The sequence below is a fragment of the Thamnophis sirtalis genome, unplaced genomic scaffold, assembly GCF_051295495.1.
Source record: "Thamnophis sirtalis isolate CommonGarterSnake01/CBP01778 unplaced genomic scaffold, rThaSir2_p1.2 scaffold_11, whole genome shotgun sequence".
NCBI classification, from domain to species: Eukaryota; Metazoa; Chordata; class Lepidosauria; order Squamata; family Natricidae; genus Thamnophis; species Thamnophis sirtalis.
This window is the reverse complement of record NW_028261391.1, coordinates 5,102,665-5,163,612: the sequence shown is the minus strand read 5'-3', so window position 1 is coordinate 5,163,612 and position 60,948 is coordinate 5,102,665. Positions and strand designations below refer to the sequence as shown.

The 60,948-nt window shown below is 42.2% G+C and overlaps 1 protein-coding gene across 1 annotated transcript; it reads left to right on the top strand.

Annotated features, from left to right (window-relative positions):
* Positions 1-208: 208 nt before the first annotated feature.
* On the top strand, positions 209-25,862 carry LOC148043453 (cytochrome P450 2J5-like). The gene is made up of 9 exons (XM_087725103.1): positions 209-376; positions 2,090-2,252; positions 3,659-3,808; positions 8,147-8,307; positions 16,201-16,377; positions 17,577-17,718; positions 21,702-21,889; positions 23,685-23,826; positions 25,531-25,862. The coding sequence occupies exons 1-9, from the start codon at positions 209-211 to the stop codon at positions 25,725-25,727; spliced, it is 1,488 nt and encodes a 495-aa protein (XP_087581229.1). The 3' UTR covers positions 25,728-25,862.
* Positions 25,863-60,948: the final 35,086 nt, after the last annotated feature.

Here is a 60,948-nt window from a genome sequence, read left to right as displayed (position 1 = left end):
AAGGCCTGCAGCCTTGATCATAACTTTTTTATCTGGTTCCAAATTAGCTTGGCTCCAAAAGTTGTCCTTCCTAATTTAAAAGGTGTATACAAAATGAAAATAATATAAATAGGGAAGCAGCAACATGTGTAAAGAAATCTAAAGGTAGCTGAGGATAAGGTTCACTTTATTCAGATCGACTAGGCAGAATCAACGAGGAAGCAGGAGGATGGAGACATGGATCATTTTGATTCTTCTGCTGTTGGCTGTGTTGATCTTGAATTTCTTAGCACATCGGTGGTCAAGAAGGCGTTTTCCTCCTGGGCCTCTTTCCTTTCCTCTCATTGGAAGTACGTGGGTTATTGGGACTAGACTTCAAAAAGATACATTGATTAAGGTATTTGTTTCCAAACCTGCTTTTTCTTCTTAACATTTACTCACAGGCGCAGGGTCTGCTGGTTTCAGATCAATCCAGTCTCAAAAGTCCTTTTTCAAAAAGGCAAATGACTTTTTGAAAGTTTGCTTCCCATCCAAGAAGCTTCATCAGTTCAACTGATCAGTTCATCAGTTGAATGGATGAAGCTTCTTGGATGAGAAGCAAAATGTCTCCTCCCCCCCCCCCCCCCCCGCTCCTCAGCCTGAAAAAAAACAGTCCATTTGCCTTTTTGAAAAAGTATCTTGAGATCGCTTTGACCTGGATGAACGAGAATCTCCATAGACAGATCAATTGAGTGTTGCTCCATTGCTTGTGTCAGGAATTGAATGATCACCTTGCTGTCTTGGCATGACATCATGGCTCAAGAGAGTGACTGGCTCAAAGTCACCCTCTGGCTTTCATGCCCAAGGAAGGACTAGAACTCACTGTCTCCTGGTTTTTAGCCTGATGCCTTAATCACTAGACGGAACCAGCTCTCAGGTCAAACTGTCCCTCATTTCTTTCTAAACAACGTTTAAGATCAAACATTATGGGAGACAATTTTGAAACTTTTTCAAGGTACAACAATAGTGGGGAAACGGGTTCTGCTAATAAAATATTCTGGCACAATATTAATGTAGAAAATAATTTAATGAATAAAGAAGACTGTTTTTACTTCATGCTCACTGTCTTAATAATTTTAAAAAACTGCCTTTTGTTGGTCCCAGATTGTGAAGTATTGTTGAGAAAATTGCAAGTTTTATTGCATCAGAAATATTTATCTATAATGCCTTGGGTGAACATTATCTTCTTAGTTTTAAAACTTTAATATACAATGTTAAATCTATTCAATGAAGTTGTTGTCAATTTAATTAGTATTTAAACGGTAATGATTGCTACTGGTACAATTTATTGCTATGCATTGTATATGATTAACAATCAAAACAGGAATGCATTTGCTATGTTGAGCAGAACAAAGACTAAAAAGTAATTTTGAATTCTTGATGATAGTACAATCATGGGCATCCTCGTTTCTTTGGGTAGTTGGCCGGAGGCTAATGAGCTACATGGGTCAGGGATCTGCTTATGGTTCATTTTACACATCTGGGGAAAACCTGAATCTGAAAACTTCCCGGTTTTCCCCACCCAGTTGAAAGTTCAAGATCTTGTCCCCCACACCCACAAGTCCATCACATGGTCCAATCTTCCACTGCCATGCTGTCAGTTCCACCCATCCAGTTCTGGTCAGGCTCAGAGGTGCAGAGAACAAAATATGATCTTGGTTTTAGAAAGTAATTTTTTATTTTGACAACAACACATTCTACTCCTTACTATTCCCCCTCCCAATTCCCCACTAATGAAACAGCATAGTAAAATAAGAGAGAGTGTGGCAGGCCAAAGATCCTAAAAGGAACCGGCTGCAGGCCTGACAAGAGATCCAATCTAGAATTCAGGAGAAATTTCTTGAAAGTGAAAACAATAAACCAATGGAATGATTTATCTTTGGAAGTTGTGAGTGCTCCATCACTGAAAGCTTTAAAAAGAGGCTGGACAACCAGTCCAGTATAGGATCTCCTGTTTGAGCAGGGGGTTGGTCTAAAAAACCTCCAAGATCCCTTCCAACTCTGTTATTCTATTATTTTGTTATATAAAATAATTCATTATATAAAATAAATGTTTATTCCCACTTGGCAGCTAGCAAAGAGATATGGAACCCTGTACACAATGTGGTTGGGGAATCAACCTGTAGTAGTGCTGTCCGGATTCAAAACAGTGAAAGAAGGGATGGCCAACTTCTCAGGAGAATTCTCTGATCGAATAGTGACCCCTTTCTTCACAACTATTGGAAGAGACATGGGTAAGTTGCTAATTTGGCTAGATTCCTGGAAAAGAGGGTGAAAATCAGCTCACAATAAATGGAGACACCAAACTCTGATAAAGTTTCGAAAGAGTTGTTTTCTTACAACCCACATTAACAGGCAACAAAATTTGCAAGTTTCCTTGGGGCAAGATGGCTCCTCAGATACCATGGACCCAATGCTACATATTGGGTTTTAAGGGTGAATTGCTTGAATTGAGGTGTGGTGGCACAGTGAAATGCAGTACTGCAGGCCACTTCTGCTGACTGCCGGCTGGCTGTAATTTGGCAGTTTGAATCCCACCAGGCTCAAGGTTGACTCAGCCTTCCATTCTTCTGAGTTCAGTAAAATGAGGACCCAAATTGATGGGGACAATAGACTGATGCTGTAAACCACTTACGGAGGGCTGTAAGAGCACTGTGAAGTGGTACATAAGTCTAAGAGCTATTGCTATTGGACTCAGAAGCAAACTGGAAGCTAACACAGCTCACATAGCAGTGGTATTATATGTGTCCTCCCAGGGCCCCCCAGAACTGTATCTGCCACTGCATTTTGCATCAGCTACAGCTTCCAAGTACTCTTCAACTATAGCCCCATGTAGAGCACTTTCCAATAATACAATTGAGATATGGCCAGGACATGAACAACTATATGGAGGGCCTCACAATCCTAATAATGATGCAACTAGTGAACAGCACCAAGTGTTTCCTCAGAGCATGGGGAAGATGATTGAATAAGTCCATCCTGAATTATTTTTGAACTAAAATATTCTGGGAATCCAGTCCTAGAGGAGATCAACCCTGACTGCTCTTTAGAAGGCCAGATTCTGAAGATGAAACTCAAATACTTTGGCCACCTCATGAGAAGGAAGGACTCCCTGGACAAGAGCCTCATGCTGGGAAAGACTGAGGTCAAAAGAAGAAGGGGACGACAGAGAAGGAGGTGGCTGGATGGAGTCACAGAAGCAGTAGGCATGAGATTAAATGGACTCTGAGGGATGGTAGAGGACAGGAAGGCCTGGAGGAACATTGTCCATGGGGTCACGATGGGTCGGACATGACTTCGCCAATAACAACAACAAATTCTGGGATTTGGCCTCAGGGAGCCCTTTTGGTTTTATTTTAGGTTTCTCTATTCTTTAACTATTAAGCCACCCACCATTGAGTTGGGAAGATAGATACATATTTTTAGAACTCCTGTAGTGTCAATTATTAATCATTTAATAGTGGGCTAGATATGGTAACTTAAGTGAACATCAACAGCGAAGTTCACAAGATCTGAAGGAACAACAACAACTGTAGGTTCAAGAGTGTGAGCTTCAGGAAATGTGGCTCCTTTCTGAATTCCAATCAAAGCCTTGCTAACATAAATTTTGTCAGCCATAATTTCTCACTCAATTCCTTAGGCATTCTATTGTCAAATGGTCACATTTGGAGGCAGCAGAGGCACATTGTTGTCACTTCTTTACGGAAACTGGGACTAGGGAAGAAAAGCATTGAGTACCAGATACAAGAAGGATGCCGCTCGCTTACAGAGATCTTCATACGTACAAAAGGTATGTAGTATTAGGTCACAATAATGTATAGAAGTCAGTGGTGGGATTCAATTTTTTTTACTACCGGTTCTGTGGGCGTGGCTTTGTGGGAGTCATGTGGCTTTGTGGGCAAGGCAGGGGAGGATACTGCAAAACCCCCATTCTCTCCCCACTCCTGGGAGAAGGTTACTGCAAAATCCCCATTCCATCCCCACCCCACTATCCTGCTTTCCAGCTCCGTTCTCCTGTGCAGGGCAATAAAAGAAGATCAGCTGGGAGGCAGCAGGGGCGTGGCCAGCCTATTTTCTGGTTCTCCGAACTATTCAAAATTTCTGCTGCTGGTTCTCCAGAACCTGTCAAAACTGGCTGAATACCACCTTTGATAGAAGTGTAGTTAATGAACGAAACAGGCCTTGTGCAGAAAAAGCAAAATAAAGAGTGTGCATAGGATGCAATAATGACAGCATAAAAAGCCCAAGTTCAGTGGTCACCAAGCCCAAGTAGTTGGATTCGCATGTTTAAAGGAACATGGAGATTGTGTTCACAAAGTAGAGTAATAGCAGCCAACTCATCAAGCAAACAGGTAATTGTATGAAGAGGTAGGTTGGTCCTCTTCCTCACCTCTTCTGTTTGGCTGTGTTACCCTCTGCTGCCTGGGCACCCCGTATTGCATGGGTGTATAGGTAGTCCTCCCTTACCAACTACTCATTAGGTAACTATCTGAAGTTATGACGGTGCTCAAAAAGCAACTTTACAGAAGAAATAAATGAATAACCATTCTCAAACTTTGCAGCTTCCCTCAGTGACACAATTTCCATTCTAGTCAGCACACCTTACCCAGTGCCTGACATGTTTGCTCTCTTTCACCCCATTACTGAGCAGAGAGTTTGGAGAGAAAGGGACTGCAATACCTTAAGCTGTTTACTCTTCTAGGCCAGAGGTCCCTTACTCTAGGGCGAGAGCTAAAACTGGTCTGTACTCTATTCTGAACTAGGCTGCATGAGTGGTGGAGAGCATGTGCACACACAGAACTCCACTGGCATGAGTGATGGGCACTCATGCTCATACATGAAACTCCGTTTTTGTGTACCTGCCATTGTGCAATGCAGTTGTGTGAGTTCACACATGCACCTGCCTCTCTCATACAACCATTCCCTCTCCCCCACCCACCCCTGCCAGGACACCAAGTCAGAAAGTTTGGGGATCATTGTTCTACACATCAAAAGCAATGTGATTGCCTGGCAGATTGGGACTGGGAACCATGAGCCCACTGCACACACAAAAATTCAGTACTATTTTGAAATCCCTTTCTCTCCAATCTCTCTTCACTGTGAGGGTGAGGGTAGAGAAAGAGAAAAAGCAAGCAATTTATGTAGGTAATCTCTCCTTTGCTGGACCTTTCCCTCCCCCACAAAGCAGAGGGATTGGAAGGGAATTTCAATGCAGTAAGCTTTTTGTTCTTCTACGCATTGAGAGCAATGTGTGTTCTGGCAGCAGGAAAGGGCCAGGCAAAGCAGAGATTGCACACAGAAGTTGCTTCACACAGCAAAGAGATTGGAGAGAAAGATATTTCAAGATAGTAAGCTACTTGCATAACACACCCACAGTTCCCAGACCCAGATTGTGCCACAATACCTTTGCTTTTGAGGTAACAATATAGTTAATATAGCCCTGAAGTATTTCAAAGAGTGAGGCAGTGCTTAGAAGACAAACACAATCTTGGGAAGGAGGAGCCAATGTCGTGATGTTACAACGTGCGGTCTCGACACTCCGAGACCGCCATTGATACTTTTGCCGCTGGACGGTCCATTTGGACCTAAACCATTCCGCAGAGATGGTGATCAGGAAGACGAAGACTTGCTGGTCTCAGGGACATCACAAAGTCCCTGATTGACCCAAGGGAAGCTCTTCAAGATGGCGGTAAATAAGCAGCCCCAGGCTGATGAAGTCGGGAAAGCTCCGGAAGGAAGTGAAAAGAGAAAGCGAGTCCATCTGGTGATGTATTTTTTCCATTTTGGAAAAGACTGCCCAAAGAAAAAAAAATTAAAGCCAAATTAGATCCTTAAGCAAAAGAATTAAGCGGCAAAATTAACTTATATTGGACTTCCTTGGAAAGCTTTTTTTTCTTTGTAACTATACTTTGTGGATTGAAGTGCTTGCAACGTTTCTCATTTTTCCTCTTAAAGTGAATGGATTAATTTTTTTTCTTCTGCTTTTTGTTGCTTTATTTTTTGACTTCTGGATTAAAACCTTCCTTTTTATTTTAACTATTCTTCCTATTGTTATTAAATTTCATTAAAGAAATTTAAAGAACTTTGTTTCCTATAAGCCAGAGATAAATATTAGAAAGTGAAAAGTAGCAACACTGCCATTTAGAGGTTAGAGGCTAGAGTTTTTGAAACAACATATTTCTTCTCTTTTCCTCTTTGATCTTACTGACTTTGTAGTTGAAGGGTTTGCAAATTGTTTACAGAAACTGATAAAGAGCCAAGGGCATGAATTGTTTTTGCAGGTGCTTTTGAGAACTATTTTGGCAAGGGAGAGAAAGGGGGAAAAAACAGAACCCTTCTCCTTTGAAGAGCATAAAGGAACTTGTGTTTAAGTCAACCTAAAATAAAAAAATAAAAGGGGCCTGGAAGGCTAGTGTGGCAGTGGCTATTAGTTTTTTTTCCATTTATTATTGTCCCACCACATTGAAAATTTCTCAAGAGAAATGCTTACCCTCTCCTGTGTGAACTTCAAGCAGCTTCTCAGAAGGCTATAAATCTCCCTTGGGAAAGATATTTTCTTCAAATTGTGCACAGATAATACAGAGAAGTGTCTTTGAAAGCACTGCTGTGCTCTGCCCCCCCCCTTTTTTTCACTTTAAATCAGGGGTGTCCAACCTTGGCATTTTAAAACTGGTGGACTTCAACTCCGAGAATTTCTCAGCCAGCATTCCCAGAAGTTGAAGTCCATACATCTCAAAGTTTCCAAAGTTAGACACCGCTGCTAAATGAAACTCCAAAAGAGTCTAATTAGAGAAAGGAATAAAGACCTATGGTTTATTTATTTATTTTTCAATTTCTATGGCAACCCATCTCAAACAAGTTTATATAATGCTAATAACCCTAACATAAAATTAAGCATAGAAGCTTCATGCTCTTCTCTGGGAGTGCCAAGAACATTTCTGCCTCTGCTTGACTTCATCTTGATGACATCGCCGCAGCTGCCAGGCACAGAAGGATGAAAGTAGCTAGAGCCGCTCCAAAGCAGTCAGGCGGGCGGGTGAGCGAGGATCAGGCAGCCTGATCCTCCCTCCTTTGCTCGCTGGGAAGTGCGGAGAAGAGCACGAAGTCCAGGAAGGTTCTCAGCACTCCCCAGTTGCTTTTGCGGCTTCCCTGAGCGCGCCTGGAAGAGGATGGCACTCTGGGAAGCCATGAAAGCGACTGGGGAGTGCCGCGAACCTTCTTGCCTCTGCTGGACTTCATGCGTTCCTCACAACTGCAATAGACGTCCAGAAGCGGCGGGGGCTGTCGGACTGGAAGCCCAAACCCCATTAGCCACAAAAGCTGCTTCTGGATGTCTATTGCAGTCAAGAGGAGTGCATGGAGAAGAGTGCAAAGTCCAGCGGAGGCAAGAACGTTCTCGGCACTCCCGAGAACCTTCCTGCCTCTGCCGGTTGCCAGTTCCCCAGCTGGCATGGTCCTGCCCGTGTGCCTCCTCCTCCTCCTTCCTCCTTCTCTTCACTCCCAAAAGGCTCTTCTCCTCCTTACTGGAGCTCAGCAGGAACCGGGCACAAGGGATGGGAAAGAAAACCACACCTGGGAAAACTTCGCCGGGAAGGGAGGCGGGGAACTAGTGGGGGGGCAGGGAAACCCTGGAAGGCCCCTGTGATTTTCTGGCAGCCACACCTCCTATGCAAGTTCAGGTAAGTCCTAGGAGGCCGGCTGCACTGCACAAGCTACCGCCCATGAGTGGCAATGGAACAGGTGGGGCAAGCGAGCGAGGGGGTGGCGCTCCATGATGAACCTCTTCTAACTGGTATGGTAGATTTCTGGAAGGTCTTCTGCCGAACCAGTTAGAACTGGCAGGAACCCACCCCTGCCCTGTAGCCATATACCTACAGTTCTGATAGCTCCAGTTTCTGAACATGTATTGGCAAAATTAGGCTCCCTCAAATGGCAGCTTTCCCACTGACAGTTGCCCAAATCTCTTCCTGCAATAATTGTTTCTTTTGTCTTTTTATGTGTTCTATTCAATTTCTAAATTGAAAATGAATTGCCAAACAATCCAATTGCCTTCCTGCTTCCAGCTAGAAATATTAACATTAATTAACACAAGGATCTTGACTTATTCTTCATGTCTTTTCATTTTCAGGGCAACCTTTTGATCCTTCCATCCCGTTATCCAATGCAGTCATTAATGTGATATGTGCTTTGTGTTTTGGATACCAATTTGCTTTGGAAGATGAAAACTTCTTGAAGTTAATTGCAGCACTTGATGATATAATAGATTTCACCACCACCTTTTTTCACTTGGTGAGTAATCTTTCCTGCTAATCAGGCAGCTGCGCCTATCAAGATATTCAAACCCTTGGGCTTCATCTCTCAAATTCTTAACCTAATTATCAAATATAAATAATAGATAATGGTGTCTATAGCAATAGCAGTAGACTTATATACCGCTTCATAGGCCTTTCAGGCCTCTCTAAGCGGTTTACAGAGAGTCAGCATATTGCCCCCAACAATCTGGGTCCTCATTTTACCCACCTCGGAAGGATGGAAGGCTGAGTCAACCCTGAGCCGGTGAGATTTGAACCGCTGACCTGCTGATCTAGCAGTAGCCTGCAGTGCTGCATTTAACCACTGCGCCACCTTGGCTCTTCCAAGGAAGAGTCATTGGACGTATATAATACTTTGAAGTTTAACAAATGCTCTGAGTTCAGTTACCATATTTTTTGGAGTATAAGACGCATCTTAGTTTTTGGGGAGGAAAATAGCGAGGGGGGGGTAATTCTGCCTACCGGGTATTCATCTGGCTAGTCCTTCAGCACATTAGTTCACTTGTTGGTTTTAAGGTTGGGGATGATGGGGGTTGTGCTTGTTGGAGGGAGCAGCAATTAGAAAAGCAGGCAAAGCACAGAAAATCACTTAGCTTGTATTTGGGCTGAAAAACAGATTCTAAAACACAGCTGATTGTCGGAGGGAGCAGCAGTTGCAGTATTTTTGGGAGTATAAGACGCACCGGAGTATAAGATGCACCAAGGGTTTGAAGAGGCAAATAAAAAAAAGTTTTTGCACTCTGCAAACCTCCAAAAAACGGCCCATTTTTTGCAAAAACAGGCTGCTTTTTTGTTAAAAAAAAGGGGGGGTTGGAAAGCCTTTAGGAAGCTTATAGAGTGCTCCTGGGGGCTGGGTAAAATTGAGCAAAAAATGGGCCATTTTGTGCTCATTTCTGCCCTCCCCAGCCCCCAGGAGCTTTCTAAAAGTTTCCTAGAGGCTATGCATGACCATTTTAGTGAAGGGGGTGGGGTTTCAGGAGGCAAAAAATGCAGTATTCAGTGTATAAGACGCACCCAGATTTTCAGCCTCTTTTTTGAGGGAAAAAGGTGCATCTTATAATCCAAAAAATACGGTAGAAAAGCAGGCAAAGCACTGAAGATTGCTTAGGCTGTTTGGGCTGAAAAACAACTTCAAAAGCACATCTGATCCTCGGAGGGAGCTCCAGTGACTAAAGCAGGCAAAGCAGGGAAGGGGTAAGAGTAGACAGAAGCTGTTCTTGGTAGCCATTTTGGACACTGCATGTCGAGCATATAGAGGCTGAAAATGCAACACTTGGAGCCCCAAAACACAAGCCATTGCTCATGATAATCTCTGCAGCCAGGAAGAGGACATGAGGAGGTTGAAGGGCAGGGGCCAATGGGTGGGAGGGGCTACATTCGGAGTATTAGATGCACCCAAATTTTCAGCCTCTTTTAGGAAGGAAAAAAGTGTGTCTTATACTCCAAAAATATGATAGTTAGTTAGTTTACTTTATTGTCATTGCGCTTCGTACAACAAAATTAAATGCCATCTTCAGTGTACATTATAACTATAAAAATAAAACTCAAACACACATCCTTCACATTCTATACACAATTGAATTGAAAACCCATGCTTTTATTATCCTGTACCGTCTGCCAGATGGTAATAGTTTTTTTAAAAGGTGCTGAGGATGAGATGGATTTTAAGGATGTTTTGAACTTTCTTAAGGCAGCGGGAGCTCTAAAGCTCTTCCAAAGAGAGGAGAGGGCAACCAATGATCCTCTGGGCAATGACGTTGACCCTTTGGAGCGCTGTCCTATCTGTCACTGTGCAATTGGCAAACCGTACACAGGTGCAGTAAGTTAAAATACTCTCTATGGTGTACAAGGGTGGGAAGGGTTATACAAGAAGTGCAGTGTGGTCAGTGAGGGGGGTACAAGGAAATGAGGGGATGCGCAAGAGAGGTGGTGAAGATTGGGAAAGGCGTGCAAGGGTTTGGCCAGTCAGGTGGGTGTGCAAAGATTCAAGGGAGAGAACTTCTCTGTTATCTTTGCACACTTGGTAGAAATGAATATTTGCATAGCGTACTAGACCATGAACCGAACAGCTTCATTTTACTTTGGTGCACTGTGGAAACCCAGTAGATTAACTTAATTTATGGTTTAATTTGTTCCATTAAATCCCACCTGGACAATTTAAATTGTGAAAAGAATGCCATATGAACAGCGCTACTGTTTTACCTTTGGACAATGAAGGAAATTTGCTCTTTGTTTATAGTTGTTGCGATATACGTGCAGGTATGCATTCAGCCATACTGTAACACGTATAGAACAGAAGCAATAATTAACCATATGATTAAATCAGTAAACTAAAAGCAATAATTGGCCATATGATTAGACCAGTAAGACAAACTGTCCAACTCCAAGCGTTGATTAAATCAGTACCCTTAACACTAAGCAGATCAGCAACCACAGACTTGTAACTAAGCGTTGATTAAATCAGGGGTTACAACTGTTTAACTCTCAAACATTAATTAAGCATTGGATGTTTGCATGATGATAAAAGGTTTATTGACTATGAGTGTTCTTCGAGTCTACATGAGAGTAAATGAGTTACCATATACTGTAAACTTGCACAATCATGATTGGTCCGCATTGGCTATGTGAATCCACCCCTCCCTTGTGTATGATCAATAAAAGAAGCCTCCGGACTCTGTTCCGGGTCGGTTTCGTCCCGAAGGAAATTCGTGTCCGAGTCTTCTTTCCTCATTGGCTTCATGAACCACCCGCGGAGAAATCGCATCTGGTGACCCCGACGTGATGATCCATGCTGCCCATCTCATCTCACCCTCGGCCGGGAAAAGCCTCGCACCCAGGGCCGGCCGTCTGCGAACGGAGCACCCTCTCAATTCGTGAGTATGGGATCGGGTTTCTCGAAAGAACAGGAAGCGCACCTTCATGAGCTTCGGGATATCTAAATTTTCTAGTGTAATTATTCAAGCGATGGGCAAGTCGCTTCCCGTTTTCCCCTCAAAAGCATTTAATTGACTTATTGACTGATGTCTAAAATCATTGTCCAATCTACCCGGAAAAAGGGGTCTTTAAAGCTCTCCTTATGGATAAAATTGGGCACCTACTTCCATGAGGAACCCCGAGCCCCTCCGGGCGTTTTAACAACATGGCGTTTACTTATCAAAAAAGCCTAGCAAGCCCCTTCCTCTTCCCTTCTCTCTTCTTCTCCATCAACATTGAAACATGTGATCCCCTTTTCTGTTCAGGGCTCAAGCCATGTGGCCCTGTCCAACAGTAAACCATCTTTCCAAGCAGCCTCCATGTCTCCAGTGTCTTCTTCCCCACTTGGAGCTGAACCCAGAAGGACATTTCTCTCAACAATTGGCGACCCACAGATGGGACTCCAAGCTAGCCTAACCAATGGATATGGCCCAGGTAAGCCTCCCATGCCGGCACAGACCCCATTGAGTCTGTGGGTGGACTTTATCTTGGCCTTAACCATTGGATCTAGGTTTTAAAGGGGTTTTGAGTTTGAGCTCAAAGGCTGCCTGGAAAGAAGGTGAGTACCTTTAAATTTTAATTCTCTAAAGTTTAAATTTTTGTTGTTGTTTCTGTTGTTCTGTGATAATACAGGAAAACTAATTTGGCTACATAAAGGTACTTAAAAGAAAAGGGAAAAATGTTGAGGTTTCTTTTTTTCCTCCTGTCTCTTTGTCTCTTTGTCTTCTATGTGGTTTGTTTAAGATTTGTGCCTTCCCTAATTTAACAGATTTGTGCTGGGGATGTAGGATGTGAAAACCTGAGAGTTCTGTTTTTTCCCTTCTTATTTTCTCCTTGTTCTTGTGTAAATGTGTGCCTAAGTCTTTGTGCACCCTCAAGGTCTAAACTGGCAGAAATTGCCTTCGCTCAGTTTGTCCCCCCCCCAAAAGAGTACAGAGAAGTGTTTTTTTTCCTTCCTTCCTTCCCTTTGCCTTAAAGTAACAACCCAGGAAATGTTCTAAGTTCATTTACAGGAAAAGTTTCATCCTTGCTTCTATCGTGTGTTTAAATGATTTTACCTGTTTATTTCCTTCCTGAAGCATGTGAATCCAAACCCCACTTTGCATCTGTGATATCCCCATAATGTTACCAGTTTATCTGTTTAGTAACTGATGATTTTACCTTTTTTTAAATTCTGCCTGCAAGCTTTCTACCCTCCCCAAGCCCCTCCCTTACCCTTAATCCCCCAACAATGCCTTTTCTGTGGGGGAGGGAACCTTGTTTTCATGTTTTTCAGGCCTGGAAGATTTACTCTTCAGGTGAGTAAAGATTTTTTCTTTTGGGGGAGGAGGAGAGTGTTGCCTTGTGTGTGTATGTATAAGATGAAGGAAATTCCTACTAAAGGTTTGCCTTCACCCTGAGTAAAAACCCTCTGCACATTTATCTGGCCAACCTACTCGAAACCTGGCCCCTAGAAGACAGTTTTCATTTAGATTTTGTAACAAGTTTGCTGATTTTCTGGCCACCATCAGATGAACTGAAGAGAAATTCTAACTGAGTTTCTTCCCCAAAGCGATTAAAGCCTGACTGAATGGGAAGACCTAGGTAATTGGACTTGATTACTTTGATGTGATGTCTGTTAAAAAAAAATTCTTAGGTGTGCATCTAATAACATGTAGAATTGAATTGAAGTTTGATCAGCTAGCTAAATAAAGACATTTGAAGATTTAAAGTGGCAGAACCTCCCCCAGGCCTGAAAGTGTTGTTTCATGGTATGTGTGCATGTGTGTTTGTAATCATTTTCAGACCTGGAGGGAAGTTGAGATCTCTTAATAATAGAAAGTGGAGCTCATTGGCTTATGTACAGCTCCCTGAAATAATTGTAATAACTGCTTTGTATGAAAGAATGAATGAAATGGGATATTTTTGTGTGTGAAATTAATTTACACAAACAGTCTGGTTGCAGTGCAAATGTATATTGAATAGTAAAAGTTGGTATGAATGTACTTTAATTCCTTTCATATAAAGAAATAGTAAGTTGCAAGATTGTTTAATGGTATGTGTGTGTATGCTTGTGTGTTATCATTTCCAAACCTGAAAGGAGGGTGAGATCCTCTAATAAATAAAATGAAGCTTGGTGGCTTGTGAAAAAGCTTCCTGAAATAATTATAATGATTGGTTGGCATGAGCAAGCATGATTGCAGTATGAATGTATATGTCCCCGAAAGTGATAACTGAAGAGATCCAAAGACCTGTGATTGCCTGCGTGAAACCCCCCCCTCTTCCCCCCCCCAGTCATTCTTTGGAGGGAAGCAGGAGAAATGGGGAGAGAGTGTGTCTGCTCATTTTTACAATGAACGTGTGTATGAAATGCCCCTAGAGATACTTGTGAATGCCTCTGTGCATTACCCCCCCTTCTTTCCCTCATTCCTTTTGGGTCATTGAAGGGTGGCTGAAGTTTTTTGCTCATTTTAACCAATTTTTATTTCCTCTCTCTTCTGAGAAATTTGGAGTAAATGGGTGACTTGCTCCTTCACCTTTAAAAGTTATGCAATTACATTTCCTTTTCTGCTCTGAATGCATTTTGGTTTTTCTCTTTTCCTTCTGGAAATTTTTGAGGTTTAAAATGCTTAATTAAACCTATAAACAGAAATGATTTTGAGATATTTTGCTTACATTTGTAAATGTTCTAACATACTTAATGAGAATTTGCTTCCATCTGAATGGAATCTAATATTTTGGAGTGTTGCCTCAAAGTACCTCTTTTTTTAATTGCATTTTTTAAAAAAAGTTGTTTTTCTTCCCTTTCTCTTTTACACCTGAGTGCATTTTTAAAAGCTTGTGAGTCAAGGTACTCTACCCTATGTTATTTTGTTTGTTTGTTTGCAACACAAGTTGTTGTCTCTTTTGAAAATTTACTCATCTTACTGCAAAAGTGTTTTAATCATAGAAGCAGTGGGAATGTCCTGTTCCATGAAATTTACATCATTTACATCGTCTGCCTTCTGGAATAATGTTTGGATTTCCACATTTGGACAGAATGGGTGAGATTCCACAACATGGGACTATGTCTGTATAGAACTGTATATTTGGCCTCTCTTTTTCTTCACCTAAGACACAAAGGACTGCTAACTCTTGAATTGGCTGCTGGTGATTGCATTCTGATAAAACCTGACATGAGGAGAAAAAACTTACCCAAGCCTGGGACAGACTCTACCTGACTGACCACTCTTATCAGCAAGCTAAGCCTAATGCCATCCAGCAGATATGAAAGAATGGACTCTGAGATGGAGAAGTAAAGACCAAAAGACTTTCTTCTATCCCCAGAAGACTATTGGGGAGGGTGAAAATTGATCCTAAAGTTCTCTTTCTTTGCTTTCTTCACAGAAATTCATTGTTAGGTTTCTTTCTTTTCTCATTTATATTGTAATCAGTTTAATGTATTCATGTAAGAATTGTATTTTGAGAATGATAGCACAGCAATTCTGAACACCTTGGATTTATGTCTAGTGGGAGGGAAAGTTTGTCAAAAATGTCTGTATTTTCTGTATTGTAGAAGCAGCTACACACGCGCGCGCACACACACACACACACACACACACACACACACACACAGAGAGAGAGAGAGAGAGAGAAGAGCCTATTCAGAATTAGGTTGAAACTATCTCCTCCACACACAGTTTTTGCACATTAGCTAAACTCAATTTGGCCTCACTAAAATAAAAGCCAGGGCAGGTTGAAGAACCATCCCTTTTAAAATGGGCAGCCTATACCTTAAAGGGAAAGCATGGCTGTGAATAATTTTTGGGGTTTAAAACCTGTCTGGAAGCTCATAAAAAGTGATATCTGATACTAATTGGCATGGAAAATTGGATACTGTAAATTTCTTTCCAGAAATTTGTACCCTCGTTGCTAGACCTTCATGGTTGAAAGCTAAACACATGTGCATTCCACTCACATGTTTTGAAGAGAAAACAAAAGAAAGGGGAGTATGTAGGAAATTTAATCTTACAAATTGTTGTCTTCAAATTGATGAAACTGGCAAGGTAGTGGCCGATCTCAGTTGCAGAAATTGGTTCACATACCCGTGCAAAAGTGGACAGGATTAATGGATGATGCAGGCTTCCTGGGAGGAATTTTTCGCAATTGGAAACAAGCTGCCTTCATGGCAGGCATGGCACTCCTAGGGTTTCTCCTTTTACCCTGTTTAATCCCAGTGATCCGAATCATCATTCAATCCACAATAGAAAGTATGACACAGGGCAAGAACATTAACACAGCAACATTTGATTCGCAACACAAAGCCCTACTGACAGCATTCTCTGATGAAGACCCAGAGAAAAACGATACTCCCTTCCGACTCCTCAAAATTTAAAACAAAAAGGAGGAGATGTTGCGATATACGTGCAGGTATGCATTCAGCCATACTGTAACACGTATAGAACAGAAGCAATAATTAACCATATGATTAAATCAGTAAACTAAAAGCAATAATTGGCCATATGATTAGACCAGTAAGACAAACTGTCCAACTCCAAGCGTTGATTAAATCAGTACCCTTAACACTAAGCAGATCAGCAACCACAGACTTGTAACTAAGCGTTGATTAAATCAGGGGTTACAACTGTTTAACTCTCAAACATTAATTAAGCATTGGATGTTTGCATGATGATAAAAGGTTTATTGACTATGAGTGTTCTTCGAGTCTACATGAGAGTAAATGAGTTACCATATACTGTAAACTTGCACAATCATGATTGGTCCGCATTGGCTATGTGAATCCACCCCTCCCTTGTGTATGATCAATAAAAGAAGCCTCCGGACTCTGTTCCGGGTCGGTTTCGTCCCGAAGGAAATTCGTGTCCGAGTCTTCTTTCCTCATTGGCTTCATGAACCACCCGCGGAGAAATCGCATCAGTTATATGAATTGTTCCCATGGCTGATGAGAAATATTCCGGGGCCTCACAAGAAGGCAAAGGACAGTTCAGATTTCATAGTTTCATTTGCAAAGCGCGAAATGGAGAAGCATAAGAATGACAACTCTCTCTGTGAACCACAGGATTTCATTGATCACTATCTACTTCAAATAGAAAATGTAGGTATTTGTTTTATTTCAATACCAGCTGCGTGGAAAAATGATTGGATTGCTTGATACTGCTGAACAGTAAGGGACCACTTTTTCCCTGTCTGTATCCTTATCTCATTGCAATGAGAATCCTGTATCAGTAAATGCATGTTGATTCCTGATTTGCATACAGACCCAATATAAGTAAATTTATATTGATTGTCTTACATAATTCAATCCCTGTATATGTGATAAAAATTGAGCTTCAAGACAGAGTTATTTCCTACTAAAAAATTGTTTTAAGAAAACAAGACTTTTAAGCTTTATACTACAGCCCTGTAATGAATAGCAATAACACTTAGACTTATATACTGCTTCATAGTGCTTTTATAGCCCTCTCTAAGCAGTTTACAGAGTAAGCATATTGCCCCCAACAATCTGGATCCTCATTTGACTGACCTCAGAAGGATGGAAGGCTGAGTCTACCTTCAGCTGGTGAGATTTGACCTGCCGAACTGCAGCTAGCAGTCAGCTGAAGTAGCCTGTAGTACTGTACTCTAACCACTGCACCACCTCGGCTCAGAATAAACTAGACTAGACTACACTAGACTAGACTAGACGAGAAGAGAAGAGAAGTTGGAAAGGACCTTGGAGGTCTTCTAATCCAACCCACTGCTCGAGCAATCGTCTGTACCATTTCAGACAAATGGCTGTCTAGTCTCTTTTTGAATGTCTCCAGTGATGGAGCATCCACATCTTCTGAAGGCAAGCTATCCCATTGGTTGATTGCTCTCTCACCGTTAGGAAATTTCTCCTTAGTTCTAGGTTGCTTGGTTAGTTTCCATCCTCGGTTAGTTTCTCATTTTGCCTTTTGGTGCTTTGAAAAATAGTTTGAGCCCCTCGTTAAACTATTTACCAAAACACCAAAAGCAAGCATCTCTCTCTTTTTTAAAATAAACAGATTTAAATAAAATAAATCTGCTCTCTTTTTTCCACACATTTTCTCATTTTTCATGTGAACCTCCTTACCTAAGAATAGATAGGAATCTTGATTTTGAATTTCTGCTGAACATTCACAAAATACGATTCTACTACTGCAGGTCGTACTCTGATTCATGGACTATCAGACATGACCACTGTGTATGGAGGTCTCTGTGCAGGGAAGAAATATATATGTACATCTGATCTGTAATAAGCGTAACAAATTAAATTTTCCTTTTGAACGTCAGAGCAAGCACGACTCCGAGACTTCCTACAATGAAGAAAATTTGGCTCAATGTATCCATGACCTTTTTCTTTCTGGAACGGAAACAATTACTTCTACATTGCTGTGGACAATACTCATGATGGCAAATCATCCTGACATTCAAGGTGACCAAAATCCCTGAAGGGGAACAATCCTATAATAACATTCTTTGTGTTTTAATAGCTATGGAATGAAAAGATGAATTTATTCTTTGTAATGATTTTCCCTGTTTCCCCAAAATAAGACCTCCCTGGATAATAAGCCCAATCAGGCTTTTGAGTGCATGCGTTGAAATAAGCCCTCCACAAAAATATTTAAACGCATGAGCAGCCAGTCCCTGCCATTTCATGGGGGGCAGAAGGGACTTATTCCATGCGCTCCACATGCATCTGCCCTCCACCCAGAACGGCATCGCAGAGACCACTCCCGCAAACTCTAGCTACCGTGCCCCTCCTCTTAGTGACAGCTGTAAAGAGAGAGGCAGGTCCAGCAATGCTAGGGCTGGCAAGAATATGCCAGAAACAGAGACAGAACTTCTGACCCTCTCTGGATCAGCTGATCTGTGCACCGTGCGCCAAGGTTAAGGGGAATCCTGCACCTCAAAAATAATAAGACCTCCCTGAAAATAAGGCCAAGCGTTTTCTTCAGGGATCAAAAGAAAATAAGACCCTGTCTTATTTTCAGGGAAACACAGTATGTAGGTAGATTTTGGAATCTAAAATAGAATCTAAAATAGTAGGATCTTAGTAGGATTATCTTATCCGGAGAATGTAAATTTATCTATCTATCTATCTATCTATCTATCTATCTATCTATCTATCTATCCATCCATCCATCCATCCATCCATCCATCCATCTATCCATCTATTCATCTATCTATCTAACTACCTACCTACCTACCTACCTATCCATCTATCTATCCATCTCTCTCCAGTCATATCTATCTATCTATCTATCTATCTATCTATCTATCTATCTATCTATCTATCTATCTATCTATCTATCTATCATCTACCTACCTATCTACCAATCCATCTATCCATCTATCCATCTCTCTCCAGTCATATCTATCTATCTATCTATCTATCTATCTATCTATCTATCTATCTATCTATCCATCCATCCATCCACCCATCCACCCATCCATCTACCCATCTACCCATCTATCCATCTATCCATCTATCCATCTCTCTCCAGTCCTATCTATCTATCTATCTATCTATCTATCTATCTATCTATCTATCTATCTACCTACCTACCTACCTACCTACCTACCTACCTACCTACCTACCTACCTACCTATCCATCTATCCATCTATCCATCTCTCTCCAGTCATATATATCTATCTATCTATCTATCTATCTATCTATCTATCTATCTATCTATCTATCTATCTATCATCTATCTATCTATCTATCTATCTATCTATCTATCTATCTATCTATCAATCATCTATCCATCTTTCTCCAGTCATATCTATCATCTCTCTCTCTCTCTCTCTCTCTCTCTCTATCTATCTATCTATCTATCTATCTATCTATCTATCTATCTATCATCTATCCATTAAACCATCCATCCACCCACCCATCCATCTACCCATCTACCCATCTATCCATCTCTCTCCAGTCCGTCCTATCTATCTATCTATCTATCTATCTATCTATCTATCTATCTATCTATCTAAATATCTATCTATCTATGCATCTATCCATCTATCCATCTCTCTCCAGTCATATCTATCTCTATCTCACTATCTATCTCACTATCTATCTATCTATCTATCTATCTATCTATCTATCTATCTATCTACCTACCTACCTACCTACCTACCTACCTACCTACCTACCTACCTATCTATCTATCTATGGAATTTATATTGCCACCTATTCACACATGGTGAGTCAAGGCGGCTTACAGATTATGAATCCTCATGTAAAAACAATAAAACTAATTTGAAAAAGAAAAGAAAAAGAATATGGACATACTGTTTGGGGGGCATTTATACCATTTCCCAAAAATATGACAGGGTCTTATTTTCTTTGGGCCCCAAAATAAATTGTTGGCCTTATTTTTGGGGTGGTCTTCTTATTTTTGAGATGCAGGAGGTGGCAACTGTGGTCATCTCATGGCGCTGCTGTGTTCAGGGAGGGCTTACTTTAGGGAAAGGGCTTACCATCTTTTTTTGAGTATAAGACGCTCCAAAGTATGAGACGCACCTAGCTTTTGGGGAGGAAAACAAGGGAAAAATATCTACCTCTGCCTCCAAGTAATTTGCCTCCTTGCAACCAACAAGAAACAGTGCAGACAATATACACTGTTTGTAGTGTTACATTTCAGACTATGCTTGTAGAGATGCTGTTAAAATTGATGTGCTTTCCGGAAGTATAGTTATTCTCTGCTATTTAAAAGAAAATACAATAGTACTGGGCCTCTTCAGAGCAAGCATTTGTTTTAAAAAGCTTCTTCATTTTGTTCAGCTGTCTAGAACGATAATAAATCAGTCTTTAAAAAGTAAGTCAAATAATTTGAACATTCTATAGGCATTTATAGTTATTGACTTACCTCCTTGCACCAAACAGCACAAGAAAATAAAATCTGCCTTTGCCTCTCAGCAGTTTGCTTCCTGGAGCAAACCGCAAGTTTCACTTTCAATTTCTCCCGATCATCAGCTGTTTCAGGCTGCAGGGATTGCTATAGCCGATTGCAGCCTCTGCAAACCCCCGTTTGCTGAAAGGAAGTAAATTGCTGGGAGAGAGAGGCCAAAGGGTCGGGGCCAGTGGTTGGGTGGGGCTACATTCAGTGTATAAGACACATCCTAATTTTCACCGTCTTTTGGTGCGTCTTATACTCCAAAAAATTCGGTATTTTAGCGCATGCGCTCAAAAGCCTGATTGTGCTTATCTGGGGATGTCAGGGTAACATTTTATTAAATTATAGAATAAAATAAAAAAAATGCAAAAGCAAATAATAGGACACAGTGAGAAGGGGAAGGGGAAAGAAAAGGGAGGAGTGGAGGAAGGAAAGGGGGAAAAAGGTCTTGATTTCCAACTCCCTCTGTTGCAGTAGAATAAAGCATTAACATTGAACCTCAATGTTTTACTTTTCCCTAGTAGTATAAACTAGCCATTTGTATAACAACAAATCAATCTAATCGGCAAAACCCAAAATCAATGTTTTATTTTTTTTCCACCCTCAAGCACGAAGTCCAGAAGCTGTCCCCATGTAGCAACAAAAGTACTTATATTCTTTTCTTTGATCGAAGTAGTCAATTTAGCCATCTCTGCCAGCTCCATCAGCTTCTGTAGCCATGGTGGGAATTAGAGATACACTTTTGATATCCTAATAAAATGTTCCCCTTGAGTTCTGTTATATTGGCTTAGTATGGTGGTGGTGGTGGGGTGTTCTAAGAGAGGTAGAGGATGAATGCAGGTGTGCCCATCAAGACAATAAAGTCCCACCAAGGTCATCCAGTGAATGAAGGCCATCTGACCTACCCAACAAGGAAAGTAATGAGAGTAAGGCAGGGTAAACAGGTGAATTTATGGGAATTAATAGGACCAATTTTCCAAACTGAATGAATGCTTCAGACCAAATCACAAAGTTGCACTGGATACTGTTTTAATTGATTGATTGCATCAAATATATTTAAATTTCTGCATCAATTTCAGCAACACTGAACTGAATCATCAAGAGCCGAGGTAGCGCAGTGGTTAGAGTGCAGTACTGCAGGCTACTTCAGCTGACTGCTAGCTGCAGTTCAGCATTTCAAATCTCAGTGGCTCAAGGTTGACTCAGCCTTCCATCCTTCCAAGGTCGGTCAAATTAAGAACCAGATTGTTGGGGGCAATAGGCTGACTCTGTAAACGGCTTACAGAGATCTGTAAAAGCACTATGAAGCAATATATAAGTCTAAGTGCTATTTCTATCAATGTTCGTACAATGTTCAAACCTACAATAGTCATGAAATTTTAGGAATTGAGTTGGTACTTATCCAGAGCAGAACCTGAGGAATTTTTTGACAAAGAATAAATATCTGTCAACGATACTCAATGCTTTTTAAAAATAAAATGTAACATTATAATTTGTAGTGCCTTTTTTTGCCTCCAGAAAAGATCTATAAGGAGATGGAAGATACCTTTGGTTCCACAAGCTCAATTTCCTATCAAGATCGGATAAATCTGCCTTACACCAATGCAGTAATTCATGAGATCCTGCGTATAAAATACGTATTATTATTTGGGATTCTCAGACAAAGCATAAAGGATGTGAAGATGAGAGGTTACCACATTCCAAAGGTAGAGAAACGTGTCCAGTTTGCACCCCAGTGGTCCAATATGGAAGGAAAAGCACAAGATGGCAATGAGAGAAATACTATATGTGTACTAATATCAATTAAATAGGCAAGAATCATGTAAATATAGGATTTTTTACAAATGTTAATTGTTTTAAAGGCAATCCACTCAATATTTTGTATTTCTTCTAGAAAGAACACACGAGACTATAGGCTCGTGATGGCAAACCTATGGCATGCATGCCAGAAGTGGCACACAGAGCCATCCCTCCGGGCATGCCAGCTGTCACCTGTTCCTCTTCTGGGTTCAAGCACACACATGCGTGCTGGCCAGCTGGTCTTGGCACACGCATGTACACCAGAAACCAGAAGACCAGGTGACTGGTGCACATTTGCGCACCGGAAACCGGAAGCTCATCTCTTCCAGTTTCACCAACACTGCTATAGGCCAATTTGGAATTCAGATTATGGCTTTTTGTATCCAGCTAGTCTCAGTCCTCCAGGGTCTTTCTATTAGTAGAGGGAGAAAAGAAACTAATTTGCAGATAAGCCAAGACTTTGAGAGAGATTTCAAAAGGTGAAAAAAATATTCCCGTATGACATTGAGCCATCTAGACGCATTCTCCCAAAATTCCTTACGACATCTACAGAGACAATCACTGGTATAGCCACAAATAAAATACATTAGATGTACAAGCACAAATATAATAGATAACACTAAATATTAAATGAGGGTAAAACCATGTTAACATTTCCATAATATGGTGCCATAGAATCCCAATAGGATAGACCACTGTTTCTCAACTTTGGCCATTGGACTTCAACCCCCGCAAAGCAAGGATGACTGGGGTATTCTGGGAGTTGAAGTCCACCCCTCTTAAAATGGCCAAGGTGGGAAACATTGGGATAGACATTATAGTTCATTATCCAAGGAAGTTAGCCATCTCACTGTTTCTGGTGGACTGCAATGATCATCATTCCAGATGCCTTGAAATTCCCTAAGGAAATTTATCTGAAACTATATACATTATTATTTGCTTGTTTCTTGGATGAAAACCCCAAAGGTGCTTTTTTTAAAGAGGCAAGTGGACGTGCTTGTTTTTCTTTGAAGACGTTTCGCTTCTCATCCAAGAAGCTTCCTCAGCTCCGACTGGATGGTGGGGAATGGAAAGGACTTTTACTCCTTGCAGACAGCTGGTCATCTGTGTTCTTTTAATGACCTTAATGACCCACACAGTGGCTCAGTGGCTAAGACGCTAAACTTGTCGATCAGAAAGGTCAGCAGTTTGGTGGTTTGAATCCCTAGCGCCACATAACGGAGTGAGCTCCCTTTACTTGTCCCAGCTTCTGCCAACCTAGCAGTTCGAAAGCACGTAAAAAATGCAAGTAGAAAAATAGGATCCACCTTTGTTGTGAAGGTCACAGCGTTCCGTGCATCTTCGGCGTTTAGTCATGCCGGCCACATGATCAGGGAGACGTCTTCGGACAGCACTGGCTCTTCGGCTTTGAAACGGAGATGAGCACCGCCCCCTACAGTCAGGTATGACTAGCACATATGTGTGAGGGGAGCCTTTATCTTTTTAACAACCCCTAAAAATTGCAAATGGCCAGCTGTCTGCAAGGAGTATAAATCCTTCCATTCCTCACCCTCCAGTCAGAGCTGAAGCAGCTTCTTGGACGAGAAGTGAAACATCTTCAAAGAAAAACAAGTTGCCTCTCAAAAAACAACAACACTTTGAGACTATTATTTGTTCATGGTATAAAACAGATCTGTTTGTCTTTGTTTTTTTTCCTTGCAGGGGACTATTATCGTGGGCAATCTGCTCTCTGTCCTTTGGGATCCTGAGGAATGGGAAACACCTGAAAAATTCAATCCAAATCATTTTTTGGACCAAGATGGGAATTTTAAAACTCGGGAAGCGTTTCTGCCATTTGGAAAAGGTCAATCCTTAAGTGTGGAGCAGTTTGCATTTTATAGATTGTCCCAAAGGTGCTTTTTCAGGAGGCAACTGGACTTTCTTGGTTTCCCCCCCCCCCTTCCTTTTGAAGATGTTTTGCTTCTCATCCAAGAAGCTTCTTCAGCTCTGACAGGGTAGCGGGGAATGGATCTTCAAAAACAACTTCAAAAGAAGGGGGAAAAATCCAAGAAAGTTCATTTCTCTCCTGAAAAAAGCACCTTTGGGACAACCATGACTTGGATGACTGAGAATCTCTGCAGACCGCCAGACGTGTCTTTCTGAGTAATTTTCAAACAATTTGACAACTCAAATCATTCTTTTCTTCATATTGGTTGGCTGGAATATACATTTGTTGTCTTCCCATAACCCCTTTTTTCTCCTCGTTGATAAAGAGAAAGGACCTAAATTCTGCTGTTGGTTTCCATGTCTGATGAGCAAAGACATATCTGATTTATTTAGGCTATAAATACAGGTAATTCTCAATTTACAATAATTCATTTAGTGACCGTTCAAAGTTTATGTCATATTTAGATAAATCTAAGATATTTGTAGAGAGAAAAAGAAAAAAATATAAAAAATATAAAGAGATTTACTGTAATGAGAAGAAAGAGGCAGTTATTGTACATTTAGATACCTACTATGTATATAAAGTATAAACGGTTATAATCTATTGCTATTGAGATAAACTATAAAATCCATCCAAATTCTATAAATTTTACCTCTCATTAATTTATGGCATTAATTTAGCTATATCTATGGGGGGTTTTTCCTATTGTAGCAACAGAAGAGGTCTTATTAATCTACAACTTACAATACAATACAATACAATACAATAGTGGAATTGGAAGGGACCTTGGAGGTCTTCTAGTCCAACTCCCTGCCTAGGTAGAAAATTCTATACTATTTCAGACAAATGGCTATCCAACATCTTCTTAAAAACTTCCAGTGTTAGGGCATTCACAACTTCTGGAGGCAACTTCTGTTCCACTGATTCATTGTTCTAACTGTCAGGAAATTTCTCCTCAGTTCTAAGTTGCTTCTTTCCTTGATCAGTTTCCACCCATTGCTTCTTGTTCTGCCCTCAGGTGCCTTGGAGAATAGTTTGACTCCCTCTTCTTTGTGGCAACCCCTGAGATATTGGAAGACTGCTACTTCAGGTAGCCTCCCAACTGCTGCTTCTTTGACAGCCACTTTGCAAAGCAGCTCTCAAAGAGGTGGCGGCTGGCCACAGGCTGCTGAAAAGCCCTCGAAGAACATGTTGGCGACGGCAGCAGCTTTTTTGCTGACTGGAGGACTTTTCAGCAGCCTGCGGCCAGCTGCCACCTCTTTGAGAGCCACTTTGCAAAGCATTGGGGTGAGCGAGCAGTCACTGGGCAGGCGGGGTGAGCAACCAGCGACAGGTGAACCGGTTTTGGGGTGTGGCCAGCCAGCCATCACTTCTGGTTTTTCGAACTGGGCAAAATTTTCAACACCGGTTCAGGCGAACCGGTGCAAACCGGCTGAATACTTCCTCTGGGTGTCCTGCTTGTGCAGGAGTTGGTCTCAAAGACCACCAAGGTCCACTCTGACTCTGATATTCTGCGTTCTACAGTCTCTCACACTTCCTCAGATGTCAATCAAATTGCTTGCAAGAGTGTATGTCTAAAATGATAACATGTTTTCTGTCCTTTCCATGTCTTTTCCGTAGGGTCTCATGCGTGTTTGGGAGAACAGCTGGCAAGAACTGAGATCTTCATCATATTAACCAGCCTGCTGAGGACCTTCGTCTTGCAACTACCTGAAGGAGTCAAGAAGCTCAATGACGAACCTGTAGTTACTATATCTTTGCATCCACATCCTTTTAGAATCTGTGCCATCCCCCGCCAAACATCACAATTTCCATAAAATCATTATAGCAGGAAATCATTTAGTTCATTTAGTGACTGTTCAAAGTTACAACACCACTGAAAATAGTGACTTAGGATCATTTTTCACACTTATGAGGGTGTTGTGTCTCCCCCAAGGTCATGTGATCAAAACCTGAATATATGGCAGCTGACTCATATTTATGACGGTTGCAGTATCCGGTGGTCATATGATCCTCTTTTACGACCTTCTGACAAGCACGATCAATGGGGAAGCCCGGTTCACTTAACATACTGGTTACTAACTTAACAACTGCAGTGATTCACCTGACAACTATGGCAAGAAAAGTCCTAAAATGAAGCAAAATTCTCATAGCAGATGTCTCACTTAGCAACATAAATTATGGGCTCAATTGATGGTTGTAAGTAGAGAACTGCCCATACTTATTAAACATATAAAACTTTCTTTGATTCCTTTTGACAAGGTTGGTCTCTTGCTATGAATTAAATTCAAGCTATTTGCCTCTAATATTTTGTGGCTCTATGTTATACAACAGCTAAGTTTTATTAAACTTGCCTTTGGTGGAGTTTTCTGAAGCAATAAAAGAGCTCATATTCGGAGGAGCCAATGTCACGATGACACATCGTGCGGACTCGACAGTCCGAGTCCGCCAATGAAACATTTGTCCTTTGGACGGTCCGGTAGGACCTAAACCATCCTGAAGAGACAGTGACAGGGAAGCCAAAACCTTGCTGGTCACAGGGACACCGCAAAGTCCCTGATTGACCCAAGGGTAGTGCATGAAAATGGTGGTATGGTGATAGTAAAATATATAAATTTTTAACATATACAATTCAAACTGAACGGAATATATGTGATTGTGGAAGGAATGCACGAAATGTACTTGTGACCAATGGATACACTTTCTACAAGATATAATTTTTGTGCTTTTTCTGTAATAAAACTAATTTAAAAAAATTTCAAAAAAAAAAGAGCTCATATTCAGTAGCCTTGCTTGTAGTTTTTCCTGGACTCATGAAACTCAATGGATATCATATTCAACTACTGCAATAAACTATAAAATTACACATTTCTTTTAATCTTTGTGCTTTGAAAAGTCAAAAAGACAACCTTTTGTGCAGTAAATGTTGATCAACTGTCCTTTTTTTAGTGTGTCAAACATGTACAAAATAACATCTATAAGTTTAAACATGGACATGAACAATGGAAATGAGTACAAATAAATGGGGACAAAAGGACAGGGATGGAAGGAACATTGGTCCACTAATCCACACCCCCTTTACGGACCTCTTAGGAATCAGGTGAGGTCCATGGTAGACAGTTTGAGATTGAAGTTATGGGGTTTTGAGGATGTAACAACAAAGTTGGATAATGCATTCCAGGCATTCACCACTCTGTTGCTGAAGTCATATTTTCTGCAATCTAGTTTGGAGATCCATCTAGTGGCCAGAGAGACAAATACCAAGAATATTGTTTGAAACTGACCCTACCCATTTACCCATTAGCCCACACTCTCAAAACAAGTGCACGCTGGGAAGCAAGACTCCATTTCCTTTAGCATTTGGAGCATCTTAATCTGTGGCACATGGTCATCCAAGGACAAACCCACATCTCAGGCACAGAGCATCACTGGTGAGATTTAAATTACTTGTACTTATTAATGGTTATGTTCAGCAGTAACCCAATACTGTCTATCTTGTATTTGGTTCTCATTGTATATATCCCTATTTTCCTCAGTTTCACCATATCCTGTTCTTTCAATAATGCCTTCAGATCTACGCACATGGTCTGTTTTATTGGAAGATAGGTGGGTTTAGCTGCAGTCAGATTAATGTGTAGTGAGGACAGAACAGGGGTATACCATATCAGCAAGAAAATATTTGTAACAGCCAAAGCAGATTTCCATGTTGAAACTTGGTGTCTTTTAACAGATTCAATTTCTATAGCTACTTTCTTACCTTTACTCTGCAGCTGATAACTGGCATACGGCCTTGGCCTCCTCTCTGCCTCCGACACAGAGCCCTCATCAGAGCCTTCTGCAGACTCCAGGACTGGCCCAGGTTCCTCCCCAACCTCCTCACTTCTGAATCTGCTGCCAGCTCTGCTGACGGGCCACAACACTGTGAACCTGGTTTGGTGGGTTTTGGGGTTGTAATCCTACCCCAAAGCCACTTCTGTGAGCTGAGTGTTTATATAAACCATTTATAAAAATCTTAAAAGGAAATAAGATTTCTTTCAGAACTGAACCAGTCTCCCCGTGTCTATGGCAGCCGATAGCAAGTAAGCAAAGCAGGGGCTGACAGAGACTGCTAGATTGGATCCAGCCTCCCTCCGGCAGCATAAGAGAATCTTAGATGATTCATCTGACCATGAACATGGGTGAAACCAACAAGTCCCCTACCAGGGCACATTGCCATTGCTACAACAAGAGAATCGTATCAAACATTTATTGGTAAGACTGAACTAGAATCTGCCTTCTAAAAAAAAACACCGATCCCATTATTTCACATCCTGCTCTGTGAAATGCTGATGAGCAGGTCTTGGCTTGAATATTCTGGCATAGTGACAAAAATAACGAATCAAATGCTATCAATGTAACTAGATTAATTGTATCCCTCATTGTGTAGGAATATTTTAGACATGCATTTGTCCACACTTGTGAGAAAACAATTGTGAATTGTCATATTTGTTACTGGTTAATCCTTTACAATGAAATGCACTATATTGCCAAAAGTATTCGCTCACCTGCCTTTACTCACATATGAACTTACTGTAAGTGACATCCCATTCCTAATCCATAGGGTTAAATATGACGTCAGTCCACCCTTTGTAGCTACAACAGGTTCAACTCTTCTGGGAAGGCTGTCCACAAGGTTCAGGAGTGTGTTTATGGGGATTTTTGACCATTCTTCCAGAAGCGCATTTGTAAGTGTACAAGTATATTTGGCAAAATACTTTCCTAATATTGCAACAGAGATAGAAACAAATAACGGTCAATCTACTTAAGATTTGATATGAAATTAGGGCCCCTGGGCCCATCTGCATCAACATGACTTTCAGGGTTCTGCCATCTTGCCATAGCAACAGGGCCAGTGGTCCATTCGCCCATCCTAAATGTTACAACATGGTTGTTTTTACATGTAGTTTTAAAGTGCACACTTCCTCTTTGCCCACGGCATTTTGCAAGCTGAGCAAAGCATTGCAAACCACCATTTTGACATACTTAAAGATCACAATTTCAACAAGCAGTCTAACATCAATTTTATTGCAGGCCCTTCAGTCCTTAATATACATGATAGTGCAGATAAATAGGCCTATATTAAAAAAACAAAGGTGTACGTTCAAATTTTCCCCCTTACACCATATCCATGAAATCTACACGAATAGAAAGGAGAATCTTGTGGGTCACAGAGATATTATCTAGTCCAGTCAGAGGTGGGTTCCTACCAATTCGCACCTATTCGGTAGAACCGGTTCATCAAATCTACCGAACCAGTTAGAAGAGGTTCCACCAGTGGACCCGGAAAGCAGGCCACACCTACAGAAGAGGTCCCAAAATCTTTTGAAACCCACCACTGGTCCTTGGATATGATTATTCTACACTATCATGCTCATATTTATAAAACTCAGTGCCTCTGTGAAAGGTAAGGATGACTCCTGCGTTTGTGGTGCAATCAGAACATTGCGTGCATTGAAGTTGTTTTAACGCAGACCAAAGATGTCTTTTAAAAAACAACTATACATCATATTCTTATGCATGCCAGTGCTGTGTGTGAGGTAATTTAAGGTGGTTCTGACAAGTGTCATCAGCATCTTCATATCCAGTCACATGGGCAGCAAGCCATTCCCATCCAGTCACATGGGTGGCAAGCCACTCCCACAAAGGAGGCCACACCCACAGAGTAGGTTCGAACAATTTTTGAAACCCACCACTAAGTCCAGTGATGGCTAACCTTTTCCATCACCTTCTGCTGGAAATGGCATGCAAAACTGTCCCGCCTGGACCTCACAGCCTTGCTGGCCTTCATGCATGGATCTCCGAAACCCAGGAGATCAGCATTCCGGCAGGCATGTGCATGCCAGCACCCAAACTTCCACTTTCCAGCTTGGGAGCACTCCCAATGAACAGCTGGCTATCGCCCATGTGCAATGGAAACCCAGAGGTTTGGGTGCCAGTTGTGTGTATGCGTGCTGGAACTCTGCTCTTCTGGATTTTGGTGCTCCCGTGTGCTTGAAGGCCAGCTGACTTGTGTTGGTGTGTGCACAGGAATGTAGAAGAGGAGCCAGTGAGACCGTGTGTCCTGCGTGTGATGGGTCTGTGTCAATGGTGGGTTCCGGATCCTGATGCAACTGGAATGGTGCAACGGGGCCCTGCGTCCACCACATGAATGTGCACAGCATGCGGATGCATACTTACCTGTTCTGACCTCCCTCTTCGTACACCAAAGCATGCTGAGACAAAGATACTGCAAGGATTTATTAACACACAGACTAGACCTTGGCAGCAATCCAGCACAGTAGACATTGGCAGCAATCCAGCCTTCCAAGACAGCCTCGATAGCTTCTCCAGCTCTAGTAAATATGTTGATGCCTGCAACCAGCTTGTGGAAAGCCATTCCTTTTATAGTCTTGAGAGGAGCCTAATTACCACAACCTGAGTTCAATAATCTCCAGTAACTGTGTTACGCCTATTAGTCCTCCGTTGCCAGGCATCCAGGACCAACTCCCCTGTCTCCTCCCCACTGCGCCAATGCATAACGTGAGGATCACAGTCCCTTGTCTCCTCCCCACTGCTCCAAGGCTTGACTTCAGGAGCACGCTCCCTTTGGCTCTCACCACTGTTCCAGGCCTCAGGCGCCTCCTGGTGGCCAACCAGCCTCTCTGCGCCCTGCTTGGAGTTGGAACCCTGTCCAGGGTCCTCCACATCTTCCAGAGCCGACTCATAGGGCCCCTCGCTGTCGGAGTCTGGTGGCAGCTCCAATGGCTCCTGTTGGGCCACAACACTTACCGTATGCGACGATCCAGCTGCTCCATGCGACGACAGGTGGGCGGGTGGGTGGGCCCTTCAGAGCACCATACCTGAACGGTACCCGGTGCTCCTGGCAGGCACTGGTACACCCATACCAGGGTGTACTGGTCGTAACCCACCACTGGTCTGTGTGTTGCTTCCGGCACTCATGCCATAGGTTTGCCACCAAAGATCTAGTCCATTGTAAATGTCTCATGCATACCCTTGAAACCCATCATCAGGGCATTACCACAGAAAAGAAAATCTCACTCAGTTTCCCTGCCCAGCGATGGAATAGCTTCATGAGGGCATTATATACCATTAAAGAACCATCTCTGGATCTCTGCAGCCTTTTGCAACTATGAGAAGTGTATCAAAGGTGCTTTTTCAAGCAGCCAACTGGACTGTCTTGTTTTTCTATGAAGACCTTTCGTTTCTCATCCAAGAAGCTTCTTCAGGTTTGACTGGATGGTGGAGAGTGGAAGGATTTCTATTCCCTGCAAACCGCTGGAGGTGGATCTTTCCTTTTATCTCAGGTTTCATTTCCCTTTTCTTAACCATTTTACATATTCTGTTAATTGGAAACAAATAGCAACACGTCTTTTAATGCTTTGCCTAATTGCTGATATTATTTTGTGAACAAGCTGTTCTGATATTAAGAACATTCATGGAATTAATTACCTCTGACCACATCTCACTCAAATAATACAGGAAGAGATTTCATGATGGCTCCGTAACATGATATTTTGCCAGGATTATGTAAACAGCATGACATATCATACAGCCATAAAATCTATCTGAATAGAAAGGAGATATTGTCTAGTCCGGGATTATGCTTACCCTTGGCAGCCCATCATCAAGACATTATCACAGTAAAGAAAATCTCACTTATTTTCCCTTGCCAATGATGGGATGTCTTCATGGGGGCATTATATACCGTTAGAGGACCATCTCTGGATGGGTGCAACCTTTTACAACAATAACAAGGGTAACCATAATGCTAATAAAAAGGTTGTTGGACTTGTTTCTGCCACAGCTCATAAGGATAAATAGATGCATACTTTTTTTTTTTTTTTTTGGCTTTTAATCACTCCGTAACCTCTTACATCAAAGTGGAGCATGCTTAATTCAAGCATCAAATTATGGAGAGATAACTATAAGGGCTTGGTAACACGTACTTAACAGTTGTGACACCACTCCAGCTGCCTAACCCATGGCAACATCTGAAATTGATCTTCGCTTAAACCTCTTCAATACACCAACCACTTCCATAGAGCCTTATCTAGGCATTCCCAAGAGAAGACAAGCAGCAGGGTGAGATTCCTATATAATAGATAGAAAATAGAATAGAACAGAACAGAACAGAACAGAGGAATGGAATGGAATGGAATGGAATGGAATGGAATAGAATAGAATGGAATGGAACGGAACGGAAGAATGGAATGGAATGGAATGGAATAGAATAGAATAGAATAGAATAGAATAGAATAGAACAGAACAATGGAATGGAATAGAATAGAATGGAATGGAATGGAATGGAATGGAATGGAATGGAATAACAGAGTTGGAAGGGACCTTGGAAGTTCACCAACAAAGCAAGGACTTTCAGGGATAAAAGGGGGCCTGAAGCCCTTGGAGTAATTTTTAGATCCCAGACTTAGCAACTTCCATCCCTCTGGTTAGTGTCTGGCACCCTAGATGTGGACATTGGGTAAGCGTGGATGAGAGAGGTTGTTGGAAGAAATGTCCATCTGGGTTCAGTTCCAAGTGGGGGAAGAGACACTGGATTCATGGAAGTTGCTTGGAAAGGTTTATTGATGCACAGCAAGAGCCGAGGTGGCGCAGTGGTTAAATGCAGCACTGCAGGCTACTGCTAGATCAGCAGTTCAGCGGTTCAAATCTCACCGGCTCAGGGTTGACTCAGCCTTCCATCCTTCCGAGGTGGGTAAAATGAGGACCCGGATTGTTGGGGGCAATATGCTGACTCTCTGTAAACCGCTTAGAGAGGGCTGAAAGCCCTATGAAGCGGTATATAAGTCTACTGCTATTGCTATTGCTATTACCACATGGTTTGAGCTCCTGGGGCAAATAGGCAAATGGGAGAGATAGATAGATTTATACTCTCTGTTGGACTTTGAATTTGAGATTGTATTTTGATTGATCATCAGCAGAGATGGGTTTCCAATCCTGGTACTTCCAGTGTGCTCATGTGTTCACGTGACACTTCTGCGCATGCACAGAAGCTTCCAGGTGGATGGCGGAGCCTCCTACTGCCACTGCTACTGGTTCGGCCGATCCGGGCCAAACCGGGAGTAACCCACCTCTGGTTGTCAGTCTTCCATGGGGCCATGCACGGGCAACTCTGTAGGCTATCCTGAGTCCCAGGCTTGGTTGACTCTTGTGGGTGATGATGTAATGAAAGGGATTCCTATTATGGCTCTGCCTGAAGGAGGTAGATCTTTGTTATGTAGAATAGACTGGCCGAGGCCTTAATGGCTCATTGTCAAAGGTGGGGGGGGGCTCAGTTTCTGCCTCCCTTTTAGGGGAAATATTCTGCCCTTTTAATATTTCCTAAAATATTTCATTTTCCTAGGAGAGTGGTGGGTGCTAATCTACAGTGTGTATGTGTAAGAGCAAATAGATACACTTAATAACAGTGGTGAAATTCAAAAAAGTTACTACTGGTTCTGTGGGTGTGGCTTGGTGGGCATGGCAGGGGAAGGATACTGCAAAATCCCCATTCCCTCCCCACTTTGGGGCCAGTCAGAGGTGGTATTTGCCGGTTCTCCAAACTACTCAAAATTTCTGCTACTGGTTCTCCAGAACCTGTCAGAACCTGCTGAACTTCACCCCTGCTTTATCATCATTAAACATTGGCTATGTTAAATTCACTGGCTCTCCCTGTGTTTTAAAGAAGCATTTGTGACTCAGTGTTCAATTGAAAGTGATTTGACTGTGGCAATTTCCCAGGGCTGTGAAAGTGTGAATGAATGACCATAAGCTAAACCTGACAGCACACTTGTGTAACATTGCCATCTGGTGAATGCAAGGCTCGGCTACCATGAATCATCTGGCAGTTGGATAAAACATTTCACCTTGCCATCTGCAAGGTGAAAAGCAACAAAGCAATTATCCTGAATGACACCTTGGTTGAAATAGGGAAGCTACCTGAACCACAAGGAGCTATTCAATAAAACTTGCCAAGTCGGTACAACAATCCCAATCTAGAAAGGCAAAATTGATGTAACATGAGAGCCATGGTGGCGCAGTGGTTAGAGTGCAGTATTGCAGGCTACTTCTGCTGATAGCAATAGCAATAGCAATAGCAGTTAGACTTATATACCACTTCATAGGGCTTTCAGCCCTCTCTAAGCGGTTTACAGAGTCAGCATATTGCCCCCAACAACAATCCGGGTCCTCATTTTACCCACCTCGGAAGGATAGAAGGATGAGTCAACCCTGAGCCGGTGAGATTTGAACAGCCGAACTGCAGTCAGCTGAAGTAGCCTGCAGTGCTGCATTTAACCACTGTGCCACCTCGGCTCTTACACTGGCTGCCCACAGTTTGGCAGATTGAATCTCACCAGGCTCAAGGTTGACTCAGCCTTCCATCCTTCCAAGGTCGATAAAATGAGGACCCAGATTGTTGGGAGCAAGAGGCTGACTCTGTAAACTGCTTAGAGAGGGCTGGAAAGCATTACGAAGCGGTAGATAAGTCTAAGTGCTATAATTGCTCAAACTCCAAGCTGATCTGGCATCAATTCCACACTATGGCAAGTTCCGAATGTGTAAGATATGCCTCTGAGACATCACCAACCTTCCACCAAACTAGTGTGAATGTATCAAGAAGTGTTAGATAACAGACATATGACATGCTACTCTCCTATTGATGGAAAAGCAATAGGGAAGCAAGCTACCATACATATGACCACCCGTGACTTAGAAAACACATTTTATCAAGCACCACATGACTTCATCTGGCTATCACGTAAATGATATCCTGTATCTGGTGGGTTCATTCTAGTCTAATGCCAGCTCGGTACCAAGTGCTGCTGGATGTTTGAGATCTCTCATCCCTAAAGTGATCAACTACCCACCATTGCTCTTTATTCTCTGCATGGATACTGTAATCAGAAACCTACAATCACAACTCTCATGAAGTCTAAGTGTTATTGCTATTAAGGAGAAGACTAAGAGGTTCATTTGGTGCCCGAAGTAATGAAAGAACCTCCAACAACCATTGCATCCTGCAGCTTCTCACATCCACCCTCCTGATTTTCCCCGCCTCTATATTCATTATCACCGTCCTGGGGTGTTTTTTTTTTTTTTTGGTCTATATTCATTATCATATTGAAATGTGGTTTTCTATAGGAAATTTAACCCTAACCTATCCATGTCAGTCTCACCTTGGATGTCAGGATGATTGGTCAACACGAGCAGTGCCCACATCATACTCGCAAATGTTGACTCTGTGCCAGCAGCAAAAAAATCTAAAATACACCCAGCCAGGTTCTCTTCATTGCAGGTAGAGTTGGGGTCATTTCTGCTCTGATGTATAAAATGGAAAATGAAAATTGTGATGAATTCCGTGCAGATTTTCTGCGATTATTTTTGCATTGGTGTCACCAATCATGAGAATTGCGATTTCTCCGCGGGTGGTTCATGAAGCCAATGAGGAAAGAAGACTCGGACACGAATTTCCTTCGGGACGAAACCGACCCAGAACGAAGTCTGGGGGCTTCTTTTATTGATCATACACAAGGGAGGGGTGGATTCACATAGCCAATGCGGACCAATCATGATTGTGCAAGCTTACAGTATATGGTAACTCATTTACTCTCATGTAGACTTGAAGAACACTCATAGTCAATAAACCTTTTATCATCATGCAAACATCCAATGCTTAATTAATGTTTGAGAGTTAAACAGTTGTAACCCCTGATTTAATCAGCGCTTAGTTACAAGTCTGTGGTTGCTGATCTGCTTAGTGTTAAGGGTACTGATTTAATCAACGCTTGGAGTTGGACAGTTTGCCTTACTGATCTAATCATATGGCCAATTATTGCTTTTAGTTTACTGATTTAATCATATGGTTAATTATTGCTTCTGTTCTATACGTGTTACAGTATGGCAGATGCATACCTGCACGTATATCGCAACATCTCCTCCTTTTGTTTTAAATTTTGAGGAGTCAGAAGGGAGTATCGTTTTTCTCTGGGTCTTCATCAGAGAATGCTGTTAGCAGGGCTTTGTGTTGTGAATCAAAGATTGCTGTGTTAATGTTTTTGTCCTGTGTCATACTTTCTACTGTGGACTGAATGATGATTCGGAGCACTGGGATTAAACAGGGTAAAAGGAGAAACCCTAGGAGCGCCATGCCTGCCATGAAGGCGGCTTGTTTCCAATTGCGAAAAATTCCTCCCAGGAAGCCTGCATCATCCATTAATCCTGTCCACTTTTGCACGGGTACGTGAACCAATTTCTGCAACTGAGATTGGCCACAACCTTGCCAGTTGAATCAATTTGAAGACAGCAATTTGTAAGATTAAATTTCCTACATACTCCCCTTTCTTTTGTTTTCTCTTCAAAACATGTGAGTGGAATGCACATGTGTTTAGCTTTCAACCATGAAGGTCTAGCAACGAGGGTACAAATTTCTGGAAAGAAATTTACAGTATCCAATTTTCCATGCCAATTAGTTTCAGATATCACTTTATATGAGCTTCCAGACAGGTTTTAAACAAGCAGAAATTCACAGCCTTGCTTTCCCTTTAAGGTATAGGCTGCCCATTTTAAAAGGGATGGTTCTTCAACCTGCCCTGGCTTTTATTTTAGTGAGGCCAAATTGAGTTTAGCTAATGTGCAAAAACTGTGTGTGGAAGAGATAGTTTCAATCTAATTCTGAATAGGCTCTTCTCTCTCTCTCTCTCTCTCTCTGTGTGTGTGTGTGTGTGTGTGTGTGTGCGTGCGTAGCTGCTTCTACAATACAGAAAATACAGACATTTTTGACAAACTTTCCCTCCCACTAGACATAAATCCAAGGTGTTCAGAATTGCTGTGCTATCATTCTCAAAATACAATTCTTACATGAATACATTAAACTGATTACAATATAAATGAGAAAAGAAAGAAACCTAACAATGAATTTCTGTGAAGAAAGCAAAGAAAGAGAACTTTAGGATCAATTTTCACCCTCCCCTATAGTCTTCTGGGGATAAAAGAAAGTCTTTTGGTCTTTACTTCTCCATCTCAGAGTCCATTCTTTCATATCTGCTGGATGGCATTAGGCTTAGCTTGCTGATAAGAGTGGTCAGTCAGGTAGAGTCTGTCCCAGGCTTGGCTAAGTTTTTTTTCTCCTCATGTCAGGTTTTATCAGAATGCAATCACCAGCAGCCAATTCAAATGTTAATGTTTATCTTTAGTCCCATGTTGTGGAATCTCACCCATTCTGTCCAAATGTGGAAATCCAAACATTATTCCAGAAGGCAGACAATGTAAATGATGTAAATTTCATGGAACAGGACATTCCCACTGCTTCTATGATTGAAACACTTTTGCAGTAAGATGAGTAAATTTTCAAAAGAGACAACAACTTGTGTTGCAAACAAACAAACAAAATATCATAAGGTAGAGTACCTTGACTCACAAGCTTTTAAAATTGCACTCAGGTGTAAAAGAGAAAGGGAAGAAAAATAGCTTTAAAAAAAAATGCAATTAAAAAAGAGGTACTTGAACGCTCCAAAATATTAGATTTCATTCAGATGGAAGCAAATTCTCAACAAGTATGTTAGAACATTTACAAATGTAAGCAAAATATCTCAAAATCATTTCTGTTTATAGGTTTAATTAAGCATTTTAAACCTCAAAAAGTTCCAGAAGGAAAAGAGAAAAACCAAAATTGCATTCAGAGCAGAAAAGGAAATGCAATTGCATAACTTTTATAGATGAAAAGATAACAGTAAAAGGTAAAGGTGAAGGAGCAAGTCACCCATTTACTCCAAATTTCTCAGAAGAGAGAGGAAAAAAAATAGTTAAAATGAGCAGAAAACTTCAGCCCCCCTTCAATGACTCAAAAAGGAATGAGGGAAAGAAGGGGGCGGGGAATGCACAGAGGCATTCACAGGTATCTCATACACACGTTCACTGTAAAAATGAGCAGACACACACTCTCTCCCCACCTTTCCTGCTTCCCTCCAAAGAATGACTCAGAGGGGAAAAAAAAAGGGGGGGGGGTTTACGCAGGCAATCACAGGTCTTTGGATCTCTTCAGTTATCACTTTCGGGGACATATACATTCATACTGCAATCATGCTTGCTCATGCCAACCAATCATTATAATTATTTCAGGAAGCTTTTTCACAAGCCACCAAGCTTCATTTTATTTATTAGAGGATCTCACCCTCCTTTAGGTTTGGAAATGATAACACACAAGCATACACACACATACCATTAAACAATCTTGCAGCTTACTGTACATTTGCACTGCAATCAGACTGCTTGTGTAAATTAATTTCACACACAAAAATATCCCATTTCATTCTTCTTTCATACAAAGCAGTTATTATAATTATTTCAGGGAGCTGTACATAAGCCAATGAGCTCCACTTTCTATTATTAAGAAATCTCAACTTCCCTCCAGGTCTGAAAATGATTACACACACACATGCACACATACCATGAAACAACACTTTCAGGCCTGGGGGAGGTTCTGTCACTTTAAATCTTCAAATGTCTTTATTTAGCTAGCTGATCAAACATCAATTCAATTCAATTCTACATGTTATTAGATGCACACCTAAGAATTTTTTTTTAACAGACATTACATCAAAGTAATCAAGTCCAATTACCTAGGTCTTCCCATTCAGTCAGGCTTTAATCGCTTTGGGGAAGAAACTCAGTTAGAATTTCTCTTCAGTTCATCTGATGGTGGCCAGAAAATCAGCAAATTTGTTACAAAATCTAAATGAAAACTGTCTTCTAGGGGCCAGGTTTCGAGTAGCTTGGCCAGATAAATGTGCAGAGGGTTTTTACTCAGGGTGAAGGCAAACCTTTAGTAGGAATTTCCTTCATCTTATACATACACACACAAGGCTAAACTCTCCTCCTCCCCCAAAAGAAGAAAATCTTTACTCACCTGAAGAGTAAATCTTCCAGGCCTGAAAAACATGAAAACAAGGTTCCCTCCCCCACAGAAAAGGCATTGTTGGGGGATTAAGGGTAAGGGAGGGGCTTGGGGAGGGTAGAAAGCTTGCAGGCAGAGTTAAAAAAAAGGTAAAATCATCAGTTACTAAACAGATAAACTGGTAACATTTATGGGGATATCACAGATGCAAAATGGGGTCTGGATTCACATGCTTCAGGAAGGAAATAAACAGGTAAAATCATTTAAACACACGATAGAAGCAAGGATGAAACTTTTCCTGTAAATGAACTTAGAACATTTCCTGGGTTGTTACTTTAAGGCAAAGGGAAGGAAGGAAGGAAAAAAAACACTTCTCTGTACTCTTTTGGGGGGGGGACAAACTGAGCGAAGGCAATTTCTGCCAGTTTAGACCTTGAGGGTGCACAAAGACTTAGGCACACATTTACACAAGAACAAGGAGAAAATAAGAAGGGAAAAAACAGAACTCTCAGGTTTTCACATCCTACATCCCCAGCACAAATCTGTTAAATTAGGGAAGGCACAAATCTTAAACAAACCACATAGAAGACAAAGAGACAAAGAGACAGGAGGAAAAAAAGAAACCTCAACATTTTTCCCTTTTCTTTTAAGTACCTTTATGTAGCCAAATTAGTTTTCCTGTATTATCACAGAACAACAGAAACAACAACAAAAATTTAAACTTTAGAGAATTAAAATTTAAAGGTACTCACCTTCTTTCCAGGCAGCCTTTGAACTCAAACTCAAAACCCCTTTAAAACCTAGATCCAATGGTTAAGGCCAAGATAAAGTCCACCCTCAGACTCAATGGGGTCTGTGCCGGCATGGGAGGCTTACCTGGGCCATATCCATTTGTTAGGCTAGCTTGGAGTCCCATCTGTGGGTCGCCAATTGTTGAGAGAAATGTCCTTCTGGGTTCAGCTCCAAGTGGGGAAGAAGACACTGGAGACATGGAGGCTGCTTGGAAAGATGGTTTACTGTTGGACAGGGCCACATGGCTTGAGCCCTGAACAGAAAAGGGGATCACATGTTTCAATGTTGATGGAGAAGAAGAGAGAAGGGAAGAGGAAGGGGCTTGCTAGGCTTTTTTGATAAGTAAACGCCATGTTGTTAAAACGCCCGGAGGGGCTCGGGGTTCCTCATGGAAGTAGGTGCCCAATTTTATCCATAAGGAGAGCTTTAAAGACCCCTTTTTCCGGGTAGATTGGACAATGATTTTAGACATCAGTCAATAAGTCAATTAAATGCTTTTGAGGGGAAAACGGGAAGCGACTTGCCCATCGCTTGAATAATTACACTAGAAAATTTAGATATCCCGAAGCTCATGAAGGTGTGCTTCCTGTTCTTTCGAGAAACCCGATCCCATACTCACGAATTGAGAGGGTGCTCCGTTCGCAGACGGCCGGCCCTGGGTGCGAGGCTTTTCCCGGCCGAGGGTGAGATGAGATGGGCAGCATGGATCATCACGTCGGGGTCACCAGATGCGATTTCTCCGCGGGTGGTTCATGAAGCCAATGAGGAAAGAAGACTCGGACACGAATTTCCTTCGGGACGAAACCGACCCAGAACGAAGTCTGGGGGCTTCTTTTATTGATCATACACAAGGGAGGGGTGGATTCACATAGCCAATGCGGACCAATCATGATTGTGCAAGCTTACAGTATATGGTAACTCATTTACTCTCATGTAGACTTGAAGAACACTCATAGTCAATAAACCTTTTATCATCATGCAAACATCCAATGCTTAATTAATGTTTGAGAGTTAAACAGTTGTAACCCCTGATTTAATCAGCGCTTAGTTACAAGTCTGTGGTTGCTGATCTGCTTAGTGTTAAGGGTACTGATTTAATCAACGCTTGGAGTTGGACAGTTTGCCTTACTGATCTAATCATATGGCCAATTATTGCTTTTAGTTTACTGATTTAATCATATGGTTAATTATTGCTTCTGTTCTATACGTGTTACAGTATGGCAGATGCATACCTGCACGTATATCGCAACAGAGAATAAATATATTTTTGATCATTTTGTATAGGACAATCAATGCATGAGAGTAATAATTAAAGCAGTAATGGTGAACCTTTTTGGCACCGAATGCCCAAACTGAAATGAGTGTGTGTGTGTGTGTGTGTGTGTGTGTGTGTGTGTGTACATAAAAGAGTTCCTGTTTTATAGATGGCATTTAGACCCTAAAAAATTAGCTTGTATGTATCCGAACTTACAATCTAAATACCCTGGAGATGTGATTGTGCTGATGCTACGTATTATCATATATGGTGGACTTGTAAAAAAGTCAAAGCATTTTGGATAAAAATATGGTGGATTACTCAAAATATTTTTAAAAAGAGGATAAAGTTTACTCCTCAGTTATTCTTGTTAGGTATAATTACAGATTGTAGAGTTATAGAGATTAATTTGATTCCGAATTTAACAACGGCAGCAAGATTGTTGGTGGCGCAGTACTGGAAGAAGGAAGAATTGCCTACTATTCAAGAATGGACATTAAAAGTATCAAATTTAGCAGAGATGGCTAAAATATCAGCATACCTCAAGGACCATTCAGATGAGAAATACAAGTTGGAATGGAGAAGATGGACTGATTATATTCAAAATAAATATGGGACTGTTGTATAGTAAAGAAAGTCCTCGCTCTTGCGAATGACAGCTCGGTAGCAGCCAGGCGCGTCTTAGCCAATCAGACGCGCCTGTCAGTTGCCGAACTGTCAAGCGCGAGTCTGCTGGAATATAAAAGGCAGGCCCTTTCCAACCGCCACCCGATCTACTTCGCAGCAGTCGAACATACCGGTCTACTCAGAGCTGCCGAAGACACCGGTCTACCACACAGACCTCCCTATCTACTTCACAGACTACCCGGTCTACTGTCTCCCTACCCACTTTACAGACTACCCGGTCTACTGGCTCCCTACCCACTTTACAGACTACCCGGTCTACTGGCTCCCTACCCACTTTACAGACCACCCGGTCTGCTGTATCCCTATCTACTTTACAGACTACCCGGTCTACTAGCCCCCTAGCTACTTCACAAACTGTACTGTCTCCCTACCCACTTTACAGACTACCCGGTCTACTGTCTCCCTACCCACTTTACAGACTACCCGGTCTACTGTCCCCCTACCCACTTTACAGACTACCCGGTCTACTGTCTCCCTACCCACTTTACAGACTACCCGGTCTACTAGCCCCCTATGTACTTTACAGACTACCCGGTCTACTGGCCCCCTATCTACTTCACAAACTACTGTTTCCCTACCCACTTTACAGACTACCCGGTCTACTGTCTCCCTACCCACTTTACAGACTACCCGGTCTACTGTCCCCCTACCCACTTTACAGACTACCCGGTCTACTGTCTCCCTACCCACTTTACAGACTACCCGGTCTACTGTCTCCCTACCCACTTTACAGACTACCCGGTCTACTAGCCCCTTATGTACTTTACAGACTACCCGGTCTACTGGTCCCCTATCTACTTCACAAACTACTGTCTCCCTACCCACTTTACAGACTACCCGGTCTACTGTCTCCCTACCCACTTTACAGACTACCCGGTCTACTGTCTCCCTACCCACTTTACAGACTACCCGGTCTACTGTCCCCCTACCCACTTTACAGACTACCCGGTCTACTGTCTCCCTACCCACTTTACAGACTACCCGGTCTACTAGCCCCCTATGTACTTTACAGACTACCCGGTCTACTGGCCCCCTATCTACTTCACAAACTACTGTCTCCCTACCCACTTTACAGACTACCCGGTCTACTAGCCCCCTATGTACTTTACAGACTACCCGGTCTACTGGCCCCCTATCTACTTCACAAACTACTGTCTCCCTACCCACTTTACAGACTACCCGGTCTACTGTCTCCCTACCCACTTTACAGACTACCCGGTCTACTGTCCCCCTACCCACTTTACAGACTACCCGGTCTACTGTCTCCCTACCCACTTTACAGACTACCCGGTCTACTGGCCCCCTATCTACTTCACAGACCACCCGGTCTACTGGTCCCCTACCCACTTTACAGACTACCCGGTCTACTGTCTCCCTACCCACTTTACAGACTACCCGGTCTACTGTCTCCCTACCCACTTTACAGACTACCCGGTCTACTGTCCCCCTATCTACTTCACAGACTACCCGGTCTACTGGTTCCCTATCTATTTCACAGACTACCCGGTCTACTGTCTCCCTACCCACTTTATAGACTACCCGGTCTACTGTCTCCCTACCCACTTTACAGACTACCCGGTCTACTGGCTCCCTATCTACTTTACAGACCACCCGGTCTGCTGTCCCCCTACCCACTTTACAGACTACCCGGTCTACTGGCCCCCTATCTACTTCACAGACCACCCGGTCTACTGGTCCCCTACCCACTTTACAGACTACCCGGTCTACTGTCTCCCTACCCACTTATCTACTTCACAGACTACCCGGTCTACTGGTTCCCTATCTATTTCACAGACTACCCGGTCTACTGGTTCCCTACCCACTTTACAGACTACCCGGTCTATTGTCTCCCTACCCACTTTACAGACTACCCGGTCTACTGTTATATTCATTTCTGTTTACCGCGCGTCCAGCCCGGTCTACTTGCGTTACTTGTTACAAAGTTAATAGTGAATTAAAGTGGTTACAGTGTTACCGTTACAACGAGCTTCTGTCTTCATTCTGAAGATACAATAGGGACTAAGAAATTTCAGTTAGCTTATGAATGAATGAACAAGGAATGTTACAATTTATCTAAAGTTAGCTTTACAAAAGGGGAGTTAAAGTATAAGTGAAGGTATGATGCTAAAGTTATAGTTTATTTTAGTGTATGATTGTTAAATGTTTATACCCTGTATTTGCTCTAGGAGGTTGGGGGGGGGAGGGAGGGGAGGGGAAAGTATACAATTATAAAACTTATTAAAACTTTTTAATGAAAAGAAAAAGAGTGCCGGAAACCTGAAGACCATCTGGCCAGCATGGCATGACTGTTTGGGGGGCATTTTTTAGGCTGGTTTTCAGGCTGTTTTCAGGCATTTTTTGGCGGTCTAATTTATGAAGAAAATATTTAGCATAAATGTTTGCTGAAATATCAATTAGACTACCGGTAATTAACCAGGAATTATCTGGGTTATCTCTAGAGCCTTTTTTATGTAGTGGAATAATTATTGATGTGCGCCAACTAGCAGGAATTTGCAATATTCTATTAATAAAAGCCAGGACAGGCCCCCACCAGTTATGCTTTCTTTAAATAACATTGCCAGGAGAGCATCCTGTCCGGGAGCTTTGTTTGACTTCAGGGAAAAGATTAAATGACTGGGGGTAAAGCTTCATATCCCTGTTTCAAGCTCAGAGAAGATATCACGTCATCAGAACTTTCTGCTACTGCTGGAGTGGCCAAATGCCTCTCCCAACTTGCTGCGGTAATATTTGGGTCACTTATTGATTTTCTATCTTTAATAATTTTCAAGACCCCCAACCAGAAAAGTGTGGGCGGGGCCAGCTTTGCTGCCTATTCTAAGCCAGCCCATAAATTATCAGTATAAGAGGCCTTTTTCTTCTTCAATAGCTGCTTATATTTCTGCCTCATGGTGATATACTCCTTCTGTAATTCCATGTTTGGGCTGATTAAGTATCTCCTAAGTGATTTCCTGAGCTGTTTTCTCCTTTCCTTGCAGTCTTATAATCAGACTGGCCCTTTGGCTTAGTAGTCATGAAAAAAAATGCTTCAGTTTATGGTATATTTCCGCAAAATATACCGTGGCACGACAAAACCGCGCTACGCAAAATAGCGGAGATTAAATCGCGTCACTAAAGTCGCGACGTCATCACCGCGTGTCATCACCGCGGGGACAACAGAGCGGTGACAGAAGAGCGTTCTACATGCTTCGTTCTTTGCCTCCAAAGGTAGCCCTCCTCTTCCAGCTGACAGCGGCGGCAGCAGCCTGCGGGAAGGGTCCAGCACATCCAGGGGGGACAGCAGGAAGCCCGCGGGGGGCCCGAGCAGGGCCGCCGACGCTGGCGGCGGAGGAGGACGCAGCAGCGGCGGCGGCTGAGGCTCTCCCGGGGCCGCCGAAGCGGGCTTGCCCAGCAGAGGCAGGCCGCCCTCTTCTTCCTCAACAACATCTCCTTGGATGGGCGGCCGCCGCCACCGGGCAAGCCCTCTTTGCCGGCCCCGGGAGACCCTCAGCCGCCGCCGCCCGCCCGCCCTGCCTCTTCCTCCGGGGGAGGCACCGGCGGCGGAGGCCGCCTGTCCAAGGAGATGTTGTTGAGGAAGAAGAGGGCAGCCTGCCTCCGCCGGGCAAGCCCGCTTTGCCAGCCCGGGAGAGCCTCAGCCGCCGCCGCTGCCGTGTCCTCCTCCGCTTCCTGCTGCCCCCCGCGGCTGAGCTGGACCCTTCCCGCGGGCTGCTGCTGCTGGGCAGCCCGCTTTGCCCCATGCCCGCTGCCGCTGTCAGCTGGAGGAGGAGGGCTACCTTTGGAGGCAAAGAACGAAGCATGTAGAACGCCCTTCTGTTACCGCGCTGTTGTCGCAGCGGTAGGGTCATTTTTTTCTTAGCGCTTCGGACCCCGCGGATTTGCCTCCGCACTTATGTCGGCGCGGATAAGGGCATCGCGGTTTTGTGGTGGAACCAAATATACTAAAAGCTCTTGTTCACCCGTACTATTTGAGCATATAAGCGCTAGGGTTTCCATACATAGTGAATTCAAAAATTCTGTCACTACTTTCCCATCAACCCTCTTCCATGTTAGCCTTCTCTCCTAGGCTATTTCCAAGTTGTGGCCTATTTGTTGAATTATTTGATTCCTTTTCTTTAAATCAGAAGGAATTATCAGGGACATCTCAATCAGAAGATGATCACTTCCAGGTCTTGGTAACGTCAAGACCAAAGTAACCCCTGAGACTAAGCTGTGAGAAAGTAATCGATAGAGCTACATGCCTTGGGAGCAAAAAAGGTTATGGGGTACCTTCTAACCTCTGAGTACTGGCCTACAATTTGAAGGTTACAATTGTGTTGTGGACCAGCAGGAGCCGTTGGAGCTACAAACAGACTCCGACAGCAAGGGGCCTTATGAGTCGGCTCTGGAAGAGGTGGAGGACCCTGGACAGGGTTCTGACTCCGAGCAGGACGCACAGAGGCTGGTTGGCCACCAGGAGGCGCCTGAGACATGGAGCAGCAGTGAGAGCCGAAGGGAGTGTGCTCATGACATCAGGCCTTGGAGTAGTGACGAGGAGACAAGGGAGGTGGTTCTGGATGCCCGGCAACGCCGAGCAGATCGACAGAGAAAACAGCTATGCAGTTGCAAAAGATAATTGGACCCTGCTGGTTGTAATTAGGCTCCTCTCAAGATTGTATTTAAGGAGGGACTCAGGGAGGAGTCTGATTCAACTTCATTCTTAACGCTGGAGAAACTGTTATCTGTCTCTGTCGAAGTCTGAGTTGCTGCCAACGTTCTTATCTGTTTGTTGTGCTTGGCTTTCAGCCACCGTGGCTTATGTTTCCTATTAATAAAGTGCTGTGAAATTCCAGTTAAGCTTGTCTCGGCATTCATTACTGGACGGAGGAGGGGGGCAGAACACAACTGTATACCATTGTTAGAAATTTCTCCCTATCTTTATTCTTTTTCCTATCTTGGGAGTCCCATGATTGTTGGTTGTGTAAATAACCATCTGGAATTGTACCATTTTCAACAAAAGGCTCCAACGAGGGGCCAACACAGGCATTAAAATCTCCTGCCAAAATTAGAGGTGTTTTTATAAATTATTTCCGTATATCTAATATCTTTACCTCCAGTGCCTCCCATAGGTCGCCCATTGCTGGGTTAACATACACATTTATGAATGCTATTGATTTCCCTCCATATGCCAAGTGGATTGCTTGAGAAAATAAAGGGCCAGAGTCCGAGCATATCTCGTCTCCCTTCCATCCTAATTCGGCTTTTACCAAAATGCACAACCGTCTTGAGGCTCTTCCCTTTATAGCTACCCTCTTTGCTGGTAGCTGCCAAATATTAAACCCAGGGAGCTGAATAGGAGCCACTAACCCAAGTCTCCTGCAAGGCAATTACCTGATACCTATTTAGAAATTTAATACAGTCATCCGTACACCAACTTCCTTTCCATCTTGCCACATTCCATGAAAAGAAATGTATTCTTAAAGAAGGTGGAGTTGGAGTTGGAGTTTATTTGATTTGTAAGCCGCCCTATTCCCCGAAGGGACTCAGGGCGGCTGAACAAAAACCAAGGGAAGGGGAACAAATACAGAAAAGTAAGACAAAACAGGACAACGATACAAACGATTTAAAAACACAGCAAGCACAGCAAATTCGAGTAGGGGGGGAATTCAACCCCAGGCTTGCTGGGACAGCCAGGTCTTAATGGCTGTCCGGAAGGCCTGAATGCTATTTCCTAGTCAGGCTTCTTGAGTAATCTCTTCCACCCATCCTTCCCCATTTGTGCTCACACACCCATTTAATCGCCTGCACTCCATAAAAGTCTGTTTAGATGTTGTTTCTCTGCCTGTTGCTTTCTGGCTTGCAGATCTGTAAGATCTATTAATCTCTGGCTCCACAATAAATTATTTTACTTGAGGCACCACTCTTACGTTGTTCCTTGGTATCATTTTCGCCACTAAGGGGGACTGGGAAATTCCTTCCTGGATACCTTCCAATTCCAGTGTTCGTCCCACAACACTTTGCACTGTTAGGTCAGCTGTCTCTGGCACTATGTGCTGTATAAACGCGGGCGTCAGGTTTCCTGGGCTTTTAAGCTGCTGACTCTCTGGAATTGTATCATGCCTTGAAGGGGACAGAACTAACAACCCTAAAGGAGCAGCAGAGGAGATAGTCTGGTTTAGCAGCTTTCTCGTCTCTGAGGTTTTTTAAGACTTCTTGCTGCTCCGATATTGAAAGTAGAGAAAAAGCTTTTAAGCAGGCAGAGTCGAATGTCTCATCATGCGTTAAACCTATTGAAGGAAGTTTCACATTAGTTGGATCCAAAACCTCAGCTGACCTTTCCTTTGTAATGCTAGGTCTCCTCCCTATTTCAGTTGACTTGATTTCCCTATTTGGTTTACTTTTCAGGTCCATGCGCTGCAATGCTCTCCCTGGGGGCTCTCTTGGATCAGCAGGCTGACTTCACTACTAGAAAAAACTCGAGTTGGTAAAATTTGGAAGAAAGCCAAGAATCCTCCCATTCGCATGAGCAGGCTTGGAAAGAGCTGTTGCTTGAACTTAAGAATTCTGGAATAATTATTGCATTGCGGAAGATATTCATAAGCTGCCAAATCTATTGCCCCCTTATCACTCCGCATAAGCTGCGACAGAGAGGTCGCTATCCGGCTTTTTGAAATCTATCTACCCGCATTTATCTCAGAATTATATATGTTCAATACAATCTGCTACTTCAACAATCGCCTATTCTCCCCCCCCCCCCCCAATACTCCTATACCGTGGGATTTCGGTCCTCACCAGCACGTCATCTTTTTTTCTTCCACAGTTACAGTCAAAATTCTGTCTGCTTACTCCTTCCCTCAGTTGATTCATTGATGATATCTTTCTGTCTGGCAACCAGTCTATATTACCTGCGGCTTTTCCGCCTGTTCTGCCGCAATAAGATTGATCATGGAGTCCAACTTTAAACGCACCTCTTCAAACTGGTCAAAAATGGCCAAGATTGCCTGAGAAGTGAGCATGCTGTGTCGGCTGATAAACTCCTTCGTACTATCACTTAGCTGATTTTCAAGCCCTAAAACTGGTCCACTGTAGTTGTGAAGCTCCAATTCTAGTCCCTTATCCCGGCATGGAGCTGACTCACTTAAAATTGCTGAGTCCAAATACATGGAGGGATTTGCGAGCCTCCCAGCAGGCCTCCCAACTGACTCTCTTCGGCCTGCACCTGCTGATCCCATTCCGGGGAAAAATCCCCAAAGAATGCCAAAACCTCGCAGCTGTTTGGCCGGGGAAGGGGGGGGGAATGCATGACCCACCGTTGATGTAATAAGCCAACAGTATCTGTCGATTCTCTGCTGCCCTTGCAATCCAGTTCCACCTTCCATACTACTTGGTGAGCACTGTGCCGTCTTTCTTTTCTTCCCCCTGGGAGAGGCCATCCCGTGGTTCCCGCTGCTCGCTCGCTCTCCAAGTCTTCTTATTGGGCTGACCTTATCACCCTTCACAGCCAATCAGAACTGCTGAGGAGTTCCATTTTGCCAACCAGCTTGAAGTAGAGGAAGAGGGAAAGAAAATTCAAGGAAGAGTTAACCAGTTGCATTGCGCGAAAGGTATAAAAAGTTTCCGAATGGCAGAATTCGTCCCATTAGGCTGAAGCCACCTCAACCATTCATGAGAACTTCTGGGAGAGGCGGTGAAGATCCACCAAAGTGGTATGTGCAAAGGTGCTAATGAGGGTTCTTGGAAAAATAGGGAAGAGAGAGAAAGCTTTTTTGGGTTAGTAAGTGAGGGGGGAGGGGAGAAAAGTCTGGATCGCCAGAGATGCTGCTTCTCCGCTTCAAACTGAGCCTCTCTAAGCTCTTACTGAAGGGTAAAGGAGCTCCCTAGAGCTTTTGCCCATTGGTCGAGAAAGGTGCGAGTCAGTTCAACAATCTGGAGAATTCTGGGAGTTGAAGTCCACAAGTCTTAAAGTTACCAAGTTTGGGGACCCCTGAGTTAAAGCCTCCAGTCCCTCAGAAAGCTACATCCAGGACAAGAGAGAGAGGTCTTTGTCTCCAAGAGTTGTGTAATTCAAAAACTTGAATTAAACTTGAATTTGGTAGTCTTCCAAATCATCAAATCGGGATGGAAATTTTTTTTTTGAGTGAGGCACATTTCTACTGTGTAGGAATCAACTGATCCTGTGATGTAGCTGGAACAACTCTCTTATTTTTAGAAGAAGAAATCAAAATGATAAAGGCAGTTTAACAGTAGAACCAATTGATCAGAAGCAGTGGGCTCTGATGTTATATGTTCATGAAGAGGTTGAATAAACATCTTTGGAGAATTTCTTAATTTGGAGTCCTGAATTTAGTAGGATATTCACCTTGATGGCCTCAGTGGGTCCTTCCAGATCAATAAATATAGGATGTTGATAGTGCAGTGATGGTGTTTATATCTTGATTTTGGCTGAAATATTTCCCAGCAGCAAGCGAGCTATATTTCAACAATAATAAGAAAGCTAAATGTGAAGTGAATTGTAAACTTCATTTACACTCTGTTATAAAACAGGATGGACATGACTTACCTACAGAAAAAGAATGTGTGCTAAGATAAATAAACTGAACGGAAAGTATTGCTTTCTGAAGACTGAAGCTATGTGTTTAGTACATGGAGCAAGTCTACCGCACTCGTCAAATCTCTACCAAGCTCTTGTTGACCAAGGGCTTACATATCTAATGATGATCAAGAATTGATTGGTATTAAAAGCCATGTCTATGTGTATTGTGTACATAGGCTCAGCTCATAAATATGTACAAATGAAACTTACCTCTCCAAATTAGCCTCACTTTCAGAAAAGCTTTCACCTCTGTTAATGATGTGGAACCCTCTAACATTCTCATGGAAATGTATTAACTTGATCTTGTAGAACCTAAATGTCAAATTTTCATGTCTGGCTTTATTCAGACAATTCTAAATAATCATCAACTTGGTTTTCCACTTATTGCATTATTGTATGCTGCATATTGCCTTTCCTGATTTCTTTGAAATTTTGCCCCTTCATAGAAAAGAGGCAAATATATCTTCTCTTTTTGTATTTTTTGTATCTGCTTGGCAATCTGCATTCAACTGAGATGTGGAAGCTTTTGAGAAATAGTCAAATTAATAACATTAAAAAGAATGATCACTCCTTCATATTAAGAGCGCAGTGATGTTGACTCAGAAGAAATGTCATTCATTTTAAGAGGTTTAATTCCAGCAAAGCAAGCAGCTGAATTCAAAAGCTTCTTCAACAAAATACAAAGCAACAGTACGAATATCACTCCAGTAATAAAACTGGAGGATAATGGCACTCATCATCAGCGTCACTGTCTCCATTATTTCATTAGGTTTATGGAGGGATTTCTTAGATGAGATGACTAACATGTCTTCAGTATTTTATAGTGTTTCTTCTAGGACTTGCCTCTTTTATAGAAGCCCCAAATTACTATGTAAATTGATATTGAAATTATTCTTCCAAACCTTGAATTTGAAATAACTAGAGCCATTGGCAAATACATTAAGTTTCATATGAAGATTGTCCCTGTGCCTCATCCAAATTAATATAAGTTTAATTAATAAGTTTCTGTTGGGCAATTGGTCAGCTATAGACACAGGCTTTTGAAACCTGCAAACATCCAAATAGCTTCCAAAAGAAAGAACAAAATGTGATGGATAACACATCACACAAATAGAAACCTGATGTGAAAGCCTATACCAATAAAATAAACACCTGTTGTTGTTGTTTTGAACAAGTTTTATTGCAATTTTTTTCTTTTTTCCATCATACATATTTTATGGACAGAGTGTTAACCATGTCACATGCAAAGAGATAAGAAAACTGTGGATACTGACAACAAAGTGAGTGTGGTTGGTAATGGCAAGAGAAGACTATGGAAAGGGGAGATAGATGGATTGGAACTCTACCCCAGACTTCAAAGCACAGAAGAAGAAAAGAGAGAAAAATTGATGGAGATAAGGAAAGAAATCTTGACAGAAGCACTAGTGATAACCAAAGATAAGCTGATGGAAAGAACAGGTGTTGGGTTTCAAGCTTTTAAGTGATACGAAAGGAATAACATGTTGCCAAGAGAAGTTTATACAAGATTTATTAAGAAAGTAACTAGAACATTAATGCTACAAATGGCAAGAGATATAAGACCGTACTATTATTGGAAAGATACAGGTTGATGCAATGAAAATGTATAATAAAAAATTAAGCTAAATTTAGTTTACTAGTAGTATGTATAAAATGAAGCCACAATACCTATAGTTAAATAATGATTAATAATGATAACAATACATATAGATATATTAGTTTGATAATATGAAATTTTATATAAACAAGACATGGAGATTATGAGAGGAAAAAGTTTTATCTAGAATATATTATAAAGATGTATTGTGATTAGATGATTTTAGGATGATTTAATGGAATGTTATCATATAATCCTATTCTAGATTTTGAATATTATATATAAAAGGATGTAAAACAATTACAGTCAAATCAAGGTTGAGATATAATAATTGTGATATACATGAATATAGGTGAACTTAAAATATGCGATTTGATATGAAAAGCAGGTGGTGACTATGGAAGAGATGCATGGAAATACTGTAACCAACTGACACACTTTCTACAATTTGTAATGGAAGATGTTTTTTTTTATTTTTATGTTTGTTTGTCCTTCTTCAAAAACAAATAAAAATTGTTTTTAAAAAAGTATGGTGTTCTAATGAGTTAATAATAATCCAATTCCAGCAATAAGCAAATCCAATTAAAAATTAGCGTTCTTCCATGAGACAGAAGAAAAAACCAAATAGAAAACAAAAGCACTCCTTAAATGTTCTCACACTATACAAATTATCTTCTTCTGTATGGCCAAGGTCCGGTCTTCCAGCTGCTACTTCTCTTATTTTGTGCATTCAGGTCTTGGTATATATTGCGCTCACCAAGCCTCTTGAGTTTAAAAATTGTAAAACTTTTTTTCCTCGAAGAGATGGCACTCTAAATTTCTGTTCCATATAAAATAGTCTAACAAATACAGCTAACTGTCAAAATATCCAAAGGATTTAAAATACACTTTAAAAATGCTGCATTCTTTTAAAATGTTTTTGCCTTCCCTAATTTTCCAAATAAAAGGATTGGGCTTTTTATTTTATAATCTCCATTTTTTCCCAAACAAGTGCAAAATAGCCCCTTTTCTAGTTCCAGCACTCCATCCAAAGACTGCTCCAGCTCAATCCTTTAGTCCGGTTGTCCCAGCTTCAAGGTAGCCACAGAAAAATGGCCGTGGCCCCAGCTGCTGATCTGACCAGAGCTGCTTTTGACCAGATGAGGAAATTTCTGATTCCTTGGGGTCCACGAAATGCCTCTCCTTTCTTCACTGTCCCTACAAGATGGCTATGACCCAAAGACCTCCTGGCAGAAGTTTAAAGGCTTTTCATGGGTCACAGCAGAACCCGCTAGTGTCCTGTTCATTCCTGCCATGGCTTTTGTCTCACAGGGAGCCATTGAGAGGGGCCTTTCTTCCCACTACTCCAATGCCCATCATCCCTACCCTCTCCCTTCTCCCTCCCATACACTCAGTGGTGGTCTTCAAATTTTTTTACTACTGGTTCTGTTGGCATGGCTTGGTGGGTGTGGCTTGGTGGTGGGGGTCATGTGACTGAGTGGGCAAGGCCAACTCAACGTGAGTGCAATGTTATATTGATTGAAGGCAATGTTATATTGATTGTAACAAGCTTATATAAATAGTGTCTACACCTTGGTTGAGCAATGCATTAATTATTATTTGCTGAATGAGAGCCATGCACAGAGGCATGGTGTACTCATTGTGCTTTTCAATGACTTGCTACACAACCTGATGTGACCCATTGTGCTCCAGCCATTTCTGAACCTGCCTGCTTCTTTGGCTGTGCATCATTTGATTTTCTCAATATTTTTTTTGCTATTATCTTGGTGAAAACCTTGTAGTTGACTGAAAGAAGCCTTATTGGGGAAGAGTTCTTTAAATAATCTTCCGGGGCCTCACCAAATTGCTCTCCACTCTGCAGAATTTATCCTTTCATTTGCAAGGCAGGAAATAGAAAGTCACAAGCAATTTCAATCTCTGCATGGGCCACAGGATTTCACAGATTTCTATCTCCTACAATTAGGAAAGATATTTTGCCTTTTATGTACATATTGATTTTTTTATTTATCAAGATATGCTACTGCTGGAAGAAATCAAATAACCTCCCCCTCATTTTCCCAAAATAAAATATTAGTCATGAGAAGGGAAAAAACCCATCAGAAAAGCCAAACGGCTAATGGAAAAAACTGCCTGAGGCGCATTCCACTTTCCAAACAGTCCAAAGAAAATATTGTAACAAGAAACCAAGCCTATTGAAAGTGGAAGCCAGCCTCTCGGCTCCATTCATAAGCAAGCAAACAATGCCGGCAGAAATCCATTCAAGGCAGGATATTTCAAAATCCCTTGCAGCTGTGGGAAGCTACCTACCCCTCTCTTCGCAGAATGAAATATTTTGAGAAATATTAAAAAGGCAAAATATTATATTTCCCAAAGGGAGAAATGGAGAAACATGTTTTTTTTTAAAAAAAAATATCAACAACACTCTCTTTCTTGAAAGCCCATGGAGATATTTTGTGCCCATTAGAAAAGGCCCAAAACAAAAGAGCTTCAGCTCCAGGATGATGGCATTATCCTTCAGGGAAAAACTATTAAGCTACAATAGGAATTACTCAACACCCTTTCAGTACATAAGCCCTTTCATTGCATCAGTCAAACTTCAACTAAGCTTACTTCAGACAACTCCTAGGATTTGTACATGGCACCATGGGAACCTGACAGCAACCAATAGAATGTATGTTCTTGCACAAGAACAGGAAGCTCAAGTGCAAAGCCCATAGAAGGTACAAATACCCCCCATTCTCAACTCCATGTGATCAGCTACTCAGGATCACACATACTTGGTGGCTCTGCTTCATCAATAAATGGACCCTCTTTCTAATCAATCTCCACCCTCCATTTTATCTCCAGTGCATTTCTCCCGGCTTGGAACTGAACCAGATAGATATTTCTTCCAGCCAACCAGCCAAGATCCGAGAATTCTGGGAGTTGAAGTTTTTAAGTTTGGAAAAAGTTCAGAGAAAAGCAACTAAGATAATCAAAGGCCTGGAGATTAAGCCATATGAAAATGGCTGCAGATTTTGGGTCCGGCTAGTCTAAAGAAAAGAAGAATTAGGGATGACATAGCAGCAGTACTTCAGTATTTGAGGGGCTGCCACAAAGGAGGGGGGGTCAAATTACTCTCCAAAGCACCAGAGGGCAGGACAAAAAATAATGGTGGGAAACTGATCAAAGAGGGAAGCAACCTGGAATTAAGGAGAACCTTCCTAGCAGTGAGGACAATTAACCAGTGGAACAGTTTGTCTTCAGAAATCGTGGCTGCTCCATCACTGGAGGTTTTTAAGAAGAGACTGGACAGTCACTTGTCTCAGATTGTAGTGTCTCCTGCTTGAACAGGAGGCTGGACTAGAAGACCTCCAATGTCCCTTCCAGCTCTATTCTTTTCTAACAAGTTTTAAATCATTTTTAAATGTTTTTGCTTTCCCTAATTTTCCAAATAAAAGGATTCTTCTTGGTCTTTTTATTTTATAATATCCATTTTTCCCAAACAAGTGCAAAATAGCCCCTTTTCTAGTTTCAGCACTCCATCCAAAGACTGCTCCAGCTCAATCCTTTAGTCCGGTTGTCCCAGCTTCGAGGTGGCCACAGAAAAATGGCCGCGGCCCCAGCTGCTGATCTGAGCAGAGCTGCTTTTGACCAGATGAGGAAATTTCCGATTCCTTGGGGTCCACGAAACGCCTCTCCTTTCTTCACTGTCCCTACAAGATGGCTATGACCCAAAGACCTCCTGGCAGAAGTTTAAAGGCTTTTCATGGGTCACAGCAGAACCCGCTAGTGTCCTGACCATTCTTGCCATGGCTTTTGTCTCACAGGGAGCCATTGAGAGGGGCCTTTCTTCCCACTACTCCAATGCCCATCATCCCTACCCTCTCCCTTCTCCCTCCCATACACTCAGTGGTGGTCTTCAAAAATTTTTACTACTGGTTCTGTTGGCATGGCTTGGTGGGTGTGGCTTGGTGGTGGGGGTCATGTGACTGAGTGGGCAAGGCCAACTCAACGTGAGTGCAATGTTATATTGATTGAAGGCAATGTTATATTAATTGTAACAAGCTTATATAAATAGTGCCTACACCTTGGTTGAGCAATGCATTAATTATTATTTGCTGAATGAGAGCCATGCACAGAGGCATGGTGTACTCATTGTGCTTTTCAATGACTTGCTACACAACCTGATGTGACCCATTGTGCTCCAGCCATTTCTGAACCTGCCTGCTTCTTTGGCTGTGCATCATTTGATTTTCTCAATATTTTTTTTGCTATTATCTTGGTGAAAACCTTGTAGTTGACTGAAAGAAGACTTACTGGGCGAGAGTTCTTTAAATAATCTTCCAGAGCCTCACCAGATTGCTCTCCACTCTGCAGAATTTATCCTTTCATTTGCAAGGCAGGAAGTAAAAAGCCACAAGCAATATCAATCTCTGCATGAGCCACAGGATTTCACAGATTTCTATCTCCTACAATTAGGAAAGATATTTTGCCTTGATTTTTTTTATTTATCAAGTTATACTACTGCTATCAAGTATATACTACTTCCAACACCACCAAGTTTGACAGCTAACAAAATCAGGGCAATAGGGTTAGAACAGGCAGCCCCCTCACTCAAAATCCAACCCAGGACACAGGTCATCAGCCACAATGGGAATTGCCAACACCCTTTTTAGGAACACAAAGCTCTTATTGCATAAATCCCAAACTTCAAAAACACAGAACCCTATAAGCAACTTTCTTCTCACCTAATCAGTCGTTCAGCTGAATGTCACTTCACTTCTGCAGATAAAAGCCTCCTTCCGAGCAGCTGCTTTCAACTCTTCAATTTCAACAGTGGCGTCTGATTTTTTATTTATTTTTTCTCTCAGCGATCTCCCGACTGGAAGGCGAGCTCCAACATTTTCCTTTGACAATTTCCATTTCATTATGATCCATGAAAGGAATAGAATAGAATAACTTTATTGTCACTTTGAATGCACATTATTCGGCATACATTAAAATGAATTTCTGTTGCATACAGCTCTCAAAGGGTGTCCACCCCTAATATACAATACATAAACATGACAAAGTAAATAAATAATAAATACAAAATTATACCTATTCCCACATATGTTAGGAGACATGGAGAGACAACACAGTTTAGTTTGGATGTATACCAGAGGTGGATTCCTACCGGTTTGGACTGGTTCGGCCGAGTAGGTAGTAACTCGGCCTGCCACACCCCCAAACTGGTTCTAGCGTAAGGTGACCAGATGTCCCGCTTTTGGCAGGACAGTCCCGAGTTTTCACAATTTGTCCCGCGTCCCGTGGCGTTTTTAAAAAGTCCCAATTTTTGGAAAGAATGCACGACAAGTAGTATCTCAGTTTCACTCCAAAGATTTTGAGAAATCCACCGGTGACTTCTCACTATGCTAGCTGAGAGTTAGAGGCCGCCTGAGCTGCTCCCTCCCATTGGCTGGTTGCTCGGGGCCACGCCCCTCCCCTTTTGCATCCCTATTGGCTGGCGGGCCTCTCCAAAGCCAGAGATCCAACCCCGCTCCCAGGCTTTCCTCTTCAACCTTGCCGGCGTCCTGCGCTGGCTCGGAAACATGCGATCCCCGAAGCGATCACGCTCTAGCCCGCCCTGCAAGATCCCCAATCGCTCCAGTTCAGATCCAGAGGCTGCCTCCTCCTCCTCCCCGCAAAAGCCTCCACCTCTTCAGGGTTAAAACTTTGTGGGTATCGATCTTTTGATTTGATGAGCGGATGAGGAAAGGGAGGCTGTTCCTTCCAGGTTTGAATTGTGGGGGAGGGGAAGGGGGTTGGATTGGAGAAGGGAGGGGGGCTAACATCGGCCCCTCCACCAAAGCTTGCTCGGGATGGCCAATTCAGGCCTGAAAAGGCAGTTCCAGCAAGCACAGGATGCTATAAATAGATCATATAATATCAGTCCGCCAGCACCCGTCCCCCAACTCCATTTTTCATTCATTGCTGAGCTCAAAACATTTTCTCCACTTGTGCAAATTCCAGGTAGGGGTGTTTATTTGTTTTTTTAAAATCTAGTGCTTTGCAGAAACCTGCGTATCCAACACAGACATATATATAAACAATGGCTGCAGATTAGATTTTGATTTCCCTCCTTTTGAAAGGCCCACGATAGGAATTGGGGTGTTTTGGCACAGGTCTTATTATGCACCTTCAGGTAATGTTAAAATGGTAAGGTAAGCCTTGTACCTCTGGTTTATTTATTTTAATTTATATAACTGCCCTCCCTCTCTCCAATTCGGCCTCTTCGAAAATTCCTTTCTGTGTGAGGTGGCTCTTAAAAAATTCCTTTTTATGTGAGGTTGCTCTAGCAAACCTCTTCTCTGTTGCTAAGGAAGTTGAAAAGCTGGAATTAACAGCTGGAATGGGCCAAAAGAGCTGGCGTGGAAGAGAGCAAAGTTCAAAGAGTCATCACTCTTGATGGCTTGGCTCTCAAAACATGTTGGTGCTATCAGATAAGCGATGTTTTGATATGGTTGTTTGCAGAGGTATAGATATGAAAAACTGTAAAGCAGTGAGCCGAAAACTTAGTGAAAGGCTTCAAGGTGAACAGGGAGTTCTATGAATAGGTGAGATGTCCCTTCGGATAAATGTCTGAGGCATTTATCACTACAACGTTGACAACTTTAAAATGTGGATTTCAACTCCCAGAATTCCCTAGCCACTGGGCACTTCAACCCCAGGAATTCTGCAGTCGGCGTGCTGGCTGAGGAATTCTGGGAGTTGAAGTTCACATATATTAAACATCCCGAGATTGAGAAACATTGGTTTAAGGAATATTGGCAGTGAGGCCCCAAAGAGACTTCCCCCTAATTTTAAGGTAAGGATGCACTCACAGATTCTCAGTGACAAGGAGAAAAGAATTTGTGTCTGTTTATAGCACTGTTTCTCAACCTTGGCAACCTTAAGATAACTTGTTAGAAAAGAATAGAGCTGGAAGGGACCTTGGAGGTCTTCTAGTCCAGCCTCCTGTTCAAGCAGGAGACCCTACAATCTGAGACAAGTGACTGTCCAGTCTCTTCTTAAAAACCTCCAGTGATGGAGCAGCCACAATTTCTGAAGACAAACTCTTCCACTGGTTAATTGTCCTCACTGCTAGGAAGCTCCTCCTTAATTCCAGATTGCTTCTCTCTTTGATCAGTTTCCCACCATTATTTTTTGTCCTGCCCTTTGGTGCTTTGGAGAATAATTTGACCCCCCCCCTCCTTTGTGGCAGCCCCTCAAATACTGAAGTACTGCTGCTATGTCATCCCTAATTCTTCTTTTCTTTAGACTAGCCGGACCCAAAATCTGCAGCCATTTTCATAAGGCTTAATCTCCAGGCCTTTGATCATCTTAGTTGCTTTTCTCTGAACTTTTTCCAAACTTAAAAACTTCAACTCCCAGAATTCTCAGATCTTGGCTGGTTGGCTGAGGAATTCTGGGAATTGAAATCCACAGGGACTTAAGAAGCCCTGGTTTAGAGAAACTGCTTTCATTATTATCTTTTCATGCATTCTCCATCTTTTCATGCATTCACCACTACCACCAAATTAGAGGTAGCTAAGATATCTCATAAGGAAGATAGGCAGCTATTCTGTCTTTTAAAACATGCTTCTTCCTTTTCACAATCAGAGAAATATTCTGCCTTTTCAATATTTCCTAGGATATTTCATTTTTTTCTGGGAGAGGACTGGGTGATAACTTCCTACACTTTATTGGTAAATTAGTATCTGTAAATGTCTGCACAATTTGTGTTTTGGATACACTATGCAAGATTGGGCCCAAGGGGAAGAAAACCTGAGCAAAGGGACTGTAGGAAGTTAAAACCCACCCTTCTCCTAGAAAAATGAAATATACTGGGAAATATTGAAAAGGCAGAATATTATATTTCCCTGGATCAGAAACGGAGAATCATGTTTTTAGGCAGGAAGCAGACTCACTCTTAATAGCCCCCACCTTTGCCAATGGCCCATTAAAAAGCTTGGGCCAGTCTATTCTACATAACAAAGATCTTCCCCCCTTTCAGCTCCAGGGTGATGGGATTAAGGTATGATAGTATTAGGCCTTTACCCATCTCACCACAGGGCACCTGGGAAGAAGAAATGCTCAACCATACATGGACTCTCAGCTTACAGAGTTCCCCTGCATGGCCCCATGAGAGTACAAGAATACAAGATCAAGATCAAAGGCCAGAGGGGGCATAAAAACCAGGAACTTTCAGCATCTCCGTCTCTTTTCCTTCTTCACCCAACATCTGCAACATCATGTGATCCCCCTTTTCTGTTCAAGCCATATGATCCTGTTTACCATTAAACCACATAAAGTTTGCAAGACGTTCTTGCCACATTGTAAAGCTTTATGATCACAGCCAGAAATTAAGTAAGAAATTAGTCAGAGAACACTTAAGACTTCAAAGAACATAAAAAGTCTGTATAATGTGTTATGGCATATGTTGGAATGAAAAAAACAAAAGCAAAGACAGTTTGGCTTTTAATGTTTTCAGGCTATCCATAGTTGTATCTAGGTGAAATGGGTGACAAATAAATTAATACTAGGTAATTTCATCAGTGCTTGGGCAATATGTTGCCAAATGAAGCTAATCTGTTTTTCAGATCTTTTGCTCCAGGGGATAAAATTAATGTCTCGGCTCTTGTTCTTTGTAACAGATTTGAATGGCCCTGACTAGTAATGGGAAAAACCTGTTGGATTAGAAGCAAAACGTCGTCAAGCAAAACCAAAGAAAGTTCAGTTGCCTTTTGAAAAAACATCTTTGGGACAACCATGACCTGGATGACTGACAATCTCCATAGACAAAAAATTGAGTGACGTGTCAATTGATCAACTAGAACAGGGCTGTCAAACTCCTGGCCTGTGGGCCGGATGTGTCACAAGCTGGCCATGCCCATGCTCAGTTTAGCGAAGGGGGGAAAGTCCTGATACGTCATGTGACGCCACCATGATGACATGACTTTGACGCCCCTGAACTAGAAGGAAAGCTACATGACGTATAGCAGAGGTGGTATTCAGCAGGTTCTGACCAGTTCTGTAGAAACGGTAGCAGAAATTTTGAGTAGTTTGGAGAACCGGTAAATACCACCTCTGACTGGCCTGGCCCACATCTATTCTTTGCTTCCCAAGTCCCAGCTGATCGAGAGGAAATGGGGATTTTGCAGTAACCTTCC

Coding starts and splice junctions, on each gene's coding strand:
- LOC148043453 (XM_087725103.1), top strand. CDS start 209: ATGGAGACATGGATCATTTTGATTCTTCTGCTGTTGGCTGTGTTGATC. Junction 2,253..3,658: donor AACTATTGGAAGAGACATGG/GTAAGTTGCTAA, acceptor TCAATTCCTTAG/GCATTCTATTGTCAAATGGT. Junction 23,827..25,530: donor GTTTCTGCCATTTGGAAAAG/GTCAATCCTTAA, acceptor TCTTTTCCGTAG/GGTCTCATGCGTGTTTGGGA.